This window comes from Podarcis muralis, chromosome 7 (assembly GCF_964188315.1).
Source record: "Podarcis muralis chromosome 7, rPodMur119.hap1.1, whole genome shotgun sequence".
Classification (NCBI taxonomy): domain Eukaryota; kingdom Metazoa; phylum Chordata; class Lepidosauria; order Squamata; family Lacertidae; genus Podarcis; species Podarcis muralis.
In genome coordinates this window covers 75,941,864-76,012,913 of record NC_135661.1, presented here as the reverse complement: position 1 = coordinate 76,012,913, position 71,050 = coordinate 75,941,864, and the positions used below count along the sequence as shown (strand labels likewise).

At 46.2% G+C, this 71,050-nt stretch overlaps 4 protein-coding genes and 1 pseudogene across 5 annotated transcripts; 2 read left to right on the top strand and 3 right to left on the bottom strand.

Moving 5' to 3' along the window:
* The first annotated feature begins 14,408 nt into the window (after nt 1-14,408).
* On the top strand, nt 14,409-26,759 carry LOC114603484 (chemerin-like receptor 1). 2 transcript variants are annotated; one of them, XM_028742512.2, is made up of 2 exons: nt 14,409-14,748; nt 23,739-26,759. In XM_028742512.2, exon 2 carries the CDS (start codon nt 23,782-23,784, stop codon nt 24,844-24,846), a length of 1,065 nt encoding a protein of 354 aa, XP_028598345.2. In that variant the 5' UTR covers nt 14,409-14,748; nt 23,739-23,781; the 3' UTR covers nt 24,847-26,759. The 2 variants fall into 2 exon arrangements, with proteins under 2 accessions (XP_028598345.2, XP_028598346.2); XM_028742513.2 differs by having other exon boundaries at nt 14,410-14,789.
* On the bottom strand, nt 18,903-19,221 carry LOC144328608 (small nuclear ribonucleoprotein F pseudogene; annotated as a pseudogene).
* Nucleotides 26,760-36,201: 9,442 nt separating the features above from the next.
* LOC114602994 (chemerin-like receptor 1) lies at nt 36,202-42,781 on the top strand. Its single transcript, XM_028741723.2, has 3 exons — nt 36,202-36,686; nt 40,860-40,916; nt 41,199-42,781. Exon 3 carries the CDS (start codon nt 41,247-41,249, stop codon nt 42,309-42,311), a length of 1,065 nt encoding a protein of 354 aa, XP_028597556.2. The 5' UTR covers nt 36,202-36,686; nt 40,860-40,916; nt 41,199-41,246; the 3' UTR covers nt 42,312-42,781.
* A 3,855-nt stretch (nt 42,782-46,636) lies between these two features.
* LOC114603106 (chemerin-like receptor 1) lies at nt 46,637-47,923 on the bottom strand. Its single transcript, XM_028741854.2, has one exon. The coding sequence runs from the start codon at nt 47,882-47,884 to the stop codon at nt 46,790-46,792; it is 1,095 nt and encodes a 364-aa protein (XP_028597687.2). The 5' UTR covers nt 47,885-47,923; the 3' UTR covers nt 46,637-46,789.
* An 11,416-nt stretch (nt 47,924-59,339) lies between these two features.
* Nucleotides 59,340-61,312, bottom strand: LOC114603479 (chemerin-like receptor 1). Its single transcript, XM_028742510.2, has one exon. It carries the CDS (start codon nt 61,262-61,264, stop codon nt 60,347-60,349), a length of 918 nt encoding a protein of 305 aa, XP_028598343.2. The 5' UTR covers nt 61,265-61,312; the 3' UTR covers nt 59,340-60,346.
* Between the last annotated feature and the right edge of the window lie 9,738 nt (nt 61,313-71,050).

The following is a 71,050-nucleotide window of genomic DNA, read 5'->3' as shown; positions in this document are numbered from 1 at the left end:
AGCAAAGTTCTTAACCTGAGGTACTATTTCTGGGTTAGCGGAGTCTGTAACCTGAAGCGTATGTAACCCGAGGTACCACTGTATTTCTGATGTGAGATGAAAAGGTTGCGCTGTGTTCTATCTCACCTAATGCTAAAGTTTAGTCACTTTTCTCTTGAAGACGCTGAGACTGATTTGACAGGCTTAGAGATCCACACCTCACGCCAAGGTATAATAAACTGTATTTGCATTTTATTTCCTCTGACCTTGCTGCTTATTTTCCTTTTCTCCTTACTCTAACTTGTATACACGTACCTGCCAGCTTTAGACAACTGATTAAGTGGACTTCGGTCCATAGAAGTTTATCAAAAGCTTTTGCCGGCGATGGGTAACTTGCAGCTTGCCAGGCATTGCTGAACTCCCATTGTCCCTGACCACTGGCCATGCTGGTTGAGGCTGATGGAAGTTGGAGCCCGGCAACATCTGGATGGCCACTGGCTCCCCATCCCTGATTTATACCACCATAAATCTGTCTTTAAGGTGTCACAACCAAACATCCTGCAAGGTCCTGGACCAGAGGCTTTCTGGCCTCTCCCCATGCTGTCCACATTGTGCCTTTGTAGTCAGTCTCCTCTCCTCTTATCTTAAATACACAAGATGGCCAAGGTGTTTCCCCCCCTCCAGTTATTTAACCTTCTTTCAAAGGCTGAAAAATAAGGACCCCTCACACTTTTTTTTATTGCACATTCATGATTTGTGCTCATGATGCCATCAGAGAGGTCAGACATGATCTTGCTTTTGATGCTCATTGAACCTACAGAGGTTTTGAGGAGGCCATGCTGCTTCGCTTCCAGTGAGTGCATAACCCACAACTTGCTGCCGAAATCCCGTAGCTTTTTTTCTGGTTTATCTTTTTGTTCCACGTTTGTTGCATTATAGCCCCTCCAGGCAGCAATAATGTGGCAGCACTGGGGAAGCATCACAGAATGAGCTAAAGCAGAATAAATCCACTACTTGCGCATGGTTATTATTGTGTCAGGCACTGATTGAAGAAGGTACCAGCTGGTGTATCGAGAGGAGAGAATTTAACTCTGGATTTGGACAACACGCTAAGCTACGCTAAGTGACACACTAAGCGGCAAAAGAACAGGGAAAGAGCAAAGTGCCTGCAAGTTTCTCTTTGAAGTCTGCACATTCTCCAAAGCGTCACATAATTGTAGCCGGAGCTGCTGTGTGGTCTGTCGGTATCCACAACGGCAGTAATGATGCCCTCTCAGAGTATAAGATCCATATCATATCAAGTTCTCCTCTTCTAGAAAAAAAACTGGTAAAGAGCAGTGATGTCTCCCAGGCCTTACAAGATCTGTTTTTTGAAGATATGTTGAGTGAAAGCAGGAAAATGACCACTAATGAGAAAATAGATGCCTACAATGAAGCAGCAATCAGTGCCCTGAAGAACAGCTCAAAAACCTTAAAAGCTAAAGTAAAAACAAAACAAAAACCCCCAGTGTGTATAGGATGATAGCAAAACTATAAGCCAGTCCTCAGATAGTGTACACCTTCCCCAAATCAAATAGAGAAATAGTAAATAATCTGTTTTTTTGTTTTTTGTTTAGAAAACAGCCTTTAAAATTTATAATGCAAAAGATCAGAAATCGAATATAAACAGTTGCATATATGTTTGTTACTTTTTTATTAGAGGCTTTTGTTATTTTTATTAGATGTTACTTTTTTATTGTGGGGTGGTTTTTTGGGTTGTTTTTTTTTGCAATTGCAAGTTTTAAAACTGTTTTTAATGTTGAATTTAAAATTGTTGTTACCCATGCTGGGACCTTAGGGTGAAGAACGGGTAACAATAAGCAAGCAAGCAAGCAAGCAAACAAAAAATTTGTGCAGTCCCAGTAAGTAATAGTTTAGTTTACCATGCCATGCAATCCAGGCCTCTAACTATGAGCTGATAGTATAATTAGTATCAGTCCCTTTTGCCCTGTGGTGTCCTACAACTCTGACAGTGCTCTATGGCCAGTGCTTCTTTTCTTGGGGTACGCATACCCCAAAATATTTTGTGAATCTAAGTTTGGCCTCATTGAGGGGCAGTATTTCAATATGAGTAAGAAAATGAGAGTACCTCTAAACATTTTTTAAGAAAAAAAGCACTGTCTGTGGCTCATAATAAACCACCTTGTTTGAATCCTGGAGAAAGCAAGAAAAGAATGTATCTGCATGGCTTTTATTTTCCAAATTGTCTTCTCTTGGGACCTAATGTTTGACAAATCTATGTGTTTTGCGGTCTAATGGCTGTCCCCGATGAATCTGGAGTGCTCAGTGCAGACTCGAGACCCAGAAACAGGTTGCTGCCTTACTTAGAAATGAAGTCAAAATGAGGCAGGGTCTGAAATATCCGAGGCCTGCCATGGTCTTCTGTTGCCATGGAAACCTGGTGTTGAACCACTGCCAAAGGCCCACAGGCTACTTTCTTTCCCTGCAAGGCTTGAATCCTGTTTCTTTTGAACAGCCAGGAATCTCAGGACCCAGGAGTCCTGACTCTTCGACTCCCTCCCCAGCCTCAATTCTTCACCCCTTGCCTCGGGGCTATGAATTCAGTAGTCAGAACAGCACAGAAAACTTGTCCAGTTTAAGCTTTGACTGCCACCTGACGGCCATTTACAAAAATTCCATTTTCAGGGCTTTCGTTCTGTATAGTACAAACGTAATATTATGCTGCAGGAAACTTTACTGCTTTGGTGTTTCCAGCTGGCAGCAGGACACAGCAATCAGGTGTAACCCTGTGAGGTGCAGCCGCTTTCAGAGGAGAGTTATTTGAAGAGATTTGTGGGGTGGGGGGAAAGGCCAAGGGTAAGAAAGGAAGAAAGGAAGGAGTGTAGAAACAAACGTCTGGAGAAAACAGTGGAGGAGAGAGAAGAAGTCTTCTGAGGTCACGCAATGACTGTGCGGCACAGTTGTATCCTAGCCCAGGATTGCATATTAAAAATCAGTGCTAAGGAACTCCTCATTTGTGGATAAGATGAGCAGATGCAAAACAAGATGGAGCAGAACAGAACTATTCTTTGGACATGAAGCTAACAATTAATGAATAAGATCTCCCACTAAAACCCCCCAAAACACTCCAGTTAACATTAGGGCTGGGGTAGTGATTGGCACAAGGAGAAGGGGATGACAGAGGATGAGATGGTTGGATGGTGTTCTTGAAGCTACCAGCATGAGTTTGATCAAACTGCGGGAGGCAGTGGAAGACAGAAGTGCCTGGCGTGCTCTGGTCCTGGGGGTCACGAAGAGTCGGACACGACTAAACGACTCAACAACAACAACAACAACAACAACAACAACAACAACAACAACAACAGTGATTTCAATCAGGACCACCATGCTAGAAAAGGGCACTTATCTCATTTTCATTTTCTTTATGAAAATGCCCTCCTCCCGCAGCTACTATTTGCCCTGTGTTGGCTTTGTCATTGTGGCAAATAGAAGCTGTGGTGTGGTGTGATTTTCACTGGGAAAAAGTTTAAATTGCTCTCCTCATCTCTGCTGTAATTGTGTGTGTCCACGCTGAGATCCTAATCATGGCTCTGCCTCTGCAACATCCCGGCACTGATAATTAAGCAATATTTTCCCAAGGAATAAGGCATTTAGTCATCTGGCAAAGGGCTCCTGTGTGTGTGCCCTATCTCCTGTCCACAGGGGATCCCTCACCCCAGCCAAAAGAATCCCTGAGCACTTGTATTTTTCTATCCCGTGATAGCAACATTCAACACAGAGTGAGTTGTATCTGACCCGATCTCATCCATGTTTATCTGGAAGTAAGGACGCTGGAGGAATTTGATTTCTGGGAATTCTGATGTGAGATGATCTGATCCACATTTCTAGGAATAATATGCGGATTGCAATGTATTTATCCTTTGGATTTTGTACTAGTGCGAATTTTTTGATAGAAGTTCTCGACTTAAAAAATTCAAAAGCAAAAAACCTCTGTTCCAAAACTCATATTAAAATGTGCATTTTAGGATAAATAGGCATCTCCCAACAACATGTGTGTGTGTGTGTGTGTGTGTGTGTGTATGTGTGTGTCTATATATATATATATATATATATATATATATATTCAAATGAAATTTTCAAATGAAAATTTTACAGAGATATATCAAACATAAATCGTAAAAACAAGATTCCAAGGAATCTCCTGGACTTCCATCTTCCCCTTTGTGGGTCCTATTTTTAATCATATCCTCCCACATCTTTTATGATGATCCAAATCTTTTACATCTCCATTGTGTCCAAAATCGACCCTTAAACTACAAGTGATACTCCAATCCTACTAAGGATTTCAACTGAAGGTAAGTTATAAATTTTCCCCACTCCTTGTTAAAATTGTGGTCTTCCTGATTTCTGACTCTTCCGGTCATTTTAGCTATTTTAGCATAGTCTATTAACTTCATCTGGAAAGAAGATAAAGTTCCGACCAGAGAAGAATGGCAGATGAAGTCTTTCAACGACTCTTAAGCACAGCTCCCAGAATTCTTTGCGGGAAGCCATGACACTTTGAAGTGGTATCATAGTCTTCTAAATGCATGGTGTGAATGTGGCCACGGTCATGAATCTGCTTGGACTGAATTTCTGCTTCCAGGCAGCAAGTTCAGGTTAGTAAGACTTAGTGGTTAGTATTGGCAAGCGTGTGAGAGAGGGAGCGAGGGAGGAAGAGGTTGAGACACAGCAGCATCGCTGCAAACTGAGCTGGATCCAGGGTGAGCCCTGTTGGAACTCCTCAGGCCCTTGATGTTCAGCCATAGCCAGTTTGGGGTCAACCACATCCTCCCCTCCTCTTAGGCTGTGAGGACTTGTTGCTGCAGCTCAGGAAATGTGTCACCCGGCCCTAAGGCATGCCTCTGATGTTCCACAAATGAAAATATGGGCAGGCTTTGCAGCACCGCTATTCTCATCCCAAGGTTTGCTTCCAAAGTTCCACCCTCTTCTCTATTATTTGCTTATTTTATTTAAGAAAATTGATTGCTTGGTCAACGGCAACAAGTGCACCCCGAAGCGACTTACATAAAACAACATGTATATTTTAGAAGAGCATGCTGATGAAATCTGCAAACTCAAAAAAATCTCCTCCACCCTGCCCCGTAAACAAACAAAACCACTGGCGACCCCAGATTCAACACAATAATAATAATAATAATAATAATAATAATAATAATAATAATAATTTTATTATTTATACCTCACCTGGCTGGGTTTCCTGAGCCACTTTGGGCAGCTCCCAACAAAGGACTAAAAACAGAATAAAACTTAAAACATTAAAAAACTCCCTAAACAGGGCTGCCTTCAGATGTTTTGTTAGTCAGATATTTGTTTATTTCATTGACATCTGATGGGAGGGCGTTCCACAGGGTGGGTGCCACTACCGAGAAGGCCCTCTGCCTAGTTCTCTGTAACCTCACTTCTCGCAGGTAGGGAACTGCCAGAAGGCCCTCGGAGCTGGACCTCAGTATCTGGGCTGAACGATTAAACACAGCTATTAGCGTTACAGAGAATATATACCATGCCAGGGAATACACCAACTTCACAATGAAGGCACCTGAGCCAGCAGGCTGAGTCAGGATCCGGTCTTGCTTGTTGTTAGCAGGTACTAGAGAACGGCCTGTCTTCAGGGCATAGTAATTGCAGACCATTGCCAAACACTTTGCTGCGCCATAAATTGCCTAACAGAAATAATTCCCAAGCTATGAGCTTTCTCTGTTCCATGTCTCTCCATCCTTCAACTCAGACACAGTCTGCCCTGGCCTGTTGGGGGTTAAAGAAAGAAGTAAAGAATCACAGAACTCTCTGTAATACGTAGTTTAAACCTCAGAGGAGACACACCCGTTCCAATGAGTCATGCAGCAATATGGGGGGCAGGTGTCCCCTGCAAGCAGGTGGGGTTCATTGTTCAACCCCCTGGGCAATGAAAACCGTTACAGGTGTAAGACCGAAGTGTGCCTTCAGTTTTAATTTGCAGGGAGGGAGCCAACCGCAGCTTGCAGAAATCTGGGAAAACAGTCATATAAATAACCATCGCTGTACAGTTGAGCTAAGGGAGGTTGGCATTTATGCTGCTGTCTGGGCTGTTGCCTCCCTGAGACTTGTTGGAATATAGCGCGCTAACCATGCAATCTTATGTGTGTCGTCTCAGAAGGAAGACCCATTGATTTCTCCAGAGTTTGCTTTCAGGTAAGTGGGTACAGGACTGCAGCAGCAGGCTGAATACCTAGGTAATGCCTACCTGGGGATCAGGCCCGCTTGAACACAGGGACACTGTCTGAGGAAGCTTGCAGGAGGTTTGCATTTAGGGTTGTCAGCAGCAAAGGGGGAGGACTGGTTTATTTTCATGTTTTTGTTTCCCTGCCTTCTGCCTTCTCAGCACTAAAGCCCTCTAATTATGGTTTGTGCCAGTAATGGCAGCATAGAGACTTTGGTTTTCTCACTGCAGCAGCAAAAACAACTTTTGTGGAGTCCAGACCAGGTATTCAGGAAGTGGTGGTCGTTGTGGTGGTGGGGTACCCTATGGCCTCACTCGGCAAATAAGGTATTTATTTATTTATTTCATTTATATACTGCCATACCCTCCAACATTTCTCCCATTCCACGACGATAATTTTAATATTTATACTCACACATCTTACTGGGTCGCCCCAGTCACTCTGGGCGGCTTCCAGTACATATAAAAACATAATAAAATATGAAACATTTTTAGTTTTTTAAAATATTCACTATACAGTGGTATCTCGGGTTACATACGCTTCGGGTTACATACGCTTCAGGTTACAGACTCCGCTAACCCAGAAATAGTGCTTCAGGTTAAGAACTTCAGGAAGAGCTTCAGGAAGAGAACAAAAATCGTGCTCCAGCGGCGTGGCAGCAGTGGGAGGCCCCATTAGCTAAAGTGGTGCTTCAGGTTAAGAACAGTTTCAGGTTAAGTAAGGACCTCCGGAACGAATTAAGTACTTAACCCAAGGTATCACTGTACAGGATTGCCTTCAGACAGCTCAGGGGTTGGATAACTCCATACCCTCCAACATTTCTCCAATGAAAATAGGGACGTGCTAAGGAAAAGCAGTCTCAGTCTCAGTCAGTTTTATTGCACATAGCCAAAGGCTGCCGCAATGTCTAAGGAAAAGCAGGATATTCCAGGGTCAAATCAGAAACTGGGACGGCTTCTTTAAATCAGGGACGTCCCTGGAAAATAGGGACAATTGGAGGGTCTGTACTGCTTGATCATAAAAAACAACTCAAAGCTGTTTGCAAAAAGAATACGTAGTTGTCATCCCTCCTGGAAAAGAATTATAGGATGGCCTTCAGGTAAGGACCTGGCAATGCTACTCCTCCCATGAAGGCCCACCTGAAGCTGGAAAATGTTTGAAAGCCGACAAATTTATTACGGCATCAGGTTTGGCAGACGTGGCCAAACAGGCAGAGGAAACGCGGGCTTGCCGGGGAAAACGTTATTGCGAAGCGAGGCCAGAAAGAGAGGATGCAAAAGTCACATCCCTACACGGCACACAAATGAAAAGGCAGTCCAGCGAGAAGAGTTAAAGGTCTACTCTCTTACGCCGCTGGGCCATCTGGTCTCGCTGCGTAATAACCTTCTTCTGTGTGTGCATCAACCGAGAGTCACACTTGATACATCTGGTGAAGTGGGCAACTGTCCACGTAAAGTTTTTGGCTGAAATGCTTTCGTTAATCTCTTAATGTGCTAGGGGACTCCTTTGTATTTCTTATTTTGCTTAACAGACTCACCCAGATTAATCTCTGGAATCTGGGCAAATGCTTGCTTTCTCCAACCACTGCCTCAATTTCCCCCTGAAGCCTGCAATGCAAGCCCAGTCTGCGCCAGTCTGTGATGCCTTTAAAACAGGTATGTCAGCAGCAGCTCACCTATGGCGAGTGAGATGTGCCTCTGGGCGACCCCTCTGGGAAGTTTTTCGATGCTCAAAGACGGCTCTTTGTCCTTTTAGGCTTTTCAACAAGTAAATAAAGAAACGTCTAAAAATTTATTTTAAACGAGACAGGAAGTAAGGAAAGTATTGCACTGGGACGGTGCTGTGCAATACAGAATATCAGACATGGAGGGGCTAAGAAGCAATTAGCAGGCATCCCAATATGAATTAATCAATGCAATGCTTTTAGTGACGTCATCATGTATTATAAATATGGCTGACTGACCTAATAATTGTTATGGGGTAGCAGCTTTTTCAGACTTGCAGAGAACGTCAAAATGCCTTTTAAAAAAATAATCATTACATTTATATCCCCGCCCCCCTTTTCTCAATGAGGCAAATTTAGTTTCCCCTCCTTTCCATTCTATCTTCACAACCTTGTGAGGCAGGCTAGGCTGAGAGACAGTGACCGTCTGAAAGCCACCCAGCGCGCTTTGGGGCTGAGTGGGGATTTGAACCCTGATCTCCCAGATCCGAGCCCAGCACTCTAACCACCACTCCACACTGTCTTTGAAGGGTAGCTCTCTTGTCCTTTCCCACCCTCAGCTATTGCTCTTCTCTCCTCATCTCCCAGCTCCCCCCCCTTTCCATTCCTTGAGGTCCCACAACATCCCCGATAAACTGGGTTAGAACAATATTAGTTTGGGATGACTCTCTGTTACCCATCTGCCACCCTCTGATTCCCTAGTGAAAATCCATCTGTCTGGACTTGGGGATGAGAACTCAGTAAGGAGCTGGTGGCTTCATTGTTTGTCCTAGAGCGCAGGGCTGATTCTGAACGTCCGGGAACTTCCTTGGGCACAGCAAATTGCGGGAGGTTATATATGTCTGGGCTTTATTTTCTTAATGATGGATTTTCCCCCACTTAAACAAAACAAAACAAAAAACCCCCAGCAACCCCACAACTGATCGTAATGCTTGAGCCATTCTGGCCACGGAGCCTCAAATGGGTGTTGCTTGCCACTTTGACCATGGGAAGCCTGGCTTTGTCACAGCTGTGGCTTGTGGTCAGAAATGCTCTGAGTTTGCGGCCGCTCTGTTTGTCTTGTTTGTGAGTGGGCCCGTGTCCTGGCAACCAGCCCCCAGCTCTAGCTGCCAGGCGTTGCTGTCTTCCTGGGGCCGGGGATAAGAGCCCAAGAATCGTGCATGGCATTTTCGGGAAGTTGATGCTGATATTACCATTTTGGAAGGTTTTCTCCCCTTTCATTTTATTTTAATGTATAAATTTGAAGGAGGAGGGGACATGTACACCTGTTTCTAGAAAAAGAAATCTTGTGATTTCCCCCCAAGGGAGCAATCTTGATAATAATAATAATAATAATAATAATAATAATAATAATAATAATACCCCACCCATCTGGCTGGGCCTCTCCAGCCACTCTGGGCAGCTCCCAACAGAATATTAAAAGCACAATAAAACATCAAACATTAAAAACTTTCCTAAAGAGGGCTGCCTTCAGGTGTCTTCTAAAAGTCAGATACAGTGGTACCTTGGGTTACAGACGCTTCAGGTTACAGACTCTGCTAACCCGGAAGTAGTACCTTGGGTTAAGAACTTTGCTTCAGGATGAGAACAGAAATCGCGTGGCGGCAGCGGAAGGCCCCATTAGCTAAAGTGGTACCTCAGGTTAAGAACAGTTTCAGGTTAAGAACGGACCTCTGGAACAAATTAAGTTCTTAACCCGAGGTACCACTGTAGTTGTTTATTTCCTTGACATCTGATCAGAGGGCGTTCCACAAGATGGGTGCCACTACCAAGAAGGCCCTCTGCCTGGTTGCCTGTAACCTCACTTCTCGCACTGATGGTACTGCCAGAAGGCCCTCATAGCGGGACCTTAGTGTCTGGGCTGAATGATGGGGCTGGAGATGCTTCTTTCAGGTATACTGGACCAAGGCCATTTAGGGCTTTAAAGGTCAACACCAACACTTTGAATTGTGCTCAAAAACATACTGGGAACCAGTGAAGATCTTTTAGGACCAGTGTTATATGGTCTCGGTGGCCACTCCCAGTCACCAGTCTAGCTGCCGCATTCTGGATTAGTTGCAGTTTCCAGGTCACCTTCAAAGGTAGCCCCATGTAGAGCGCATTGCAGTAGTAGTCCAAGTGGGAGATAACTGGAGCATGCACCAATCTTACAGCAAGATCCACTGGGATGAGTGGGGTGAGGGTCCCATGGATCTCCAGTGGAGCTGGGATCTTCCTGTGCAGCTGGGCTATGCTAGCATTAATGCCCCACCCTCAGCTTGACTGGAGGTGCACCAACACATATTCCCCATCCTATGGAAGTATAAGCTCTTAAAATGGGGCGTTGCAGGGGCATGGCATTTTGGGACCAGAGAGGAGGGACTTAGGCTGGATCCTGAAGCTGTTTAGCTCAGTCACATGACCTGCTAAGCCAGTGAAAAGGTGGTGTAACTATAACACTATTTTAAAGGATTGTTTTCCCTCTGCCAGGCTTAGGGGGACTCACCCATCAGTGAATGGAGTTTTGATCTGATGTACTTTATGCCCGCTTAACTTACACCAGCTTCTTGTCTATAGGATTGCCAGCTTCATTACAAAAGTATCTATTGCAATTGCCCAGGTGTCTCCACTGCAGGCGTTATGCCCATCATTTGGCCACTAGCATAAGCAATTTTTTTTCAGCCGGGAACATACCAGGGATAGGGAAGGAATTCAGTTTGGCTTGAATTTTAATGCCCTGCAAAATTCGTACTTTTGTGATGCAGATCTCTAAGCAAGAGAATGTGCATAAGAATGAGCAGGTTAGGGTCAATTATGCATGGAAATGCATTTATCAGTAAAGGAAACATCCACAAAAGCATTATATTATTGCATTCCATTTGTGAATCACTTCCTATGAAACATCCCGAAGTGATTTAGCTGTAAAAATGCCAAGGGTAAAACATGTGTAAAACAATCTCGTAATTAAAGCAATTAAAATAAATTTATACATCGAAACCATTTCCATTAGGGGAAATAGCTTGCAAAAAAGGTGAACATTAGGAAAAAGTGCATTAAAAATGTGCATATTAGGAGGGATGCCCTGTTTAGGGAAGCTTTTAATGTTTGACAGACTATTGTATTTTAATATTTTGTTGGAAGCTGCCCAGAGTGGCTGGGGAAACGCAGCCAGATGGGTGGGGTATAAATAAATTATTATTATTATTATTATTATTATTATTATTATTATTATTATTACTCATCTTCACTATACATTTAAAGCAGTATCATTCCCCTTTAAACAGTCATGGCTGCATTTAAATATTAAGCTTTGTATTGATATGTTGGGTTTTTTTAATGGCAGGTTAATGTAAAAATAGGGTGGAAATTGACACATGCAAAACTGACATGGAAGAGTAATAAGACTGATTATTATCCAACCATCTGTTTGCGTTGGGCCGCAAGTAAAATTCCAAAACCCATATTAGAGCAATACTTCTATTAGGCCAGCCAAAATACAGTCAAAAAGATAGAGTGCAATTTTTGGAGTTCTCCAGGAGAGTTCTGCGTCAGGAGCGAAGGAAAAGATCCAGCTGGCAGGGTAGATTCTGAGCAGCCCCGCCCTCGTGGGCCACCGTGACGTCAGGAGGACCGGCTTCGAAGGAAAGAGTTGGGAGAATATTCCAAGTGTGCTCCCGATTCCTTTCTTTGCAGACCAGCTTGAACTCATGTGGAGCTTTCAAAGGACGATCCCTGCAGTCCATCACAATGGGAGCTGCAGTCAAGTGCTGTTCAACTGATTGGCACTGATTGCGTTTCCCACTTTCTACAGGGTCTGGTTGCACTCAGGGGGTCTTGATTCCAGCAGGGGTTGTATTTAGCACCAATCTACATCTACATCTATATAGTGGTACTTCGGGTTACAGATGCTTCAGGTTACAAACTCTGCTAACCCAGAAATAGTACCTTGGGCTAAGAACTTTGCTTCAGGATGAGAACAGAAATCGTGTGGCGGCAGTGGAAGGCCCCATTAGCTAAAGTGGTACCTCAGGTTAAGAACAGTTTCAGGTGAAGAACGGACCTCCAGAAAGAATTAAGTTCTTAACCTGAGGTACCACTCTATCTATCTATCTATCTATCTATCTATCTATCTATCTATCTATCATCATCTATCTATCTATCTATCTATCTATCTATCTATCTATCTATATCTATCTATCATCTATCTATCTCACTTTGGGCAGGGATTGGTACATTTGAAGGCTCCCTTTGAGATTGGTTGTGGGTAGCGATAGGCAGGCCTATCAATTTTAGTTTCTCACTCTTCCAATTTTAACTTCATTTCTCCACATTTTCCCAAATCTGTTGACATTTTTAAATACATATTTTTAAAAATAAATATTAGTCAGCATTTTGGTGTGCATTTCCCCTAATGGACACATCTTTGCAAAGCAATTTCCCCTAATACAATGCATTTCTTTGGTCATTTTCACCAATATTTGCATTTTTATGCACTCTTTACCCCAGTATATGCGTCTTCTTCTTTTTTTGCACCTGTTTCCTGGCTGGAGAACTGCATTGCAAAATTCGGAGAAGGGCGACCTCTGAAGGATGGTTGGGTTTGGGTTGGCATTTCAGAAAGTGTGAATTAGGTAGCATTGACTTTAAATGCGAACTGAACTTCACCCCTATTCCTAGGTATGGGGCGGGCGAGTGACATTTGGGGCAAATGGCCTTGTGGGCCTAATTCAGACTGTGGGTTGGAGGCTCCCCACTGCTCAACAATGGAGGGAAAATAGAGAGAAGAAACAAGGCTGACGATAACGCCTGAGCCTGTAACTGGTAAGTGCCTTCAAGGCAGAATGTGGGAATGGATATCAGGCATTCTGTTAGGTGATGTGCAGGATCAGTTTGTGCCAGGACCTTCTGGGAGGAAGAAGCATGAGTCATCATCTCTAGAACCCCCCCCCCCCAAGAACTGTCTGTTGCCCTGGTCTACCTCCCTCCTTCGGTGGGACACATACTGAAATATACTTGGAGTCCTGTAGTGATTTCATGCTCTTTATTGCAGCTTGTAAAACAGTGATTGAATTGCCCCCCAAACCTCAGGCTTTTATATACATTATTTACACAATGAGTCCCTTCTGATTGGCTGATTCTGCTTCCCTCCTGGAGCCTGATTGGTCTTTTCCTGCAGGCCAATCAGTTGTTGCATTCTAGGATCCTACCAGCCTAATAGCCTGATTAACTTCCTCCTGGAGCCTGATTGGTGTTTTCCTGCAGGCCGATCAGTTGTTGCATTCTAGGATCCTGCTTGCCTATTGTTCTAGGATCCAAGCTTAGTATATAACACATACCGTATTTTTCCCACCATAGGGCGCACCGGACCATAGGGCGCACCCAGTTTTTTGGGGGGGAAATAAAGGGAAAAAATTATTTCCCCCACAGGCGTGGGGCTGGGGCGGGGGAAGCTCGAGCTTCCCCTGACCCCAGCCCCCAAACAGGCAGCTCTCTGCAAGCCGTGGGAGCCCAGTGCTGGCTCCCGCTGCTTGTGGAGAGGTCCGCGAAGCCTGGACACGCTGATCTCAGCGCGCGCAGGCTTCGGCATGCCAGCAACTCTCCACAGCAGCGGGAGCGCTCCCGCTGCTTGCGGGGAGGTCCGCGAAGCCTGGACGCGCTGATCTCAGCGCGCGCAGGCTTCGGCATGCAGGCAACACTCCGCAAGCAGCGGGAGCGCTCCCGCTGCTTGCGGGGAGGTCCGCGAAGCCTGGACGCGCTGATCTCAGCGCGCGCAGGCTTCGGCATGCCGGCAACTCTCCGCAAGCAGCGGGAGCGCTCCCGCTGCTTGTGGGGAGGTCCGCGAAGCCTGGACGCGCTGATCTCAGCGCACGCAGGCTTCGGCATGCCGGCAACTCTCCGCAAGCAGCGGGAGCCCAGCGCTGGGCTCCCGCTGCTTGCGGAGAGGTGTGCGAAGCCTGGAGAGCGTGAGGGGTTGGTGCGCACCGACCCCTCTCACTCTCCAGGCTTCAGCGAAAGCCTGCATTCGCACCATAGGACGCACACACATTTCCCCTTCATTTTTGGAGGGGAAAAAGTGCGTCCTATGGTGCGAAAAATACGGTACCTTTTTTTAAGTTGAAACTAAGCCATGCCAAACTTTGACACAGAGGAAGTCCTAACATGCACAAGCAAACTCCTTGAGATCAATCCAGTACATATGAAAATCCATTCAATAACCCTAACACTGCTTTTATTTTTTTTACTTTTGAAATTTACTCTGTTTTTGCAAGCTGAAGTTGAGAACGGAGCTCTCCCAACCAAACAAGTCTGAGTTTTACTCTGGGACCTCTGCCTGAAAGGTGATCGTTTGGGAAGGGATCTTTATGTTAGGTATGGGCTATGACCTCTAGCTCACCTCACCCTCTGGAAGCAATTAACTGGGCTGGATGATTGATATAATACTAGCTCCTGTTCTGGAGTGCCAAGACTTTGCCAATACCGGCGTGGTATGTTTGAGGTGGGCTGTGAGGAACGTCAGTGCTGCGCCGAGCCGTTGTTTAGCCCAGGGGTTAAAGGGTTAAGCCTGCCCCTGCTGCGATCCCAGTGCCAGCTCTCTGCAGGCTGCCAAAGTAATGTGATTGAGCAATGGTTTGCGGGTAATGGACGATCCCTCAAGCCACACGTCCGGACTCTCCATCTCCCTAGGAATGCACACACCCAACCTGTGAGTCTCTCTAGCCTGCAAGGGACCAGCGGCTCTCAGAGGGCTCAGAGACAGACAGAAGGTCCCTGAAGAGCCCCAGAACCAGAGGTACAGAGGCCAGGAAGGTGAGAAAAGCAGAAAGATTTAGGGAGATAAGGGCTCAAAGGTAAGGCTGATATAATTTCCCTTCGGTAGCATCGTTGGTGGGGTGGTATGTAGGGTTTGAACACCCATTCAGGAAGTTTATAGATTGTTATTGCACCTCCTTTGTTTGTTTGTTTGTTCCTTCCTTCTCATTTCATCATGCAGTGGTGGGTGTTGTGCACTGGAGAATGGTAGGGCCGGAAACAGAAGCCTAACAGTAGGTGGAGCCAGAGCTAATGGCTGGTGGAGCCAATTAATTCTACTTTTCATCTCCATCCTCTTCCATGCTGAGGTGCAAAATACTGGACAACACTGAGGCTAAGGGGGAGGAAGCTGGCTGGCAATGCCACCCCCTGGATTGGGTGTAGATAAGAAGGCAGGGACACGGGTGGCGCCATGGTCTAAACCACAGAGCCTAGGGCTTGCCGATCAGAAGGTCGGCGGTTCGAATCCCCGTAACGGGATGAGCTCCTGTTGCTCAGTCCCTGCTCCTGCCAACTTAGCAGTTTAAAAGCATGTCCAAGTGCAAGTAGACAAATAGGTACCGCTCCGGCGGGAAGGTAAATGGCATTTCCGTGTGCTGCTCTGGTTCGCCAGAAGCAGCTTAGTCATGCTGGCCACATGACTCGCAAGTTGTACGCCGGCACCCTTGGCCAATAAAGTGAGATGAGCGCTGCAACCCCAGAGTCGTCCGCGACTGGACCTAATGGTCAGGGGTCCCTTTACCTTTACCTAAGAAGGCAGGAAAGTGGGATCTGACTTGAGAGCAGTCTGTGGGGCACTGAAAGTTGGCAGCACATAGCTCCCTCCCTTATTACCTTCACAACAACCCTGCGAGGGAGATTTGGCTGAAAGTGCAAGTTGACCAAGTCAGGGTCCCCCAGTGAGATTCATGCAATCCTAGACCCAGGTCTTCCTGGCCATAGCCTGAGATTCTAGTGCAGGAGTGGGGAAGCTGTGACCCAGTGTGAGAGCCAGTGTGGTGTAGTGGTTAAGAGCGGTAGTCTCGTAATCTGGGGAACCGGGTTCGCGTCTCCGCTCCTCCACATGCAGCTGCTGGGTGACCTTGGGCTAGTCACACTTCTCTGAAGTCTCTCAGCCCCACTCACCTCACAGAGTGTTTGTTGTGGGGGAGGAAGGGAAAGGAGAATGTTATCCGCTTTGAGACTCCTTAAAGGGAGTGTAAGGCAGGATATCAAATCCAAACTCTTCTTCTTCTTCTTTCATGTGTTATTGGACTCCAATCAGTTGCAGCCAGTGTGGTCAGGGATGTTGGGGGATGCAGTCCAAAAAGGTCTGGGTGGTGGTGGCATAGCTTCCCCATCTCTGCTCTAGGGGCTGGCACAATTGCATTTCCCAAGCTCCACCTGTAATAAGTCGGAAGTCTATTATTGATGCTGTTTGCCTGTCATTTTTCTGAATGCAAAATAAATGTAGGTTTGCTTTGTGGAAGCAGAATGCATTTTTTTTAAAAAATCTGCCCTAAAATTTTTTAACAAACAAAACTGTGGGGGGAAATTAAAGCATAACATACGCAGTTAGCGTTATTGACATGCCTCCCAGTTTTGAGTGCCGTAATGTGGCACAATCACCATAATCGAATTGTGATTGCCAAACCGCTTTTCACGTCCCCCTCATTTTGCCCTGTGAAGCTAGTATTGGCTCCTCGTTCCCAGTTTCTTATTCACCCCAGTGCTGCATGAGAGTCTTGAAGTCCCAGAGTCCCTTATTCAAGCTGCTCAGGCTTGGGGTGCTGCAAATCTCTATGTGGGCTGCCCTTGAAGATTACTTGGAAACTTCAAGTGGCCCCAAATGCAGTGACTAGCTGCTGTTTCAAAACAGGTGCCTTGGTTGCCAGTTTGCTTCTGGGCCCAATTTAAGGTGCTCACATTCCACTGACCTCAGGAGTTCGATGGATGATGGCTCATGATGGGGCATTCTTTGCAGCAGCCCCTCTGAACATTCAGCCCCTTTCCACCCCCCTTTTAATGTTGTTTTTTGTTTTGGTTTGCCAAGAGTGTAAAGCTGAATGTATGCAAGTAAAATGTTCATCAGTTATGAGTTACCTGTATTTAAGAATTGTTCCAATCCATTCCGGACCTGACGCGGGTGGTGCTGTGGGTTAAACCACAGAGCCTAGGACTTGCCAATCAGAAGGTCGGCGGTTCGAATCCCCACGACAGAGTGAGCTCCCGTTGCTGGGTCCCTGCTCCTGCCAACCTAGCAGTTCAAAAGCACGTCAAAGTGCAAGTAGATAAATAGGTACCACTCTGGCGGGAAGGTAAACGGCATTTCCGTGCACTGCTCTGGTTCGCCAGAAGGGGCTTAGTCATGCTGGCCACATGACCCGGAAGCTGTACGCCGGCTCCCTTGGCCAATAAAGTGAGATGAGTGCCGCAACCCCAGAGTCGGTTATGACTGGACCTAATGGTCAGGGGTCCCTTTACCTTTATTCCAGACCTGTAGGGTGAAAGGTGATAATCATTTGAAATCATCGTCCTTATCTTGCTCAGGCTACTCGTATACCTCTGGGTCAAATAAGGGACTGAGAAGGAGGATTCAATTGGTAGCAGGGCAAGTCAACCCACCTTAGGTTTTGTGGTGCATGCCCCCTTTGTAACTCTTCTTAGAAGGCAAACGGATGTGGGGTTTGGTTGAAATTGGAAGAAGTTGGCATTGCAGATTTCATTAAGCCCCCTCCCTCCCTTCTCCCCCTCCACAAAAAACAAGAACAGGCCCATCCATTCCATAGGGTCTCCTCTGCTTAGAACTCAGTTGGGGACTACCCAGTGCCATATATTTGAACCAGACTTGGCCTGGTTTCAACAGAGGACTGTCATTTGTAATGTAGGATATTCGATCATCCTAACTCTGTCTGCCTCTGCTATAATTCTGTTCATTTCTGTAGGGCAGGGCAGGGCAAACCACACCTGCTGGCTTCTTTCTTTTTCTTGGTGGTGCAACCCTGTAGCTATGGGCATTCTTCCAGGGACATAGATGGATAACAGCAGGGGTTGCCAGTACCCTCCAAAGATTCTGGGCAGCGACTCCCATCAGCCCCAACCTGCCCAGCCAATGATCAGGGATGATGGAAGTCCGTGACATCTGCCCTACCCAACCCCAGCATATGGGATAGCTCAGTTGGTATAGCATGAGACTCTTAATCTCAGGGTTATGGGTTTGAGCCCCATGTTGGGCAAAATATTTCTGCATTGCAGGGGTTGGACTAGATGTCCCTTGTGGTCCCTTCCAACTCTGCAGTTCTTTGATTCTACAGTGGGCACCATGTTCACAACCCTTACATGATCATCTTTTCCCTCTTTTCCCTCTCCTCTTTCTCTGACCCACCAGTTCTTCAAACCTCCCAACACCTAGAACTAGGGCATCTTTTTGTGTTATTATTATTCTATTCCTCAGTTGTTGATTTTGTCTTTAAGCCACTTTGGGCAGGCATTTGCCCAGAAAGGCATCCTAAAAATATTTTAAATAAACATATGAATAAAATAAATTTGGAGAGAAGCTCGTAAAATGATCACTTGGACTATGCAATCCCAACCACGGCAGATGCAGTGCAGTTTTGGACTTGGCCAAAGGAAAGTTTCTAATTGCATGGCATCTGGTGCGCTAACAGACCCAAAAAAGAAAGAAAGAAAAAGAAATGTGAAGTCCTGCAAGACATGTGCAAAACAAATCCTTTTGCTGTGGCTAAAGATGATATTTTGGGGGCTGTGGCTCTGAACCGAGTGTTCCTCTGCTGTTTTTGTCCTTTTTTTCCAGAGGAAAATCTATGCACATTGAAGTTTTCAGCAAGCCCCGTTGAAACTAGGGGTGGAGGAGAAATTTGATTCAGTTGAAATGTAAAGGTGTACCCACCAAATTAGCACTTTCTGAAACAGTAAGCAAACTGAAACACAGCCATCCTTTGAAATGTATACTCTTTTCTTTTCTTTTCTTTTCTTTTCTGTCAGAAATAGTATGTTTATTTTTCTTCCATAGTGGTAATTTTTCTTCAGTGACAATGTTTATTTTTTGGCCATAAAAAATGTTACTTGACAAAACCTTTGAAAAGCAAACCAACAAAACCGGACAACTAAATTTCTTATTACAGTTAAAAAACAACAACTTCCCCCCAAAATCGTTATTCTCTCATTTCTCCTTCCCCTTCTTCTTCTTCTTCTTCTTCTTCTTCTTCTTCTTCTTCTTCTTCTTCTTCTTCTTCTTCTTCTTCTTCACCCCTTATTTAAAGGACATTATCGCACCTTATCAGAACTCCACCAAGGTGCCCAGATAATGCACCATCAATATATTCTTCTGTATTTGCAAGCTGCATGTTCATGTAGCCATTGACGGAGGTGAGGTAGCCTTTGTATTCCACCCCCCACTTCAGCTTCACCATCACTGACTTCTCAGTCAGCCCGTTTAAGGAAGGGCTTTGGATTGAGAGCCAGACTCATAGCAACCAGACCAACCTAAAGGTGGCCGCGGCAACAAAAAAGTTACATGTGCCTGCCAAAGCTCTAAAAAGAAAAGGCACGTAAGTGACTAAATGTGTACTTTTCTGAATTTTGCAGTGCAGTTATTCAGCCAAGTAATGTGTGCAAATATGCATATATTGGGATAAAGTGTACTGCATTATATTGGGGGGATGGGGGTGGAAATTGCTTTGCAAAAATTTGTGCATTAGTCAAAATTGCATACAAATGTGTGTATTAGGAGAAATTCGCGTTAAATGTTGGCAAATTTTCTTGAGGGTTCCCCTTTGCCTTGAAAATGTTAATTCGTGAAATGTGGAGAACAGAATTTTGGAAACAACAAAAAACCTGAAATGGATCAATTTGCCCAACCTTAGCTGAAATAAATGAATGGGACACAGCTCCTGCACCTTTAAGAGTTGTGCTTACAGAGGTACACTTGCTGAAGCTTCCCCCATCGACACAAGTATTAAAGGAACAGGAGCCCGGTCCTGTTTTGCCACTTTGATTGGGGCTGATGGGGGCTTTAAGTCCCACATTACCCCATCCAGCAGGGGTTAGCAAACTTTTTCAGCAGGGGGGCAGTCCACTGTCCCTCAGACCTTGTGGGGGGCCGGACTATATTTTGAGGGGGGGGGAAATGAACGAATTCCTATGCCCCACAAATAACCCAGAGATGCAGTTTAAATAAAAGGGCACATTCTACCCATGTAAAAACATGCTGATTCCCAGACTGTCTGCAGGCTGGATTTAGAAGGCGATTGGGCCAGATCTGGCCCCTGGGCCTTAGTTTGCCTACCTATGGGTTAGAGCAGGGGTGTCAAACTCAAATTCATTGGGGGCCGCATCAGCAGTTTGGTCACCCTCAAAGGGCCGGTTGTATCTGTAGGACTATGTGTCCACTCTATGATAATAAAGAGTGGACACATAGTCCTACATTCACTGCATTCAATTATTACTGTTTTTTGTAATAATGTAGACGGTCCAGAAGGATGCTATGGTCGATTGTATCAAAGGCCACTGAGAGATCCAGCAGAACTAGGAAACAAAGTTGTTACAAATAATGAGCCCTAATGAGACGATTGCTGCAATCCTATGTGCATTTACTTGAAACTCCTGTCGAAGAAAGTGAGGCTGGCTTCTGAGTAAACATTCGGCATGGGGCTGTAAATAAAATGTGTGTGGGGGGGGGGAGAGAGAGAGAGAGAGAGCGCTCTGACAGGAAAGCATCAACATGCCTTGTGCACTCTCATTTTCCTTGGCTAATTCCCCTGCCCCCCCCCCATCTCGGGGTGCCATTGCATAGCGCAAAAGGCGAAAGAGCGCGAGCACGCTGCCTGCAACTGGATCCCCGGCTTCTTCCTTTCCTTCCCCGAGGCGGGAGGGAGAGATCAAGGCGGAGCTGCTGGCAGGGCGGAGAGCGAGCCGCCCAATTGTGTGACCGAGTGATGGAAGGGCTGCAAGGAGTCGTGTCCGATCTCCTCCCAGGAATGTGCCAGCGGGACTGACATGTGCCGGAAGGCAGGGAGAACCGCCCAGAGCCGCTGCGCGGGCGCGGAGTCCAACTTGTGGAGCTGAGATAGAGAGCCGGGCGCCAGATCGCCTTCCTCGCTTGGCTTGCCGCGAAATTGCAAGAGGAGGAGGAGGAGGTGGGGGGCGGGGAGCGGAGGGGGTGCCAGGGAACACAGCCCCCTCCCATCACGGCCATCATCACCACCATCCCCACTTTACATTTATTTTAAGGGTGTTTGGAGTGTGTGCGCGCGCCTCTCTCTCTCTCCCACTCACCCCCCCCCCCACAGCCACCCCATATTCCCAAAGAACAACTTGATCACGGGCTTCGTCGGTCCTGGAAAGGCTGGCTGTGCAAAGATGGAGAGGGAGGCGAAATGAAGAGGAAGGGAAGCCCGGGGCTGGTGAAATCCAGCGCGGAGGAGAAGAGGACGCCTCCCGCAGGGCGAGTTTGCACGCCGGAATCCAGCATCCCCGGAGAAGATCCAAGGCTGGAATAAAAAAGTTTCTCCGAGGAGAAAAACTCCCCCTCCGCGGCGCGGAGAGACCTGACCTTCCGCTTGCTCTTTTTGAGCAGTGAGCAGGAGAGAGAAGCCAGCTGCCCTCCTCGCTTCGGCCCCCGAAGACGAAGGCGCAAGTTGAGAGACGCGGGGACATTTGAAGCAGCAGCCACGTCCTTAAGAGCGACGGGGGGAGGCGAGTAGGGAGCCGCACCATGTAAACTTTCTTGGGTCAAAAAAAAAAGAAGCGAAAATAAAAGGTGAAGGCTGCCGGCCGCGGGAGGCTACACGGGCCACATGAGGAGGTCTGGCGGGCCGGATTTGGCCCGCGGGCCTTGTGTTTGACACCTGTGGGTTAGAGGAAGAGTTCAGTCAGAAAGCATAGCTTTAGGTGAAAGGAGTGTATCCAATTACAAACGAGCCTTGCTTTCAATCTCATTTCAGTCCCAAGGACTTGTAAGGTTAGGACTCTGGAGAAAAGAATTGCCAGCACCTTTACAAAATTACAGCTCCCTATGGATCTTTCTTTTGAAAGTGAAACTGGTTCCGGCACGATACCCAGCTTTGTTGGAAAGTGCAAGGCAGATGCTAGGAAGGTGCACAGCACTCGCAGGTTGCAGAAGTTGGAGAGAAACTTGCTGCTAGTTTAAATCTCTACTTCCACTTAGTGGCTAAACGGTGTATAGCTGCTTGTGGCATTTTTCATCTTCCTTCTCTGGGATCTGCGCCGAATCCTCTAGCTTTTGAATAAATCCCAAACACCGGGAAGAGCAGATAGAAAAAAGCAGTTCTGAAAATGGTAAGTGTGTTAGGAACCTGTAGCTTTTCTTTGCAGGGCCAAAAACATATTTTTGGCGAGCTTTTAAAAAAATGGAAAATGGCATCTGTGGAAAGAGTTTAAAAGCACCCCCCCCACCCGATGCAGAATTTCCATTTTGAGTTTGTAGCCCCTGGGGAAGAGCAAGTGTCCAGGGCATAGCTGTCAACTTACAGATTTGAAAATAAGGGACCAGCAGCCAAAATAAGGGATTTTCTGGGCACAGGTATGTTCAACTTCTGAGCCCCTCCGAGCCAAAGGCAGGAAGCCCAGCCAGCAGCCAAATGAAGCCTCATCAATAAGGACAGCAGCGGGACATGGTCCTGGGATAAGGGACTGTCCCACCAAATAAGGGACGATTGAAAGCTCTGGTCCAGGGTCAGGATTCTTGGGTACCCAACAAGGCTTATACTCGAGGAAGTGGGTTGCTGCCAACTCCTGGAGCCCCTAGGACTTACTCTGCCTTGCTGTGGAGACATGTTGACTGTGCCCCTCTTAGCATGAAGCTGTGATAGAAGGGGAAACAGCCTCCCTGGGCAGACCTGTCCTTTTAGGTTACTCAGTCTCTCGTTTTTCCAAACTTAAATTCAGTTCACCATTCTTCTGCAGCAATTTCTGGATTTTTAAAAAGAATCCTCATGAAAATTCAACAGCGTTTTCGTGCGGATTTGTCCTAAACTCACACATTTTGACTAATATGCATGTTTTTGCAAGCAATTTCCCCAACTGTAATACATTTTTGAATGTAATACGAAGCCCGTCATCACTGACAAGTGACCATGGTGATTGTGGCTGAATGAGAGTTGTCATCCAACAATATCTGGAGGGCACGCTGCTGGTGTATCATATTGAGAACCACAAATTAGGTAAAATTGAACGCCTCTCTTCCTTCTTAGCTCCCACTTGCTTTGCCTAAAAGGAGATGTGAAATAAATGGGCAGTAGTAATGAAATGGGCAGGTCCAGGGAGGGGTGCCACTTACATCATCTGTCCTTCCACTGAGGCTGCCTTTTGTAAAAACAGAAAGAAGCAGACAAAAACCCATTGAGGACCAATTGCACATGTCTGTCGTATATAGTTTCTGTCCTTATTTTCAATCCCTGTTCAGAACTTAGATAATAAAGCAGAGTGCATATCCTACAGGATTCTGGGCAAATGTGGACATGGTCTAATGCTTGATTGAAAAATTGGCTTCTTGAGGATGCCAGTAGGCTTTTTAAAAGCAACCCCCAAGTTGCCAGTCCTCAGGGCTGCTGAAAAAGTCTAGAAATATGACGGCAGTCCATAGCAGTGGCTCAGAAAATGGTGTTGTGGGTAAAACAAATATGCCAACACGAGTCATCAATGACTTAACAGGGTGGGGTGAAAGGATTTTCCTTGTGCGAGTCTCTGGAAGTAATTCTCGATCATTATAAACAACCCAGTCAGCAGCTAGCATTTACAAGCCTGAGTAAATCATTTCAGGTCAAGAGTGTGGAATCTGTGTCTTGCATGGTGGGTGGGGCTGATGGGCATCCATGTCCAACTGGACCTGGAGGGCCACAGATTCTCCAGCCTTGTTTTAATCCCTTATGCCCTGGCCATTTTTTTTCTTAACCCAACTCATTCAACAAACAGTATGTGTATAATGTTACTCCATGCCTTTCAAACCATAGTTACTTTTCCCACAGGTCACCCTTCACCCCAATTTCGCTCAAGTTCTCTTTCTCCAAAATGGCCGACAATGCCACCTCACAAGAAAGCCTTTATGGAGACTATGAGGACTATCCTGACTTTGACGACAACAGCGGCCTCCGCGACTCCATGCATCTGCTCTCCATGGTGCTCTACAGCGTGGCCTTCCTGCTGGGGGTGATAGGGAACGGCCTGGTTATCTTCGTCACTGGCTTCCGCATGAAGAGGACTGTCAACACTGTCTGGTTCCTCAACTTGGCCTTGGCCGACTTTGTCTTCACTTTCTTCCTCCCGCTGAGTGTGGCCTACATGGCCCTCGGCTTCCATTGGCCCTTTGGGAAGGCTCTGTGCAAGCTCAACACCACCGTGGCCTTCCTCAACATGTTTGCCAGCGTCTTCCTACTCACTGTCATCAGCATGGACCGCTGCGTCTCTGTGGCTTGTCCCGTCTGGGCCCAGAACTACCGCACGCCCCGGCTGGCTTCTATGGTGGCGTTGGGCATCTGGTTAGCAGCCATGGCTCTCAGCTCCCCATACTTTTTCTTCCGGGACACCGGGAGCTCTTCCGGCGAGGAGAATACCACCCACTGCTACAACAACTTTGCCTTGTCGGATGACCTGGACTCGGAGGAGGTTGCCAAGCTGGGAGAGGATCGTCACCGAGCCATGGTGATGACCCGCTTCGTGGTTGGGTTCCTGGTGCCGTTCACCATCATCTTGTTCTGTTACGGCATCATCACAGCCAGGCTGAAGGGCAGCCGCCTCACACGCTCAGGCAGACCCTTCAAGATCATGGTGGCAGTTGTCTTGGCCTTCTTCATTTGCTGGTTCCCCTATCACGTCTTCTCCTTCCTGGAGATGTCAGTCACCACAGTAACGCCCTGGCTGCAGACCATTCTGGTGGTGGGGGTACCTTTGGCCTCAGGTCTGGCCTACGTCAACAGCTGCCTGAACCCTTTCCTGTATGTCTTCGTAGGGCATGACTTCAGGGAGAAGCTGAGGACGTCGGTCCTTGCAGCGTTTGAGAATGCTTTCAGCGAGACCTCAGCGCAGGTGTTAACCAAGAGCAAATCCAGTTTGGAGATAGAGTGTCACCTTGTCTAGAGCAGAAGGGGGAAACTGTAGGTCAGGGTTTCCCAAACTTGTGTCTCCAGCTGTTGTTGGACTACAGTTCCCATGATCCCTAACCACTGGTCCAGCTAGCTAGGGATGATGGGAGTTGTAGTCCAACAGCAGCTGGAGACACAAGTTTGTGAAACCCTGCTTTAGTCTTTTCTCCGCCCTGATCCCTGAGTCTTCCCTCCCCATCCCGCATTCAAAGCCAAGTACAAAACAGTGGTTTTGGGATGGCGGGTTGGGAATAACCTGAAGCAAAATGGTGGCTCGGCACTTGGAGGCAACCAAGGTCTATGCTGTTTTGTAAGCTGTACGCTGGGATGGCCTGCATATCAAAGTACAAATCTTACCTTTAAGATATGTGAAGCTAATATTATTTACTCTAGAACTATCCTGCAGAGTGTAGTATTGCAGAAACACAGAATTTAGGCAGCTGGTAAAAGGGACAGTCTTAATTATCTAGTTACAGTTGGAGATTTCTTGTGCTTGTTTGCTGGCTCTATGGAAACCCCAGAGCAGCCTTTCTCAACCTGTGGGTCCCTAGATATTGTTGAACTACAAGTCCCAACACCCCTAGCTAGCAAGGCCAGAGCTCGGGGATGATGGGAGTTGTAGTCCAACAACATCTGGGGACCCACAGGTTGAGAACCCCTGCCCCAGAGGGACAAACCAAGACCCCACCCATCTGCATTATACCTTTAAGGCAGTACCATGCCACTTTAAACAGTCAAAGAATCATGGCTTCCCCCAAAGAATCCTGGGAACTGTAGTTTGTTAAGGGTGCTGAGAGTTGGCAGTTCACCCCTATTCCCCCTAGAGAGCTACAATTCCCAGAGTGGTTTAACAACCAAAACCCCTTCACAGGGACCTCTGGGAATTGTAACTCAGTGAGGGGAGTAAGGGGTCTCCTAAAACTCTCAGCACCCTGAAAGACTACACTTCCCAGGATTCTTTGGGGGAAGCCATGACTGTTTAAAGTGGCATGATCCTGCTTTAAAGCTATGGTGCATTTGGATCCCAAGTTTGTACATTTTGAAGGCTTATTTTCTACTGTTCTATGTATTGTACGTTTCTGTTTCGGTACTGGTAACTTTATGAGTATTAATGCATAGAATGTGTGTAACACACACACACACACACACACACACACACACACATAATTATCCATAGTAGTTAGAATATGTGAGAAGTGTTTGTGTTTTTTACTGAAACTCCCAACCTCATTGAAATCAAGGAGCGAGATGACGATCAGAAAAAAAATCCATGCAAATAAGATTGTCCGAAATTTTATCCAGGCCAGACCCTGCCATCTTCATCAGAGGCCTTCTCTGTAGGCCCCACCTGAGGAAGGTGCAGAAGGTGAATGAAAATAGGTCTTTTCAGTGGTGGCTCCACTGTCTGTTGAATGCTCTCCCCCAAGGAGACACACCTGGCACCTTTTTATTCACTCAGGCCCTTGGTAATCGCATTAGCTTCTTATGTTGCTGCTCACCTTTTAGCGAAGTGGATAAGACTTGCACTTACTAATATGTTATTGGATCAGTATATTTTGTATTCAATGTTCTGGTTTTGAATTGCTTTTATTTGTTGCATTTCATATTGTCGCTTTGAGACTTTCAAGTCACTTTGGGACTTTTCCTTCTGTATAAAGCAGCAGAAGACTGCAATAAACGACGACAGTATCAACCTCTTATCCCTCTTTGACACACCTGACTGTAACATGGTTACCTGTGAATATAAGTGGAGCAGCCATGGCAGCAGAAGCTTAAGCAAAGGTGCCTCAAAGAAGCGAAAGGACTCAGTTTCCCGGTGCTTCAAATCAGACAAGGGGTCAGTGAGCCCAAACAATAACTTGGTACCAGGTCTAGAGATTAATAATAAACATCTTTATTACCATCTAACACATTCTCAGTTATACTACCTTTCTTTCACTATCCCAGAGAGGCACTTAAAGCTGAGGCTTTGCAAAAAACCCTTAACTGTGGAGTAGCAGAAAGCAATCTTACTCCATCTTCCATGTGGTGGCCCTCCTAACTGCCATCTTCAACTATCTCAAGGGCTGTCCCATGGCCCTTCCTGTTAGCTTCTGTTTTATTTCTTGCTGTTCTAACAAAAGGCAATAATTCAAAGCATCATTCTCCTGCTCTGGAAGGTAGAACTCAAAGAGATGGATTCAAATTACAGTGGTGCATCGCAAGACGAAAATAATTCGTTCCGTGAGTCTCTTCGTCTAGCGGTTTTTTCGTCTTGCGAAGCAACCCTATTAGCAGCTTAGCGGATTAGCGCTACTAGCGGTTTAGCGGTTTAGCGGCTATTAAAGGCTTAGCGGCTTAGCGGCTAAAAGGCTATTAGCGGCTTAGCGGCTTAGAAAAAGGGGGGGAAAGCGAAAAAAATCGCAAGACTCGCAAGACGTTTTCGTCCTGCGAAGCAAGCCCATAGGGAAATTTGTCTTGCGAAGCAACTCAAAAACGGAAAACCCTTTCGTCTAGCGGGTTTTTCATCTTGCGAGGCATTCGTCTTGCGGGGCACCACTGTACAGTCATACCTCATGTTAGGTCCACTTCATGTTACATTCTTTCAGGTTATGTCCCACGGCAACCCGGAAGTACCGGAAAGGGTTACTTCTGGGTTTCGCCGCTCACGCATGCGCACAAAATGACGTCATGCGCATGCGCAGAAGCGACGAATCACAACCCGCACATGCGCAGACATGCCGCTGCGGGTTGTATTCTTTGTTGCGAACGGGCCTCCGGAATGGATCCCGTTCGCAACCAGAGATACCACTGTACAAGAAAGGAAATTCCGACTAAACATTAGGAAGAACTTTCTGATGGTAAGAGCTATTGGACAGTGGGAAGGACTCCCTTGGAAGGTGGCGGACTCTCATTCTTTAGGGGTTTTAAAGCAGAGGTTGGATGGCCGTCTGTCATGGATTCTTTAGCTGTGATTCCTGCATTGCAAGGGGTTTGGACTAGATAACCCTTGGAGTCTCTTACAACTGCACAGTTCTGTGACTGTACCTTTAAAGCATATTCAAAACACAGCCTTCCCTGCACAGACTTCTGGGCACTGTAGTTTACTCCCCACTGAGTTACCATTCCCAGCAACTCTTACTAACTACAGTGCCCAGAATTCTTTGAGGAGAGAGAATGTTCTCTGAATGTGCTTTAATTATATATTGTATACACAGCTGTAATCTGCAAAGCCGTTAAAAGCTGACTAACAGTTCTCTAAACTGTCGGTGGCCTGAATGAGGAGGAATTGAACACTAAACTTTGAAAAAGCTGCGTCTCATGGTGGCAAATTCCATTACACACTTGTGTGAAGAAAGACTTCATTTCCCCTCCTTGATCTGCGTCTACTGTTGCCCAATTTTGCAGTGTTTCCTGTCATTTCTTGTGGCCTCTCAGCCTAAACAGCAAAACCAAACTTCTCCCTTGTCACGAAGTTGGAATTTGCCTTTTGCATTCAGGGATATGCAAATGTTCTCTTGCCGAGATACCTTCCTTAATATCTGCTGTTTTATTTCTTGCTGTTCTGACAAAAGGCAATAATTCAAAGCATTATTCTATAATGTTATACAGCCACGGTTTACCCCAAAGAATCATGGGAACTGTAGTTTTTAAAAAGGGTGCTGAGGGGTGAGAGGAGAGACTCGACAAACTACAGTTCCCAGGATTCTTCACTGACAGTGGTGTAAGAGTGCTTTAAATGTATGGGATTGTATTTGGTGTTAGTTATTATTGGAATTAATGGGTCTTCTTTGAGTAGAACTTAATTGGCTGCAATCCAACTTGGATGTGACCTATTTGCATTTTTAAAAAATTCATTTAAACACAGTTGAGTTTCAAATGCAATGCAGGAAACACATCACGTCTTGGCTTTGGTGGGAAGAATTTCTGCAGGGTCCCCACCAGGTCTGTTAGAAGACCAGCTCTGTCAGGTACCTTTTATCATATGTGGTGGAAATGTAAGGTAATAAAAGAATTCTGGGAAATGATATATAATGAAATGAAAGAAAGAGTTTCAAATAACTTCTATAAAGAAACCAGAAGGTTTTTTTTATTAGCAATTGTAAGAACAGAAATTCCAAAGGAGAGGGAAATACTTTTCATGTATGCAACGACAGCCACACGGATGCTACTAGCTCAGAGATGGAAAGAAGATAAAGTCCCTACCAGAGAAGAATGGCAAACTAAGCTGTTGGATTATGCCGAAAAGGCAAGACTGACCGGAAGGTTCAGGAACCAAGAAGAAGACAGAACTTTTAAGAAAGAGTGGGAAAGATTTATAATGTACAGTCCTACCTCTTGTTACATTCGGTTCAGGTTACGTTTTTTCAGGATACGTCCCGCGGCAACCTGGAAATAACGGAATGGGTCACTTCCGGGTTTTGCCACTTGCGCATACGCTCAGACGCTCAAAATGACATCATGCGCATGCGCCGAAGCGGTGAATCACGACCCGCGCATGTGCAAACGCTCATGTTGCTAACGGGGCTCCGGAATGGATCCCGTTCGCAACCAGAGGTACCACTGTATTTAAGAGACCACTGTAAGCAAATGGAAACATTAGCAGGATTTTAACAACACTTCTGATTTAACAAATATGTTGGATAATATGGAGAGACTTTAAATGTGGATGATGAAATAAGATGCAATGGAAAAAGATGACAATAGGGCCCATGGAGAGGATGGAGGGAAGTCTTGAGATTCAGAGGAAACTCTAAATTTGAGTATAATTTTACACTTATAAAATCAAATAAAAATTACTTACAAAAAAAAAAAAAAAAGGAAGACCAGCTCTGTCAAACCTGATCTTTGTCCACTGGGCTATAGCAGAGCAAGGGAAACAGAACCACACCCTTGACCCTGCCAAGAGACCACTGGCTTCTAGCCGCTTCCATTCTTAAGAGGTCATTATAAAAAACTTTGTAGCTGCGCACGCCCCATCCATTTAAAACACACGCTTTCCCCCAAACAATCCTGAGAACTGTTGTTTACCCCACAGAACTACCGGGCCAAGTTCAAGGTGTTAGTATATAAAGCCCTTAACAACTTAGGACCAGTTTGCCTACAAAATCGCCTTATCCCACATGTTCCCTCTCAACCACTTGGATCAGTGGAATTGGCACCATTACATGGGGGGGGGGGCACATAATACCTGTTCTGTATTTGGGAGAACTTGATCGTTTAGTGTTTGCAGCAACTTTGGAACTCACTGCTTATTGGTAGCACGCAGGTGCCTTCATAGGTGAGCCTACCTGGATGCTTGGGAAGTTGGTGTGAATTTTAACCTGTTTTAGCATTTCAGCTTTTTCTATGCAGAGGTGTATATTTTTTATGAAATAAACAGAGCTACAATTCCCAGCACCTGTAGTAGTAGTAGTAGTAGTAGTAGTAGTAGTAATAATAATAATAATAATAATAATAATAATAATAATAATAATAATTTATACCCGATCAATCTGGCTAGGTTTCCCCAGCCACTCTGGGCGGCTACCAACAGAATATTAAAAATACGATAAAACATCAAACATTAAAAACTTCCCAATACAGGGCTGCCTTCAGATGTCTTCTAAAAGTCAGATAGTTGTTGATTTCCTTGACATCTGATGGGAGGGCGTTCCACAGGGCGGGCGCCACAACCGAAAAGGCCCTCTGCCTGGTTCCCTGTAACCTCACTTCTCACAGTGAGGGAACTGCCAGAAGGCTCTCGGAGCTGGACCTCAGTGTCCGGGCTGAACGATGGGGGTGGAGATGCTCCTTCAGGTATACCTGTAACAAGCTACAGTTCCCAGGAGTCTTTGGGGGAGCGATGTGCTTTAAATGTGTACACAGTTTTCTCCCTGCTCCCTCCTATTCCCTTTCTATTTGCTTAGCCTGTCTTTTTGATTGTCATCCTGAAGGCAGAGACTGTCTTACTTATTGATCTTGGCAAAACGCCCTGAGAGTCTTTTACAGATGAAGAGCGGGGGGGGGGGGGGACACGAGAGATAAAATAAATGACCTAGCACTTTCAGGCAAGGCCTTGCTGCTCTCTCATCTCTCTCTGTATTGTATGGCTTCAAAAGGGTGGGGAAATCAATGATTTGGCCATTTCTCTCCAAAATGAGCTGTTGAAGTATAAGCCCGGTGCTGTTTTGCAAAGCAGGGGTGGGCAAACTCAGACTTCTGTGACCCACTCCCCCCCCCACTACTAGAACCCTAAGATCTATCAAGCCAGGTGCATGAGTTGCACATTCAAAGGCAGAAAAAGGGAAATTGGGGTTTCTTTTTAAGTTTCAGAACTGAATGAAGCTCACAGTCCTTTCACACACAAAACCCCTCCCCTCATTGCTTTCTACATTTCCACAGTATAACATTCTTATCTTATTAGTGTTATCGTTGATTTGTTAATCGCCTTCTAAACCACCGCCTCGGGGCGATTTACGCAGGAGATCATTTAAAACAGTTTAAAGCACACAAAAACAACTGGCGCATTTAAAACTAAATTAAAAACCCTAACAAACGGAAACTCGTGGCAAGGGTCCATTTACCCAGCTGGGAAAGCCTGTCGGAACAAAAACCGTCTTCAGTTGTTTCTGGAAAGCGCAGATAGTAGACCCTTGTCATACTGTATCTCAACAGGAGTGCTATTTCACAAAACAGGGGCAACCACACAAAAGGTCTCGCTTCAAGTTTCTGCGAGGTAATTCAAGGCAGGAGGAAGTTAGAAGGACACCTGCATGATTCCCTACCCCGCCACCCGGGCAGGGAAAGTAAAATACTGAAAGCGGGAGCTGGCCGTGGTGGACTTTGGGGGGCCAAATTTCAATGGCGCCTTGTGCTACAACTAGAATTCGGCACCCTCTGCCTCTCACACTCCTTTCTACAGCATTGTTGTGGTGCCCCCTACAGCACAGAACCGAGTAAATGCAACTGTCTTGGTTTTGCTACCCTAAAACCATGTCTGGGACAAGCAAATTTATGGCGCTATCTCTCACACACAGGGACGCGGGTGGCGCTGTGGGTAAAAGCCTCAGTGCCTAGGGCTTGCCGATCGAAAGGTCGGTGGTTCGAATCCCCGCGGCGGGGTGCGCTCCCGTTGCTCGGTCCCAGCGCCTGCCAACCTAGCAGTTCGAAAACACCCCCGGGTGCAAGTAGATAAATAGGGACCGCTTACTAGCGGGAAGGTAAACGGCGTTTCCATGTGTGGCTCTGGCTCGCCAGATGCAGCTTGTCACGCTGGCCACGTGACCCGGAAGTGTCTCCGGACAGCGCTGGCCCCCGGCCTCTAGAGTGAGATGGGCGCACAACCCTAGAGTCTGTCAAGACTGGCCCATACGGGCAGGGGTACCTTTACCTTTACCTTATCTCTCACACACACTCACAAATGAGAAAAAACATGTTTGTACATTTTGCCCTAGGTTCTACATATGCCAGAAACTTACATGTCTTTAAAAAAATGGAAGCCAGGGATCTGGAGATGATGGTTCACCAAAGGGTCCGTACCCTTCTTCATCCATGTGTGGGATGAGGATATATTATTAATATCCTTCCTAACTTGTGCTAGCAAGTTCCTTTACTTAGCAGAGTGCATTGCCCCTTTCCACACCAGAAAACGGGTTGCAAACTCGTGCTTTAGTTTGTTCAGCAATGCTTCCCCAATGCTAACACATTACCAATGTGCGGACAGGCCATAGCGCAACAAAAGTGGAACTAAACGAAAAGCAGGACACCTGTGGTATAAAAAGTTATGGGATTTCAGCAGGAAGTTATGGGGTATTTATTTTTATTTTTTTAAAGTTATATGCCGCTTTTCATCTAAAAAAATTCAGAGCTGTTTACAACAGTACATATAGCATATTAAACCACACACAAAAGAAAGCATATGGAAGTTTCAAAAATTGGAAATCAGCCAGCTATTGCGGAAAGATGTGTTCTTATTTGCCTGCATGAGCCTGACAGAAGAGAAGAGTTTTCAGCAGGAGCTAAAAATTTGAAACAGAAGGTGCCTGCTGAATCTCTCTTGGCAGAGTATTCCAGACGGCTAGGGCAATGATATTAAAGGCTCAGTTTCTTGCTGCTGTAAAATGAGCCACACCAACTTGGGAACGACTAGTGATGCTCCTGCAGATGATCTCAGTGACTAAGCTGGGATATAGCCGCTGAATATGACTGCCCAAACAGTCAGGAATCTACCAGATTCCCTCAGCCTCTGGGGCAGATTGATATGCACTGCTTGGAAGTGGAGCAGTGTGACCAGCCCAAGTCTTTTGCAAGAACAAACAGTATTACAAACAGGATTGCAAGTCGCCTCCTTGATAGCACCACGAGCACACATAATCATAGTGTGCTATAAAAAGGACTTCTGGAGGGGTCTTGTGAGCCAGAAAGCCTTTCTGATCTACTGAAAGCCACCTCCCCCCAGTTCTCTACCAGTAAATCTACTTTCTGCCCATCCCTGCTGCACAATATTGAGATATAGGGGAAAGTCAGTTTGCATGTGGCAGTGATGATATCATTGTTGTAAGACAGCCTTATAAAACGGATTGCAACATTTTTATTATTTATTTTTGCCTGTTGTTTCTTCAGCTCTTCCCCATGCAACGCTTTCTGTAAATTTCCTTTCCTTTTCCTGCTGACATCGGCAAGACCAGCCTTGGTGGACAATTGACATCACTTCCACTTCCCTGAATGACAACCCTCTCCAGCAAGGAAGGCTAACCTCAGGGAGAAATGTGGCCCTGCAGCCTTCTCTGCCTGGCCCTTGGGGTTTTCTCTAAGGCACACCCGCTTTCCCCAAACCAGACCCTTTCGCAGCAGAGCTCTGCATCCTCCTTGAACTTTTTTGCCTGGCTGGAATGAATCCTTGAACTCTGATGGATGCCTCTTGCTTGTGTGGCTAGAGGACACAGCGAGAGGAGTATGAGTGTGTCGAAACAAGCCTACTGTGCAAAAGTTGAATTCACATTGGGAGGTCTACCCATGTTTGCCTCTAGGCGCAACCACTACTGGCAATGTGCCAGCCCTCCCTCACCAAAACAAAAATGGCTCAGAAGAAAGAGTAGCCCTCAGCGTAAAAAGGTCCCCCTGACCATTTGAATGAGATCACCCTGCCTGTGCCAAAGAATGGGAGCCATTGGTGGACTGTCTACCGAATTATCATTCTTATGTGAAACCACATGCAGGATTTGAGATATGAACGCTGGAAGAAAGTAGAGAGTGGACTTTGCAGGGCTTAGAAAATAAACGTGGATGTATTTTAATGCAGATATTAATGAGGGATACTAATAAGAGAAAAACATCAGGGACAGAGGGTCAGGAAGTCAAGAAGAAAATGTGTATCAAAAAACCCAATATATGCGATTGGAGTTATGCAATCCTATGGAAGATTTAATTATTTTAAAAAAGCAAATGGTAAACTCAGGGGTTAGGTTGGGCAGGAAAACTACTGAAGTACAAGGGGGAGGTATCATCGTGTGGGGGAGAATCACAAGGTTGGCAGAAGTTTTTCTTTTCTTTCTTAGGAAAAGAAGAAGAAAAAGCCAAGTCCCTTTCCCAAAACAGCCACAGAAGGCTGAGCGTGTTTCGTGGCCGAGAGAGGGAAGGGGATGGGATGGAATGGAGTAATCTGAGGAGGGTATGGCTGGCAAGAATGATGCACTGGAGCACTCGGTTCTGTGACATTTTGTCGCAGGTCTTCTTTCTTTTTAATAGCTTCTCAAGCTAGGGGCTGATCTCATTCTCTCTGTGTATGCCATGCATATTGAAGGAGCCACTGGAATTAAGAAATACCACGGGCTGGCAGGGGGTGGCTACAGTTTCAAGCAAGGGGCATTCACAGCCCTATCTGAAGGTGCTAAGACCTTCTGTATGCATACCTCCTGCTTTACTGCAGAGCCACAGCAAGAAGGGCACTCTCCACTCCTGTGGTTGCCAGAACTAGGCATTCCTGGCCACTGATAGCCTTCTCTATCATGAGTTTGTCCTATCCTCTTTTAAAGCCATCTGAGTTGGTGGCCATCACAGCCTTCCACTTTAAGCTGTTGAGGTGGAGGAGAATGGATGGATGGACTCTCCCCTCTGCCTGGTTCCCTATAACTTGGCTTCTTGCAGCAAGGGAACTGCCAGAAGGCCCTTGGCACTGGACCTCAGTGTCCGGGCAGAATGATGGGGGTGGAGACACTCCTTCAGGTATACTGGACCGAGGCTGTTTAGGGCTTTAAAGGTCAGCACCAACACTTTGAATTGTGGTCGGAAACGTAGTGGGAGCCAGGGTAGGTCTTTCAAGACCAGGGTTATGTGGTCTCAGCAGCCACTCCCAGTCACCAGTCTAGCTGCCACATTCTGGATTAGTTGTAGTTTCTGGGTCACCTTCAAAGGTAGCCTCACATAGAATGCACTGCAGTACTCCAAGCGAGAGATAACTAGAGAATGCACCACTCTGGTGAGACAGTCCGCAGGCAGATAGGGTCTCAGCCTGCATACCAGATAGAGCTGATAAACAACTGCCCTGGACACAGAATTGACCTGCGCCTCCATGGGCAGCTGTGAGTCCAGAATGACTCCCAGGCTGTGTGCCTGGTCTTTCAGGGGGCACATTCAGGACCAGGGAGTCCCCCACACCCGCCCGCCTCCTGTCCCCCCAAAACAATACTTCTGTCTTGTCAGGATTCAACCTCAAATCTGTTAGCCGCCATCCATCCTCCAACTGCCTCCAAACACTCATACAGGATCTTCACCGCCTTCACTGGTTCTGATTTGAAAGAGAGGTAGAGCTGGGTGTCATCCGCATACTGATGAACACCCAGTCCAAACCGCCTGATGATCTCTCCTAGCGGCTGCATGTAGATGTTGAAAAGCATGGGGGAGAGGAGATTGTCAGACTGGCAGTGGCTCTCCATGGGTTCAGGTAGAAGTCACTCCCAACCCTACCTGGAGATGCTGGGGATTGAACCTGGGACCTTCTGCATGCAAGGCAGATGCTCTACCACTAAGATAGAGAGCTCCCCACCCCTCCTACCGATTACTGCAGCTTTGAAAGAAAGAGAAGAGAAAACAAAGCGGACAGGGGATGTCACGATGGGCAGAATGTTAGCCTAGGACCAGAGAGATCTGAGTTCATGTTTCCCTCTGCCACACGAGGCTCACCAGGCAGGCCTGGGGCAATTGTTATTGTTCAGCCTACTTTACTTTGCAGGATTGTTGTGAGGATAATAATAATAATAATAATAATAATAATAATTTATACCCCGCCCATCTGGCTGGGTTTCCCCAGTCACTCTGGGCGGCTTCCAACAGAATATTAAAATACAGAAGTCTATTAAGCTTTAAAAGCTTCCCTAAACAGGGCTGCCTTCAGATGTCTTCTAAAAGTCTGGTAGTTGTTTTTCTCTTTGACATCTGGTGGGAGGGAGGGCGTTCCACAGGGCGGGTGCCACTACCGAAAATCTCTCTCTGTGCATGTGTACAGAACCATTATCTGCAGAGCCACAGCAAGCAGGATGCTCTTCACTCCTGCGGTTGCCATTTCCTGGCCACTGATAGCCTTCTCTACTGTGAGTTTGTCCTCTCCTCTTTTAAAGCCATCCGAGTTGGTGGCCATCACAGCCTTCCACTTTAAGCTGTTGAGGTGGAGGAGAATGGATGGATGGACTCTCCCCGCCGTCCCGTTCTGCAACTCCTATAGGAACCACTTGTGGAGTCAAAGGGGATTGTGTCGCAAAGACACATCCTACTTTTCATCTCGACATATCCTCCCACTTCTGCTTTCTTCTTTGCATTTAGAGAATTCTCCTTGTGTTGGAGGCAGCAGCGGCACAAAAGATTTTTCTTCTCTTTAAGGTAAGTGCAACCTTGATTACTTTTCCTCCTTGATAGAAGCTCTGTGCTATTCACACTCCTATGGCAGACTATCATCTATCTATCATCTATATCTATCATCTATCTATCATCTATCTATCTATCTATCTATCTATCTATCTATCTATCTATCTATCATCTCTATCTCTATCTATCTATCATCTATCTATCTATCTATCTATCATCTATCTATCTATCTATCTATCTATCTATCTATCTATCTATCATCTATCTATCATCTCCTAAATGCTTTCTGTCTTTTGGAATTTGCTTTTTCCTGCCCCTGTTCTTGCAGGCTGGAATTAGGAACACAACAAGCTGACTTATATTGTATCAGACTGTTTTAATAATAATAATAATAATAATAATAATAATAATAATAATAATAATAGATTATTTATACCCCGCCCATCTGGCTGGGTTTCCCCAGCCACTCTGGGCAGCTTTCAACAGAATATTAAAATACAATAGTCTATTAAACATTAAAAAGGCTGCCTTCAAATGTCTTCTAAAAGTCTGGTAGTTGTTTTTCTCTTTGACATCTGGTGGGAGGGCGTTCCACAGGGCGGGTGCCACTACCGAAAATCTCTCTCTGTGCATGTGTACAGAACCATTATCGGAGCAGGATAACATGGTCATATTCGCAGAACTGCTGTTCCCACAGTGGTTTAGCCATCAATCCTTCTCCCCAAGGAACTCTGGGAATAATGGTAGCGGTGGGAGGAGGATGGGGGGGGGGGTCTCCTGACACCTCTCGGCATCCTCAGCAGACCACAGTTCCCAGAATTACATGGGCACTTTAAAATTGCTATCCAGGTGGAGAAATACTGCCCTGGCTGCCAGCTAAAAGGTACTGGGAAGAAAAAGCTAATAGGTCTATATGGTGAGTTGTTTGCCCCTGCTTGCATACCCTCCAAGTGTCCTGGTTTTCCAGGGACAGCCCCGGAATTACAGAAGCCATCCTGGTTTCTGATTTGATCCTGGAATGTCCCACTTTTCCTTTTTCCTCCCCTCCTCATCTTGATAAAACTTGGTAGAGAGTTCAGACACGTCCCTCCAGAAAAACCCAAAAACCTCCTGTCCTTTTTTTTTTGGGGGGGGGGGGGGGACAGGAGACTTTGCTGTGTGTGTGCAGGTGGAAAACGGAGTTACGTTTATACTGAAAATAAAATGCATGCACCAAACGAAGGAAGCGGTGAAGGTGGCATACAAACCCCTTCTTATAATTTTGAAGGAAACCGTAGCCAATACACTTTCAGTTCTTTAATTGCAATGTTTAAAGGAAATGCGTGGAGTATTTGTTCCTTCATTGTAAATGGAGCCTTGCACTATCTATCGAGTAGTAAGTCACACTGTAGTGAATGGAGCTTACTCCCAGGTAACTGGGTAAAGACTTTTCAGCCTTACACTGCAATCCCACTGAGTTCAATAGTATTTACTCTCTGGTAGGTTCTTGATCATTCTCACAATGTCTTCTATTATTATTATTATTATTATTATTATTATTATTATTATTTATTATTTATTATCACTCACCTTTCCCCTCTGACAGGGACTCAAGGCAGCTTGCAGCTAAAATTTTGTTTCATTTCATTTATCTGCGGAAGGCAATACACACGATCCCTTCCACCACACACTTTCTTTTCTTTTCTTTACAACAATCCCGTGAGGCAGCTTTGGCAGAGATGTTGCCATTGGCTCAAGGTGACAGATGCGTATGACATACATGTAGATGACATGCAGATATGACATACATGTGTATGGCGGGAGAAGCTTACTGATGTAGAATAGAATGTCCCTATTTTCACCTGAGAAATGTTGGTCTTGCCTCAGATCAAGGTAACAGGGTCATGGCTGACAGGAAGTTACCACAGTGTTGCAATTGCTCTTGATCTCCAAAGAGGAAGAGAGAATGTAGAAACTTTTGCTCTGATCTCCTGTTGTGTTGTGTTGTGGTTTGTTTTTTTAAAATTAGTAATTTTTAATTTTTAATAAATTAAATAAGAATAGTAATTGGGGTGGGTCTGGAGACAAACGTGGGGAGATTGACAAATGTTACCTTTAGTTTTTTCACACACTCAAACCCCACTCTCCATCCTCCACTCTGGAGGAGCAAGGCGTGTGATCAGAGTTCAAGGACAAACTCCATTTGGGCAGAAACGCTAGGAGCTGGCCTGGGGAGAGGGCTGAGGCACAGATGGATAGGTTAAGAGGGTTGACTTTGGGCTCCAAGGCCTGACATTCCCCACCACTGGCATAATCTATGCAATGCTGGATCCTGGTCTTGAAGGGGCTTTGAGGTCTCTTGTCCAGAGTCAGATTAACCATTAAGCAAAATAAGTGCGTGCTTAGGGCAACAAGGAAAGGGGGCCACCACAGAAATTTCAGACCCTCCAAGTGTCCCTATTCTCCACGGATATCCCTGATTTAGAGAAGCCATCCCAGTTTCTGATTTGATCCCGGAATGTCCCGCTTTTCCTTAGGATGTCCCTATTTTCATTGGAGAAATGTTGGAGGGTATGGAGTTATCTGACTCCTGAGCCATCTGAAGGCAGTCCTGTATAAGTTAGGTATTCTTAAAAAAAAGTTTAATGTTTTATTATGTTTTTATATATGTTGGAAGCTGCCTAGAGTGGCTGGGGCAACCCAGTAAGACGTGTAGGGTATAAATAGTAAAATTATCATTATGGAATGGGCTGTCCCTATTTTCATCACAGAAATGTTGGAGGGTATGAAAATTTTCATTGTTGGTTTTTCTATGGACCAGCAACTCCGCTTTTCAGTTTACAAATTCTGAGAAAAAACATGTCTCTATTAATTAAAGCACTAAAGCACGAGATTCATCTGTAAGGTAGTAATTAATCTGTTCATGTTGTGAAATGAAGTGGAAATATACAAAAAAACCCCACATTATTTTAGGGTTTGTTTCATTTCGAAAGGTAAATTTTTATTTTACGGTTTATTATTGTTTATATTTTGAATCAGGCACTTATGGAAGCAACAAAATCTTTGAAGTGCTTAGGGTCTCTAAAGGTCTTAATCTGGCCTTGCTCCTGCCCAAGGCACTGCTTGCCCTCTCCATCCTGGCCCAGTCTGCACAACTGCCCAGATGGAGATACTGCTCCATTTTCTTGCCCTTATCACTGTTTGCAAGATTGAAGAGGGTTGATAGCAATGAGGAGCAGGAGCTGCAGTGGTGGGGCCCCTGGCTGTGGCTCAACAGTGCCAACCCCTGGCCAACCCTGAATGCGCACAATCAAGGGAGAATGGAGAAGTTTCTTCCTTCCTCCCTTTCCCATCTGTTTGGCTAAGCAAGTGCATATTTTGGGGGACAGGGGATGGGGACTGAGTAGGTGGTCCAGAGGCTATATCAGTAAATTCCTGGGCATTCTCCACCCCTTGACATCATGACTTATCTTGCACACTGATGCTCTGTCTCGCTTGCCGGGTCAGCGAGGCAGGACTCTTCTCACTCTGTGGTGAAGCAGGGCAGGTTTTCTTCACATGATCAGGGACATTTTCTCTTTTCTGTCTTGTTACTTCATATGTTCCAGGAGTAAGGCTCCTTAGCAGAGCCTGAGGCAAGGGAGCCCAGGCCAGTACATTGTGCTGCCCGAGGCATGCTGCAAACGTGTGTGTTTGTGTGCATTTCCTTTGGGCTCCTATGAGCCTCTAGTCCAGAGGTCACCAAGATGCTGTCTGTGGGTGCCGCTGTACCTGCCAGTAGCCACTTCTGCTTCCTGCTGGGACTCTGGTCCTTTGACAGTTGCACAGCAGGTAGAAATTCAACAAGTGAAGCCTGTAGGGGAAAGCTGCCTCCTCCTCCTCCTCCTCCTCCTCCTCCTCCTTCTTCTTCTTCTTCTTCTTCTTCTTCTTCTTCTTCTTCTAAAAAAACAAAACAAAAAAAAAACCTATGTCCTGAGCCGTTAAGAGGCAGAGGAACTGTGGCAGAAAACACGGCAGCTGCTGTCATCGTGGACAAATGGCTCCCGGCTCCCCAAAGGTTTCTTAACTGTCCTACTGCTTTTGTTTTTCCTGGGCCAAGAGCGACACAGAGGCAACCTTCCCCCCCCCCCCCTGTGTGGGCTAATGAAATGCAGAGCATCTCCTTGGCAGCCTTCACTCTATAATAACAGCTCATTCCCCACCTTCCAGGCACAGGGCTGCAGCAATCAACATTCAGAGGGGAGAGGACAGGCTGAGAGCTGAAGGGTGAGTGTTTGGTCTTGACTTTTTTAAAGGCTGGTGGCATGGGGGAGAAAACCTGAGAATTCTCATTTACTGGTCGTCATCAACATTTATTTGCATTCTGCCTTTCTGCGGTATCCTATGCCAGGATATTTCTGAATAGCACATGCTGGGGACAAGGGGTGTTGTATAGGTCACCTCTGTCCTGCCTGTGGGCCTCCAGAGGCATTTGATTGGGTTGCTGTGGTGAACAGCATGCTGGACCTTCTCCTACACATCGGACCTCATGTTCTTGCTTTGTTTCAGCCGAGATAGGGAGAAGACGGCAGTAAAGAAGACTCTCAGTCAAGAAGAATGGAGAGCACAACTGCACTGACAAACCTTCCCATTAATAATTCTTACCCAGACCCCTCAGATCTTCACTATGAATATGAATACGACGAGGAAGCATATATGTTTGGGAAAACCTTGCAAAAAAGGTTGAACATTGTCGCTATGATAATTTACAGCCTTGCCTTCCTGTTGGGAGTCATTGGTAATGGGCTGGTTATATTCATTACCGGCTTCCGTATGAAGAGGACAGTCAACACTGTCTGGTTCCTCAACTTGGCCATTGCTGACTTTGCCTTCACTTTCTTCCTTCCCCTGAGCATTGCCTACCTAGCCCTGGACTTTCATTGGCCCTTTGGCCTGGCAATATGCAAGTTGAACTCTACCCTTGCCTTCCTCAACCTCTATGCCAGTGTCTACCTCCTCACAATCATCAGCATCGACCGGTTCGTTTCTGTGTTCTGGCCTGTGTGGGCTCAGAATCATCGGACACCCAGGCTGGCTTCCTTTGTGGCCTTGGGTGTTTGGATCTTGGCACTGGTGCTGTGTTCTCCAAACCTCTATTTCAGGGATACAGTCCAACATCACAATGATCCAAAAAAGACCAACTGCTACACCAGATATGGTAGCCCTCAGCAGCATAATGCAATGGTCGCCAGCCGGTTCATCTTTGGCTTCTTCATCCCCTTCAACATCATCATCGTTTGCTACGGGGCGATTGTTCTGAAGCTGAGGAGGAACCAGCTAACCGAATCAAACAAGCCCTTCAAGGTCATCACAGCAGTGATTGTGGCCTTCTTTGTCTGTTGGCTTCCCTATCATATCTTCTCTTTCATTGAGCTGAAAGCACGAGAAGATGTAGACCTGGTTTTGGTGTTGATCATCGGCGTCCCGCTGACAACCAGCTTGGCTTTCGTCAACAGCTGCCTCAATCCCATCTTGTATGCCTTCATGGGGCATGATTTCAAGGAGAGGCTGAGATACTCACTCTTCTCTGCATTTGAGAGTGCCTTTGCTGAGGACAGCTGCCAGAGCTTGGTGACCAACAAGACCAGATCTTCAGTAGAGTTAGACTCCCAGGGTGTATGAAACCTTCTGCTTCCAAACCCCACCCTCCAGGGCAAGATTGTGAAATGTGTTCATTCAGAGTCTAGTCCTGGCTGGAGCTGGGGAAGTTGTAGTCTAAATCATCTGGAAGCAACCAGATCTACAGTATGTGCATACATCCCCCCCCCTTCCAGCAGGAACTCACTGGAACTCAGTTCTGGCACCTCTCAGATGGGCGCCATTGCCATTATAAGAGAACAAGGGAGGCTTTCATGGTGAGTTCCTGCACCTCTTTTTCTAGACAAATAGCAGTGTAACTGCATGTATCATTCTTTTTGTGATCTGATATTTCATGCTATGCTATGTGGATTTTTATTCTAGGGTTTTTAAAAAATTGATATTACTCTCTTTGTAAAAGCTTTATGGACAGCTATTTAACAAAACAGGACTGTCTTAACTCTGCATTGACCTTGTATCCCTGTATCTAAATAAAAGTATTTGCTTTGATGTTATTGTTGTTGGTTTTGAATTTGCTTTGTATGTTGCCACCCCGAAAGGCAGATGTCCTTGGGGGTCCTAGTTTTCAAACATTCCCCCTTCGGTGGATCCTTATCAACCCACTCTGGAGCAAATGGGGATATAAAAAAGCAGGGATAGGGAACCTGGGGCCTTCCAGTTGTTGTTGTTGTTTAGTCATTTAGTCGTGTCCGACTCTTCGTGACCCCATGGACTAGAGCACGCCAGGCACTCCTGTATTCCACTGCCTCCCGCAGTTTGGTCAAACTCATGCTGGTAGCTTCGAGAACACTGTCCAGCCATCTTGTCCTCTGTCGTCCCTTTCTCCTTGTGCCCTCAGTCTTTCCCAACATCAGGGTCTTTTCCAGGGAGACTTCTCTTCTCACGAGATGGCCAAAGTATTGGAGCCTCAGCTTCAGGATCTGTCCTTCCAGTGAGCACCTTCCAGATGTTACTGAGCTACAAAGGTCATCCTTGACCAGTGGCTTTGCTGCCTTGGGACTGATGGGAGTTGGAGTCCAGGAACATCGCCAGAACCCTGAAACTCAAAGATCAATTCCCCTGAGCGGAAAGGAGGTGGCATTGAGTTGATGAGGGAAAGAGGGAGGTGAATGAAGGCTAAGAAGGGGGTGAAGAAATCCATGAAGCCACCTCCACTGGTGTAAATACCTTGGAGCCTTTCCCATGCTCCCTTGGAGCATGTTTGCATTGCAGGTGCATGGAGGTGGAAAAGTTGGATCAGGCCCACTAGCCAGACACCATCTTTTACCTGCTCATCTGAATGCCTGAACAAAGCCTGGCAGCCCACAACTGCATACACATAGACTTTGGGAACTTAGGAAAAGCAGGCTAGTTTCACAGGGCTGCCAACTGCCCTAGTAGGCATTCACATGAGCGCATGACAGCCAGGAGTGGGATCCCACTGTGCCCTCCATTCTTCCCCATTCACATGGGGATGCATGTACGGATGGATGGAAGGACCTGCCAATTTCAAGTTCTAAGAGTGCCTTGGGTCATTTTACACTCAGCATCTTATGGCTCTTGCCTCTGAGTTTGCAGCAGCAATAAGTTCATAGGGACTTCTCAACGTCTAAACCAGGAAGGGGGAAACACTGTGAATCTGAGGGCCAAATTCCACCATGGGCAACCTTCAGGGGGCACATGCCAGTGGGAGGTGGGGCCAGAGGCAAAAATTGGGTGGAGCGATGGACGTGCATTTCAGCTACACAAAAGTTTTTCTACACCCACCGACCTTTCCAACCTCCACCCAGGCAAGCAAGATGGAATATTGAAGTTCAATGACCGTTAACCCAGGTAAAAGCATGCAGCAGGGGGAGCACAGTGGCGGAGCACTGATGTCACCGTGCCAAGGGTCCATTGATGGATGTTGCTGTCTCCATCTCGAAGATTCTGGGCTCTGATCTCAGTTCCATGTGTCTGCCATTCAATCTCTCTGACTAGCGGCTCAATGGTGCTGGAGCAAAGGACAAGGGACACAGGGACACAGGGCATTTGGTGACAGAGGCATAGTGGAAATCAAGTTAGAACTTTTGTCTGCCAGGAAGATGGATTTCAGGGGTCATCAACAGCTCAGGGTCAGGCAGTGTGTTTTTTTCTTGGGGGACGCAGGGGTACACATACCCATAAGCACTTTGTGAATCTAAGTTTAGCCTCATTGAGGGGTAGTATTTCAATATGAGCAGGAAAATGAGAACACTCCTAAATATTTTTTAAAGAAAAAAAGCACTGGGCTCAGGAAACCACAGGACCTAATGTGGCCCTTAAGTCCCTCTGCCTGGCCCTTGGGACTCACCCTGGACACATTCCTCCTTGGCCTCACTATGCACCTAATTTAATAATAATTTAATAATAGGTATCTAAAGACATTTGCACATAACAAAATATGTATTTTATCAAAGTAATTGATATAGAAATGAGCAAACCAGTGATATCTAAGGGAGCAGGTTAGCAGACGGGGCCCATTTCTTACATCATAAACGTATAGGTAAAGGTACCCATGCCCGTACGGGCCAGTCGTGTCCGACTCTAGGGTTACGCGCTCATCTCGTTTTAAGAGGCCGGGAGCCAGCGCTGTCCGAAGACACTTCCGGGTCACGTGGCCAGCGTGACGAAGCTGCTCTGGTGAGCCAGCACCAGCGCAGCACACGGAAACGCCGTTTACCTTCCCGCTATAAAGCGGTACCTATTTATCTACTTGCACTTAGGGGTGCTTTCGAACTGCTAGGTGGGCAGGAGCTGGGACCGAACGACGGAAGCTCACCCCGCCGCGGGGATTCGAACCGCCGACCATACGATCGGCAAGTCCTAGGCAGTGAGGTTTTACCCACAGCACCACATCATAGGAGCCTACAAAACACAAAACACTGTTGCTGTATGTAGGTTTTATTTTATTTGCTTTTTATCTTATATTTTTGGAAATGTACATCCAGTTTTTTTCCCTTTAAATTTTTGGGGGTCCCCCAAGCTTGTTTAGCTTATATGTAAATCCAGCACTGGGAACAGCATGTGTAAAAGACATTCCTGGATTAACTGCAAATATTTATATCATGCCTTTCCACACTTAATGCTCAGGACGGCTGACAACTGCAGAAACACACATAAAGTCATATAACATGAATATTGCAAGAAGGAAATAAGGATTTATTTTTTAAAAGGCAGCAAATGATAACTAAAAGCCAGTTGCAGCAGAGTCAAAACAGAATCAATCAAGCTAACCTCACAGGTAGAAAACTTGCCAGGAACTCAAAGTTTGGTGGCTGGCTGAGAGGGTGCCATGGGAGGGAGTTCCCAAATCTGGGTACAACTCGCCAAAAAGGCTCTTTCTGGAGTCTAACAGAGATCTCTGTCAAGTTGCACAGGACTTTTCCACCTGAAAATGACAACACTCTGGGAGTCAATCATGGGCGTAGCCAGGATTTTTGTTGGGGGGGGGCAGGACTTTTGTTAGTGGGGGCAGAACTGATGTGCTTGGTCAGTTGGTTAAGTATTTCTATTGTTTTACTTGATGGCGAGGCAGCTGCCCCCCTGTCCCCCCTTGGCTATGCCCATGGAGTCCATCACAAACTGGCAATTTCAAATTGTGTAATCAACAACCCACTATCCCCAAAAGAGCAGACTTTTTGTAATCAGGAAAGTGCTGAGGAGACAGCCTGCAAAGTGTGGGCAGTAACACTTGCCTTGACACAACATTGTTTCACCTCTCCACAAACAAATGAGAATGAATGCTCATTCTGCAGCCAATGTTGTCATATCTTTCTGCAAGCAGATCAAGATGAATGCTCAAGAAACAGGTCTTCTGGTAGCAACCCATCCCCTAATTTGTTTAGTTTGCAAAACCAGGCAGAAGTTTTTTGGGTGGGTAAGGAACATGGACCGCTTACTGGCGGGAAGGTAAACAGCGTTTCCGTGTGCTGCGCTGGCTTGCCAGATGCAGCTTTGTCACGCTGGCCACGTGACCCGGAAGTGTCTCCGGACAGCGCTGGCCCCTGGCCTCTTAAGTGAGATGGGCGCACAACCCCAGAGTCTGTCAAGACTGGCCCGTACGGGCAGGGGTACCTTTACCATTACCTTTTAAGGAACATGGACTACACATATTTTATTTTATTTTTAATAATTTTTATTGAATGATTTTATGTTACAAAAAACAATACAGCCATACTACCACTAAATATAATTAAGAAATTGAAAAATTACATACATCAATATTTAGTTTGTTATTTGTTATTTACTGTCTTATTTCCTCCCAAACATTGCATACAACAACACACATATGTGCAGACACCCACACACCCACACAAAATAATAATAATGAAAGTAAATATTTCCCCCCCCCCCTTTTATCTTCCAAAATCTTTTCTTCAACTTGGACTTCCTGTCAAGTCCCTTTGCATATATTTTATCTTACATTTGAATGTACAGAAAACAATAAACAGGTTTATTGTTTAAGGAACATGGACTACACATAAACTTGCGAAAAGGAAGTCTCAAACCATGCTGGACTCCACTCCTGAAGTGGAGCTGGAGGTTCTGTTGCTGGGGAAAGAAGGCGTGAAGGCCCACTTGTCGTTGACCGCTCCTTTAAAGGCCAGGAAGAGGGATCGGCGGCTGGTCTTTTTGTAGTTGGACCCGACAAAGACATACAGAATGGGATTGAGGCAGCTGTTGAGACAGACCAGGCCCTCAGCCAGTGGGGTGCCAATATCTAGGGTGGTTTGCATTTGAAGGCTATCGTCTTCCAGTGTTTCGAGAATGGAGAAGAGGTGGTGGGGGAACCAACAGAAGAAGAAGGCCATGACCACTGCCACTATGATCTTGAAGGATCGTCCAAATTGGCCAAAGATCTTCCCCCTTAGCTTGATCATGATGGCGCAGTAGCAGGCCAGAATGATGCCGAAGGGGATTAGGAAGCCGAGCGCAAATTCAGCAAGCACCATGAGACGGTGTGTCCTTAGGCTGCCCTCATCCTGCAAATGGAAGCTGTAGATGCAATGTATAGTGCCATCCATTAGCTCTTCTGTGTCGCGGAAGCTGAAGTACGGGATGCTGAGAGCCAAGGCTGCTACCCAGATGAACACAGCCACCAGGGAAGCAAGCTGGAGACTGCGGTGGTTCAAGGCCCAAACCGGGTGGACCACAGCAGCGTAGCGGTCAGCACTGATGGCTGTTAAGAAGAAGACGCTGGCAAACATGTTCAAGAGGGGAACCATGGTGTTGAGTTTGCACATCAGCCTCCCCAGAGTCCAGCGATAACCCAGAGACACGTAAGCTATCTCGGTGGAGAGGCAAAGGGCGAAGATGAAATCAGCCACAGCCAAGTTGAGATACCAGATGGTGGTAACCGTCTTCTTCATGTGGAAACCGGTGAGGAAGATAACAAGGCCGTTGCCCGTGGCCCCCAAGAGCAAGGTGATGGTGTAGATTGTCAAGGAAAATATTCTCATTGCTGGCAAAATGTGGGCATTATCAGAGCGAGGGTCTAGGAGACATTCTTCTGTCCAGTTGTAGTCAAACACGTCGCTGTTGGTGGGTGGTGGAAAGTCTGTATCATTGTCAGGTTGGAAGAAGGGGAGAAGATCCATCCCTTCTCAGGTTCACTTACCACTTCTCTCTCTTTCTTTCTCTCTCTCTCTATTTGGCCTGAAACAAAACAAAATACCCACACAAATGCCATATCGGTATCACAGAACTGGAATGAATAGGAAGGGTGTGTGTGCAGATTTCAAACTGGTGTCAGATTTTCATGGAGAAATCCCAGTTCCCAAGACCATATTTTGAATCTGAGGTGTGAAACTTGACATCCGACTTAATTTCTGAGTTAAGTTCTGAGAATGGTTGGATGGGAGGTGGGGGAACATAGGAGAAATTTTCGGTACAGCGTCGTCCACAATATTATTCCTTTAAACCAGTGCTTCCCAAACTTGGTCTCCAGCTGTTTTGGGACTACAACTCCCATCATCCCTAGCTTGCAGGACCAGTGGTCAAGGATGATGGGAACTGTAGTCCAAAGAAAGAAAAGAAAAGCTGGAGACCCAAGTTTGGGAAACACTGATTTAAACTGATAGGTGGATAGTTGACAGTCTCATCCTCAAGAAACCTGGAGCCACAGGCACACAAGATCCCCGAGTCACACGCTTCCAGAAGATGTTGTGATGGCCATGGCTAGACAATTTCATGGAGGAGAAAACTATCAGTGGCTACTAGCCATGATTCCTATGTTCTCCCACAACCGTCATAGTAAGATGCCTTCATCCTTTGTCCTAAGGTCCCAGGACAGGTTACAGCAATAAAACACAATGTTAAAAACAGTTTAAAGCAACTTACAATCACAGGTTGTTATTGTTATTTATTTCACACTTATAAATCAAAAGGGAGATTCACAGAGGCCCAGATGGCCTGGAACAATTCCATGTCATTTCTACAGGGACTTATAGAGGTCCCATCCAGTGGTGTAGTGTGGGGGGTGCAGGGGGGGCCGGCCGCACCGGGTGCAACATCTGGGGTTAGGGCAAATCCACAGGTTAGGGGGCGCAAATCCACGGGTTAGGGGGCGCAAATTACTTGCCTTGCCCCGGGTGCTGACAACCCACGCTACGCCACTGGTCCCATCCAGACTAGTATACACTGACTGGCAACAGCTTTCTGGGATTTCAGACAAGGAATCTTTTCTAGTACTACCTGGAGAAGCCAGGGATTGAAGCTGGAACGTTCTGCATGATGAAGGCAGCATATTTCTGAATGCCAGTCACTGGGAATTGCACTCAGGCCCTGCATCCCGGCTTCCCATGGGCATCTGGTTTGTTCTTGTGACAAATTGCTGGACTATCTGACCCATTTACTAGATTCTTATGTTAAATCTGGCCTGGGAAACCAGGCTTGGGCTTAGATCCAGCTACTACCCTCTGTTATGCATCCACATTTGGAGTACTGAGACACCTCCCATTGGCCTTTCCCTCCCTTCCCATAACCTTGGATCTCGTACCTTAGACATTGGGTGGTCTTTGTTACTGAACTGTTGGCTGTTCTCTCCAGCTTTCTGAAGTCTTCTTCGGCAGCCCACTTCTCTTTTGCTCTCCCCTCCGTGCAAAATGCACCAAGTCCCCAACTGTCTTTCTTATCACGCTCATCACCGGCTGTCTCCTTCTCTGCCATCTTTCTGAAACATCTGCCACCACAATCAGGGCCATCAGTGTAGAGAGGAGGCCTCAGAGGCACGCAGACATGTTTTCTCTGGAGTGAGGGTGTCAGGGTAGGACTTTGGAGGCAAGTGCCCACATAGGGGTGGGGGAGAAGTTCGATTCAGTTTGCATTTCTAAGCAAGCCTCCCTAATTTGCACTTTCTGAAAGAACCAAAACACAGCCATCCTTTGAAATTCACATGCCTCCAAATTTTGCAACGCAAGGCTCCAGTCAAGTAATTTACCCCAAAACACATGTACTAGGTTAAAGCAAATATAGATAGCACATGCCAGTGAAAACAACATGAAGAAATTATTTTTTTTGGTGGGGGGTATAAAAGTGCATTTTAGAAGAAATTCACACTAAAATGCTGATGAATTTTCACAAGGTTTTTTAAAATAAAAAACATCACAGTGTGCATATAAACGCACATATCGACAAAACTGCATTTTCATAAGTACTTTTTAAAAAATTCACAAACTGATATGGAAATGTGGAGGACTTGAACTTAAAGACTGGAAAAATGAGAAACCCATACTCACTCAGATACCACATTTTGATTGCCTGTCATAGAATCATAGTTGGAAGGGACCTCAAGGGTCATCTAGTCCAACCCCCTGAAATGCAGGAATATGCAGATGGCCCATATTGGGATCAAACCTTGGCATTATCAGCACCACACTCTAACCAACTGAGCTAACAAGTGCTTTCTCTGTCAGCAGGGAGCTAAATGAACCAATGATATAACCCAATATAAGGGAGCTTCCTATTCTTCTGTGTGATTGCAAATAACCGGCAAACTGTTGAGTGGCAAAAGAGGGCAAGAGAAAACAAGAACAAAAATAAACAGAGGGTCTTTTTCATTGTGGCTCTCCGTTTGCGTGTTGAGACCCCGAGACCACCCCCTCGTTGATGAATAAGACACAAGGACACAGATATTAGGTTAATGTTATTGGGCAAATTTAGGCCACAACTTTATTGGTTACAGAATGTGAGTGGTATTGGCTTAGGCACTGGAATTGACCTGACTATATCTGACTCCTGCCCATCATGCAGGGAGTCCAGTAAGGGTCAACCACTGGTAGGGGGAGCCTTGTTGATGCAAACCAACTTGAGCTCCCCCTGGGTTCCCGAAGGGGTCATGGCATGGCCCTAGCCCAGCCCCAGATTTCAGACAAGATCCACACACCCGGATTCCTTTAACGGAATACCCTTAAGCTTGGAGGGGCAGGTGATGGCCACACCTCCCTTCCCCCATCATAAGATCAAACAATGCCTAACCACCAAACCTTACACAGTTGTGATGATTGCTACGAGGTAGGCAAAAACCAAATGCCACATGCCAATTTGCCAAGCGGAAAAATTCCTACCAGGCCCTTCAATGGCGACCAGCCGAGGTCCACAGGAAGGCCAAATTCAAAACCTGAAAATAGGGAGGGAGATTGAGGAAGTGAGCCAAGAGGAAGCTCTCCGGCTCGCGTCTCAGTTTAAATGGGGCACAGCCACGCGTCCCCCAGCCAGCGGATTGGCTGGCAGGTGAATGATGTGGCTGGGAACCTCCGGGGGATACCTGCCCCGGAGGGGAGTGGGTGGCCACGTGGTCTATCGCAACTCCTCCCCACTGGGAAGTTGAGCGGATTTGTGAAACACTCTCCCCAGTCAGGTCTGCCTGGTGCCTTCCTTGACATCTTTTCGGTGCCAGGTAAACACTGCCCTCCCCACCCAGCTTTTGGATTATGATGAAGTTGTTTCTTATTAGTTTTGCTGCCAAACCTTTCTGCTGCTCTTATTGGATGGTGCTGGTGACTGCTTTGTGTTGTTGTTGTTGTTGTTGTTGTTGTTATTTTTTAAATGTAAATATGTTTTGTGTAAGGGTGTTCACATTACAGTGTATTTTTGCTCCTGTTGATTTTTCCTGCTTTTAAATATGCTGTACGTCGATTGGAAACCTTGCTGTGTAAGAAGCGACCAAGAAATGCAATAAGAAAATAATAACGGAACTGCCAAATTTATGTTGATATCCATCAACCAACACTTCTGCCCCATTTTGAAGGCTGGGAAATGATATGTAACAAATGGAAAAAGAGGTTTAAAATAATGTTTGTAAAAAAAACAACAAAAAAAACCCAGAAGCTTTCCTTTTGGGAATTATAGGGACATAACTACCCAAACTGTATAGAAATTTATTCATGTATGCGACTACAGCAGCAAGAATGTTACTTGCCCAAAAATGTAAAGAAGAAGTCCCAGCAAAAGAAGAATGGATACAAAAACTTATGGGATATGTAGAAATGGCAAAACTTACCGGAAAAATGAGAAATCAAGACAACAAACTTTTTATAAAAGAATGGAAATGGTTTATTGAATATTTACAAACAAACCGTAAACAGATTAGAACATTGGCAGGATTATTGTAATAACCTGCATTTTCATAAGCGTATATCTCGAAAGCAGATGAATAAATGGGCATATTAAGTTAATTTGGATATGTAGAAAATATGTAAAAATAAATTTAAGGATCCGCAGAAAGAGGGGGAAGGAAGTCAAGTTTTGAAATGTTAAAAAGATTGTAAAATGATTGAATTGTATGAAAATGAAAATCATAAATAATTTTTTCTTTTAAAAAATGAAGGCTGTGGAAGTTTGCTGGGGATGAGGGATGTGGCTGCATGCCTGCACAGCTGGAAGAGATTCCTTGGTACTGAATGATGGTTTTGTCGCATCTCTTCTCCTGTGGACCCTGAAAGTGGCGCATCTTCTTTCTGCCAGCAGCAGCATTTTGGGACACAGCTTGGTGCCTATCCATCTCACCATCTCATCAGCGCCTTCGTTCTCTCCAGCTGTTGAAACGGCACACCATGAGACGAGACCATTGCAATTTATTTTGGTTTCCTGTAGCTCTCGCATCCCAACCCCCAGCAACTCACAGATGAAAATAGGCACGCTTAAATAACAAACCTTCCTTGTTTGCACACTTGTTTGCAGACCCTCTGGCCCATTGCTTATGGCTGGAGGCTCTACCCTGTCTGCTTCACAGAGGGGCAAAATAAGTTGCCTTATACTGACTCAGACCATTGACACATCTGCTTTAGTACTGTCTAAACCACAGAGCCTAGGACTTGCCAATCAGAAGGTTGGTGGTTCAAATCCCCGCAATGGGGTGAGCTCCCGTTGCTCAGTCCCTGCTCCTGCCAACCTAGCAGTTCGAAAGCACGTCAAAATGCAAGTAGATAAATAGGTGCCACTCCAGTGGGAAGGTAAACGGCGTTTCCGTGCGCTGCTATGGTTTGCCAGAAGTGGCTTAGTCATGCTGGCCACATGACCTGGAAGCTGTATGCCGGCTCCCTCGGCCAATAAACTGAGATGAGCACTGCAACCCCAGAGTCGGTCATGACTGGACCTAATGGTCAGGGGTCCCTTTACCTTTACCTTACACTGGTACAGATACTGGCAGGGGCATTCCAGGGTTTCAGACCAGGGTCACTGGTGGAGGAACGGGGAGGTGGGGTGAGTGCACTGCCCCCGGCACCATCGGGGAGGGGGGTACCATTGCAGCTGCTCCCCGGATACACGCCAAACACCCCCCCCCCGCGCCAGGCATCCCGCCCTGTTGGCGGCGCCCCCAGGATGCAAACCACGCCCCTGCGTGCGGCGTGCCATGCCCCCAGGACACACGCCACGCCCCCAGGATGCGTGCCAGCTATGCCCCCGCCTGCTCTCCGGAGCATGCAGCTTCGCCACTGACTAGGGTCCCTGCCAGCTGTACCTGGAGATACTGGGGACTGAACCTGGGACATTCTGCATGCTGAACAGTTGCTCTAACACTCACCTTTACCACTAATGATTTAATCATTTACACTTGCCACACCGATTTCAAAACAATGGTGACATGCATTCCTCGTCACTCTGGGCAAAACTGTTCAGAGGCAGTCGCTGCACCATCTCACAGAACAATAGAACTGTATGACTAGGTGCAATGCAGGAATCACAAGGAAAGCACCCACAACAGAAGGCCAAGACTCAGCATTCAGACAAACAGCCCCCGGTTTTTCTCTTGCCTTCCTTTCATTAGCTGCTGAAATGGAGAGTACCCCTTGGGTCCCAGTGGATAACATCCATCCTTTTGCTTTTGCAAGTCTTAATTTCCCTGCAAATCCATCTGAAAGGTGCATGGATGCGGGGAGGCGAGGAGGATGAGGAGGGGGTTAGCTATGAGCAATCGCCTGCATCATTTGCGTTCAGCTTCCAGAAGGGCTAAAAGCGGCAGGAGATGATTGCCAATGTGAGCATAATAGTCTCTGCAACTGAGAGGGAGCAAACGCTCTCGAGCCATTGTTCCCAGAAAAACGACGACGATGACAAAAGGAAGCCAGGCGTTCTGAGTGCTGCCTGCGAGGGCTTGGCGAAGATGCTGGCATGCTGAGGAGGTGGTGAGCTCATGTGAAATGATGGACCTGCCCTTGCTTAGATTAACAGTGGGAGCACGTAGCTGCTTGAATTCACAGCGCCGCTGGGTTCGAAAGCCGACAGATCAAAAGGAGGTCTCTGGGCCCTGAGGCTACTGCGTAGGCCTGGAACACCCTGGTGTACAAACTGTGTGGATCTCTTTGGTTTGCTGCCTGGTTTTCCACCAGTGACCATGTTGACCTGAAGTAGCTACTCCTTCTCACCCCTGGAAAAATCAATTTGGCCTTGTTGATTTGCAAGCAGAGTTTCCAAATGAACCCTTGCCTCCTTTTTCTGTACAAAAAGCCCATAAGCATTCTGGGGAAAGCTGCCCTTTGCCATCACCACATGTTTTAGGGAAGGACCAGGTACCCTCGGAGGCAGCGGAAGTGTAGTGGTTAGAGTGACAGCCTAGGACCTGCTATTCAGTCTCTGACAGTGGAGGTGGAACATAGTCAACTTGGCCAGCAGCCACTGATAGTCCAGCAACATATGGAGGGCCAATGTTTCCTCAGCCCTGATGTAGCTTCATGTCATTTACTCTGACTGGCAGTAACTCTGAAAGCTCTTTTTCAACCCTCCTATCTGAGATCTTTTCGAGCAGCTGTAATGAGCAAAAGATCGGAGTCAAATTCCAAGGGACAATGAACACGGTGTTCTCTTCATCCTATCCCAATTACTCTCATCAAAACTTATGTTTTTCAGTGCATTGGGCTTGAGATAGTTCCTAACTGCAGTGTGTGCATTTATTGTCACCTTGTGACATGCGGTTTAACGATGTGTAACGCATGTGGTCTCCCCTCCTCCTTCCAATTTTTGTCAGTATAGCTCTGTGTTAAGCAGGCAGAGTCTGGCAGTATGTATTATTTCTGTGTTTCATTAGGTTCCTTACCCATCCTTTACCGTTTGGGCCCCAGGGAGGGTTACAACAATAAAACATACAATTATACAGTGGTACCTCGGGTTAAGTACTTAATTCGTTCCGGAGGTCCGTACTTAACCTGAAACTGTTCTTAACCTGAAGCACCACTTTAGCTAATGGGGCCTCCTGCTGCTGCCGCACCGCCACAGCACAATTTCTGTTCTCATCCTGTAGCGAAGTTCTTAACCCAAGGTACTATTTCTGGGTTGGCGGAGTCTGTAACCTGAAGCGTATGTAACCTGAAGTGTATGTAACCCGAGGTACCACTGTAATTGAAATTGAAATACTTTATTGTCACTTGTACAACTTGTATACAGTGAGATTACACGACCACCCTCCCACTCAGCTCTCTTAGTCTTAATTCCCCTTGTTTACTGATGCACATCCACCAAACCCGAAAGTTTATAGAAACTATATTATAGAAACCAAATGAAACAGTTATAACCATGAAACAAGAAAAGGGTAAAATAAACTATATTTAAAAAAAAACCAGTTACACACACACACACACACACACACACACACACACACACACTGGCACTCTTTGAATATAGTTCCATATATATTTCTTAAGAAGTTAAAATAGTGCCAATGCAGATTGGGATAAAAAGTCTCCACTTAAAAGGCTTCCTGGAAGAGGAAGTTTGGAATAGATGCAGGAAAGACAACAGAGATGGTGCCTGTCTGTTATATATGTAGTGGGAGGGAGTTCCACAGGGTAGGTGCCACCATACTAAAGGCCCAATTCCTATATCATATGGAACAGACCTCCTGACGGGATGGTTACTGCAGGACCCCCCCTACATGCCCACGGGCCGGTCAGCCATGGGCCGGTCCACCGTCCCTCAGACCATGTGGTGGGCCGGACTATATTTTTTGGGGGGGAAATGAACGAATTCCTATGCCCCACAAATAACCAAGAAATGCATTTTAAATAAAAGGGCGCATTCTACTCATGTAAAAAACACTGATTCCCGGACTGTCCGTGGGCCGGATTGAGAAGGCGATTGGGTCGCATTCCCGGCCCACGGGCCTTAGGTTGCCTACCCCTGTTGTAGCCTCCGACGATACGAGGAGGAGGCACGGAGCTGGGGCCTGGCGGCTAGCAGGAAGGAAGGAGGGAGGCAGCCACAACAAGGGCAAAACGCAGTAGCTGAGGCAAGGCGAGAGGAACAGGCACCGCCCGGCCAGGGAGATGCTCAGCTCGCCTCTCCACGCCGCGCACCACGGAGGCAGGGGCTCTTCCTGGAAGTCCCTCTGATAGGCTGATCCGCACTGAATCCTCCTCGAAGGGGAGGACAAGCGAAGGAAGGCAGTGTACCAAACAGAACTGGATTCGGGGGGGGGGGGCTGCCCCTCAATCAAGTAAATCAAGAAAAATAACTGAGGTTCTGCCCCCCGCCCAAACATAAATGCTGGCTACGCCCATGCTTTTCCCCCTCTTCTATTTATCATTTTTTGGGCAGCTCTGGTCCTGCAGGAGGGTGGCTGGGAGGGAGGCGGCAGCTGGGACGCCCTACAGCCCCAGTGCGGCCCTTTCCTCCGCTACTGCAGCCCCATTAAGCACCTTTCTTCCGCTCGGGGAGAGTCGTGCGAGAAGGACGCAACAGGGTAGTTATGCGCCCTTCCAAACAGTCCGATTGGGTTGGTTTGCGGGGCGCACAGCTGCCCTGTTGCGTCCTTCTGACGTTGCTCTGGCAGCCCAGCCCCGCTTGACTATGCTGATTCCAGCATCCCAAAGCGGCGCAGGCTTTGCGATGCGGATTCCTTGCCCCGCCCGCGCCAGCCTCTGACTGCAGGGAGATCAGCAACAGAAGCCCTTTGATGCTCTTAGGTTCTTTGGACAGCTCAGTCCCTACGGTTTATAAGCGATGCATTCCAGGCGAGAAAGCGTCTTTTCTGGCAACGCTTGTGCAAATGTTCCGAAGAGCTGCTGCGTCTCCTGCAAGGCCACCTGTAAGCAGTTTCCACCTGTAAGCAGCTTGTATCTGAGTCCTGTAGGGGCCTTCCTTTTCACGGGTTAAGCTCTCTTCCTCTCCTGAGTTGCCAAGGGCAACGTTGGAGCCCAGAGAGTTGATGATGAAGAAGTGTGGGGCATTGGCTCTGGAAGAGATCGAAGTGTCAGAGCTACCTTGGCAAAGGAAACACGGTAGCATCTGGCACAGGGAGTAGAAATCACTATCAAATTTATGAAGTTCTACATTATGCAGTGCCAATTTCCTTCACTTGGAATGATTTTGCTAACCTGGAACAAAGACGCTGGAAAATAAGAGGAGTTCTAAGGGACCTTGAAATGAAACTTATATTGGTCTAGGTTTTGAGTTACACAGAATTCTTTGTCACTAGCAGAACAGGAAGACAGCTGCTGAGAAGCTTTCCTATTGGGCAGTAAATATCAGTATGTCCTATGCCTGGCTCCCACAAGTCCATTCAGGGCATGATCCAGTGCTTCGGAGTGGCCTCGATGTGACATGGCATGGTCCAGGGCAGCCTAACCTGGATCTGGGCCCCAAACTGATTCAGGGGCCTTGCACAGTTTAATTTGCGAAAACTGAAATTTGATATTTTGTCATGATCCCAGATTTGCAAGAGTCGAATTCCGCACATTTTTATTAGTAAGGCTACACCGTTGACCAGAAGGAATGGTAAATTACCCACCATCGACACTGTTACACTCATGAAGTTGATTTGAGGAATGTTGGAAGGTTTGTGTGTGTTGCCCCCCTCCTCCATGTCACAAAGGCCTGGCTGGCTTTAACTAGATGGTGAGCGTTTAGTGTCACTGGCCACAATGCTGTGGAAGACTCTTCCAGCAGAGATTTGGCAGACTACTAACTTGTGGGCACATCTTGAATACCTTTAATCAACAGACCTTTGCAACTGCTTAATTAGCTAGTCATTTGAACGATTTCCTGCACTGTTTATATGGTGTATTCTACTTCACGATGTGGTTGTACAGAAAGACTTTTCTACCTGAACGAAGGACACGGAACTGGCAGAAGGGATTTCTCCTTGATGCTTCTTCTTGCCTCTAGGTGGCAATATAAACCCAGGTCTGAAAGCAGGCACTCTGTACCTAGCTGGTGAGGTTGCATAATAGCAATTATGAGGAGATTAGAGCGTTTGCTGAGCTGGCATTTTCAGAGGACGTGTTATGATTACCCTGACATTTACAAAAGGGGCTGGAGGAATTAGGGAAGTCTGGGGTATAGGGAAGGGCATCTGGACTGCGCAGTGTCCTGCCCACCCCTGTCCATACACCTGGGTTTCCCCAGTCATTACCAAGATTTCAAAGGTAGAACACCTTTTTGGGTTTCCTAAAAAAAAAGCTCAACTCAACAACTTTTGGGGTTTCCTGGTTTTTACTTTTTGGAATATGGCAACCCTACATGACCCCTGAATATTGGACACCTTGACAGGGGCATTCTTGTGTTTAAAAAATTGCAAGATGAAGTGGAAATGTGAAGATCTTAATTTAAGACTGGGGGGGGGGGGGTGGAATGAGAAACTGAGAGAAACTGAAATGGGTAGATTCCTCCACCCAAGGTCCCTTCCCAGTCTAAAATTCTGTGATTTAAAAAAAAAAAAATCTACTCTCAACCTCCAGCCAAAGTTCCAGAATACAGCCCCAGATGATTTGGTGAGATAACAGAAATGCCTTTGAGCAAGCATTTCTCGCTAAACACATTGCCCTGTCATTTCCAAATATATATCCTTGCATCCATGATGGGCCCTGCAGTGACCCAGGGATTAGGCAGCAGGAAAATGCAGGTCAGGATCAAGCCTTATCAAAAGGAATGGAAAGGCCTCATGAGACAGAATGTAGTTGAGTAGGAACTTTATGTGTGCAATAATTGAACCTTCTAAGAAAGACAGAGAAAAAGGAGGACAAATTAGGTTGATGGATAATATAATATATCTGTTCTTTGGAAAGAGACTGTCTAGACTGTGTATTGTTTATGAGGTAGTCCTGAAAGGATAGGAGAGTGACCTTTAGAGGATAGAAAGCTGTAACACACACCTCCCTGAGTACAGATGGCCGAGGGATAATGAAACCAGGTGGTGGCGGCGATGGGGACAGACAACTTCTTCAAAGGCAATTTTGCACGTGTTCACACTAAGCTGAAATTTCTAGAACGTCCTTTCTCTTCCATTTTATCCGCTGCTTATATCCTGCGTTTTTGCTTTCCCAGGGAAGCCCATAGCACAGGACAGCAAAACAGAAAACAACAATTCAATTAGCAGATCGGAATGGAAGTCAATATAACAGAATGTAGCAAATATCAAAATAGAAAACAAGCCAAAATTAAATTCACATCAAATGCATCCTATTAAAGCCAAGAGTTAATTCAAATCCAATTTCAAAATTTACTGAAGCCCTATGACCAATTTGCAGATGATACCAAACTGGAAGCAGTAGCTAATGCTACAGAAGAGAGAATTGGGATGCCAGACGACCTTAACAGATTGGAGAACTGGGCCAAAAGTAATGAAACAAATTTTAATAGGTACAAATGTAAGGTTCTACACTTAGAAAGAAATAATCAGTTGCACCAATATAAAATGGGGTCACCTGGCTTGCTAGTAGTACATGTGAAGAGGATCTAGGGGTCTTAGTAGACCACAAGCTTGACGTGAGTCAACAGCATGATGCATCAGCAAAAAAGAAAAGAAAAGAGGCTAATGTTCTTCTAGGCTGCATCAAGTATAGTGTCCAATTCAAGGGAAGTAATAGCACCACTCTATTCTGCTTTGATCAGACCATACCTGGAGTCCTGTGACCAGGTCTGGGCACCACAATTTAAGATGGACATTGACAAGCTGGAAGGTGTTCAGAGGAGAGTGACCAAGATGATCAAGAGTCTGGAAACCAAGCCTTATGAGGAATGGTTGAGGGAGTTGGGTATGTTTAGCCTGGATGAGACTGGGTGGAAATATGATAGTCATCTTCAAATATCTTTGCCATTATTTTCTGGAGCAGAGGAGACCCAGGACACTTGGTGGCCCAAGGCAGATGCTCCTCACTCCTCAGTTCTAAATCAAGGTGCAAAGTTTCCAAGGCTAGTCAAGTTGTTTTGGCTCCAGAGGCAAAAAATCGAAAACCATCTCACCCCTCTCTGACAGAAAAATACAATATGATTAAACTAAATAACAGTGTTTTCATAACACCCAAAGTCTGCTTCTGGAGGCAGCTGCCTTAGTCTGCCTACTGCTCTAGGTAGTGGTTGAAATTAGGTCCAGATGCAGAGGGAAATGGGCAGTGTTTAGGTGGAGGCAATAAGCCCACAGAAGTCATCTTTCTGGAGAGCGCATTTAAAGCCTAGATCCAGCTCTGGGTATCAAGGAAGTCACAGGTACAGAATCAAAGTCAGCTCTCCTGATCACCAGATCTCTTGTTACAGGCACTGCAACCTCCCATCTTTTCTGAAAGTAAAGTAGCCAGGGGACTTCATGGCAAAGCCTTCCCTGTGAGAATGTCCCAACATTTCACTGCTTCTCAGACCTTCTGACTAAGGCTCCGTGATGCTTCTGCCCCAGCGGAGACCTCATCCTCTTCAGTTAGTGCTTTGCGGAAGAGCCCCAAGAAAGAAGCCCGCCGATGGAGGCCCCTGTTTCGGACATACCCCACGAAGCCATACAGCACGGGGTTGACACAACTGTGGAGGTACGCCAGAGCATTCGACAGCTTGAGCCCAATCCCCCACATGTGCTTTTCTACTGACACGGTGCTGAGAAGTACGAAGATGTGGTGGGGGAGCCAGCAGACGAAGAAGAGCACCACGATGGTGGCCACCAAAGCGAAGGTGCGGTGGGAGCCCTCCCAGCGCCGTCCTCGGAGCTTGCAAATCAAAACCAAGTAGGCCACAGCGATGATGATGAAGGGCACCAGGAACGCTCCAAAGAACCTGCTCAGCCTCAGGGGCAGGTCTGTGGCTCTCTTGAGATCTCCCCGATAGACACAGTAGGGCAATCCATTTTTTATTTCAACATGGCGCACCACCAGATAAGGGATGCTGAAGGCGAGAGCTAGCATCCATGCCCCAGCGCATGCCAGGACTTGAAAGCGAGGGCCCTGGTGGTTGCGGGCCCAGACGGGCCTCGCGATCAACAGGCAGCGGTGTACGCTGATGACGGTGAGGACGAAGACGCTGGTGAAGACCGTGAGGTAGCGGGCAAAAGTGTGGAGCTTGCACAAGGCGAGGCCAAAGGGCCAGCTGGAGTACATGATCTCCTGCACAAGGGCAGGGATACGGCCGGCCGAGAAGAGGAGGTCTGCCACAGCCAGGTTGAGGTAGCAGGTGGAGGTGAAGGTTTTGCGCTTCTCCCGCTTGGCTACGGCCCACACCACCAGCCCGTTGCCGCTAACGCCCAGGATCAGAATGATGACGTTGGTTACTATGGCGATGTGGCGCATGGCGGCTTCTACCGGTGTGGTGTCAACCTGGTCAGCTGAGGAGGAGTTCATGATGTCTGCAGAAAGGAAACAGGCCATATTTAGTGTCTTTCTTCCCGCTCTAAATCTCACACCTTGGATTATTGGCAGTACGCTAAAAAATACTGACTTAACACCTGTCAGGGGCCGCCATATTGCTGTGGTACCAGTTAGTGCAGAGCCCTTAAATATGCTATCAGTGGGAATGAGTGGGACCTCTAAGAATAGTTGTAGTGTGGAGTGTGTGCCCTTGTTCAGTGTTCCAGCCAGCTGGCCATTTCTTCTCTCAAGATATTCCATTCCTCTCCTTCCAGCTCCCCTCTCCCTACAATAGACATTCAGCATTCTGTGATCACTGAGCATCTTCAGTCTTTATTGGCTGGTATTGGATTTGATTTCTTTCTTAGGCTTTTCTCATCTATCTATCTATCTATCTATCTATCTATCTATCTATCATCTATCTATCTATCTATCTATCTATCTATCTATCTATCTATCACAGTGGTACCTTGGTTGTCCAACGTAATCTGTTCCAGAAGACCATTTAACTTCTGAAACGTTCTACAACTGAGGCGCAAAGGGCAGTCTGCAAAGTCATTGGAATCAATCAATCAATCAATCAATCAATCAATAGCGGAAGCCGTTTGACTTCTGAGGCGCATTCGAAAACAGAAGCAATTTCTTCCGGGTTTTGGGTGCTTGAAAACCCTAACGTTTGACTTCCAAGATGCTTGAAAACCGAGGTACCACTGTATTTTACGTGTGCCAACTGAGAGTTGTATCCAACTAAGTTTTATTCAGAGTAGACCCATTGAAATGAATGGCTCCAAATTAGGCATGACTAGGGATGGAAGGATATACCAAATTTGGCATTTTTTGTTTCTTATTTTTCCAGTCTTAAATTTGGTTCTCCACATTTCTGCAGCAATTTAAAAAATGACAATTTTCGAGCATTTTAGTGCAATTTTCTCTTAATAAACACATTTTTTTTAATGCCATTTTGACTGACGTACACTTTTTTTTTGGGGGGGGGGGTGTAGGAAAATGTGTTAGGAGAATTTGCCTGAGAACTGTAGTCCTACATTCAATCCCACTTCTACAATGCAAGGCACACACCCTGTAATGAAGCAAACTGCTGAAACAATTTTAATTGCTTCTTAGAATTACTGCTTATAAGTAAGTCCTCCTGAATTCAATGAGGTATGTTGGATGAGGAATACCAGAACATTCACATATAAGAACATGAGCCTGCTGGATGAGCCTGCCATTGTCCATCAAGTCCAGCATTCTGCTCTCACAATGGTCAACTAGGTGCCTGCGGGAACCAGCAAACAGGAACTGAAAACAAGAGTGTTCTCCAGTCCCGCAGCTTCTAACAACTGGCCTAAGGAATAACTCTTGAGATGGCAGTGATAACCTGGTTTAATCTCTAGGCTGAGCACCTGTGAGGACTCATCATGCCTGGGCTTCTCATGTGCAATCACAATGCAAGCAGAGCTCTCTATACGCTTCCAATATCACGATCTGCGTCTGCAACAACTTCTTGATGTGATTTTCTCTTTGGGCTGCCAAGCTTGACTGTGTCTTGCTCCCCCGAGGCCCTCCTTCACCCCATGCCTGGAGCATCACACATTCTGGAAGTTGTGAAACCACCGACAACACTGAGCTCAGAAGAGACCACAACTTCCCCTTTGTGGGCTAAGACGGCAGCTTCCCCCATCGTCTGAAAAGCCAGAGGAGCTGGTCCAAAATGAGTCCTTGAGTAAAAGTTTGTGGTGACACAGATGCCATTCAATGCTGGCACAGAAACAAAAATGCCTTGTGCAGTTTTGCGACCATTTCCTGTTTTTTAACAACAACAACAATTTTACATGCTGTCCACCTGACTGATTAGTTCTTTATTTCCTTGACATCTGATGGGAGGGCGTTCCACAGGGTGGGTGCCACTACCGAGGAGGCCCTCTGCCTGGTTTCCTGTAACCTCACTTCTCACAGTGAGGGAACCCCCAGAAGGCCCTTGGAGCTGGACCTCAGTGTCCAGGCTGAGCAATGGGGGGTATACATTAACGGGGGCTGGGGGCGGGCAGGGCCGGGCGGGGCAGAATTTCACTTGAAAATTATTGAAAAGAGAGGTAGATTCTGGTGAAATTCAATCAACAAATCAACCATTTTATTTCTACGCTGCCTTTCCAAAGTTAAAACTATGCCCAGGGTGACTATCAGGGCACAGGCCACCAGGCAAGATGGAGAGGCAGACAGGGCAGGAAAACTGATTGGGAAAGTCTACAATCTACTGCATCTTCTCAGGATACCTCTCTTTCCTTCTCGACAGGATCAAAGCCTCTGCTTAACAATTGTTGAGGCACCAATTCTGTGGGGTGTGGGTGCTGCTTGATAAACAGCTCCCCCCCCCAAAACAAACCCACTTGTGATGCGGTGCTACACAGGACCAGAGCCTCCTTTCTAGCAGCTGTTAAGCAAGAGGATCCAATCCTGCGTGGTGCCACACATCCAACCATAGAATTGTACAGGTGACTGGCACCCCCGCAAGTCATCTGGTCCAACCCAGTTGGGAAAATGAGACTCTAAGAGGAACTGAACTGGACCGATGAAATGGGTTTCCAAGTCAAGCACACAGTGTCCCTCAGTTGCTGATCAGATGCCTCAGGGAAGCCCACAAGCAGGTAATGAGGATCAGGATCTGTGATCCACATAATTAATTATCAGTGTGCCAGGCCTTTGGGGAAATAACCCACGATGGAGTTCAAGTGCCAACAAAGAGGCAGTTAAAAAAGAAGAGCTTTTAAGAGAGTCGCTCACTTTAAGCATATCGATTCCTCCCTTCCTGGTCCCTCTGTGGTTGCAAAATAGGTTTTTCAGGTATCTGAAAGACTGCAAAAGCCTTCGGCACCTCCTTGATCAGGAGCCACAGGGGAGGAGAAATGAATTACAGGGGGCAACAACAGCTCTCTCCTCCCGCCTTCAAGTTAAAAAAAAGGAAAATAAAGCCCACTACAGGCCACAGGTCCTGCACATACCTTGGCTCACAATGTGCAGGTTCCAAATGCCTTCAGAACAAGCTGGTTCTTAGCCAGGGATGTATTCAATGGCTGCCTCCTCTCCAGTGAGTTATATCAATACAAGGAGGGAGACAGCAAAAGCTCGGTTGCAACAAAGACTGAAGTACACAACAGTTTGTTCCTCACTTTGCACAACCCGGACAGTGATGCAACAGATGGGGCAGGGAAATCAGTAGCTGTGACATCCGAGTGCTCAGTTCCCAGGAGACTCTTAGGAACAAAGGAACATGCCTTATACCATGCCAGACCATTGGCTCGTCCAGTCCAGCGTGGTTTACACTGGCTGGCAGAGGCTCTGCAGGGTTCCAGGCAGATTCTGGGGATTGAATACATGCAAGTCAGAGGCTCTGCCCCTGAGCTATGGCCCTTCCCTCCTGCAGGGAAAGTATGGAGGAATGATCAGAGAGAGCACAGGCTGTTAGTGAGTTCCAAGTACTGGAAGTGAGTTAGTGAGTTCCAAGTACTGGAAGTGGGGTGGTGGTCATGCAGTCATGTCTACAGTGAGTTGCAAGACCTCAACAGCCACAACACATTTCATTTTTATTGAACTGAGAACCAAACCACGTGTGACGCACATGGCATAATTCTGCCCTCAAGCACAGCCCTTCCCTACAAATTCCCCGCAATTTGCATTGGGTGAACCAATGCGAGGAATTGTATTGAAATACTTGGGTAGGTGGGTATTGTTTTATTTGGGATGGGGGGTTTTGCTTCAAATTGTTTTTAAATGTTATGTGCTAATTTGGATATTTGTATTTCTTATATGTTGATTTGGATTGCCCTGTGTGCACGCCATGGGGGGGGGGGGGTGTGCCGAGATGACAAATGCACGCCCCATGGCATGCTCACGCTACCAAGTGGAATTGGAGGGTGGGCGGAAGCCCCTTCATTTAAATATTTCGTGGGCCCAGGCACCCAGGGCCCTGCATAGTCGGCACCTGTGCTCCAATCTAGAGCAATAGAATATCATACAGCAACATAACCACTCCCTTTATCCCTGTCCCTCACCCAGATACAGACTGTTGGGTGTTCTTGGACTAAAACTCCCATCATCCCTGACCACTTGTCCTGCTAGCTAGGGATGATGGGAATCATAGTCCAACAACCCAAGATTGAGGAAGGCTGCTCTAGATTGATGATGATGATGATGATGATGATGATAATGATAATAATAATAATAATAAGAACAACAACAACAACAACAGCAACAACAACAACAACAACAATTTATTTATATCCCGCCCATCTGTCTGGGTTTCCCCAGCCACTCTGGATGGCTTCCAACAAAGATTAAAAATACATTAAAACACCATTCATTAAAAACTTCCCTGAACAGGGCTGCCTTCAGATGTCTTCTAAATGTCAGATAGTTGTTTATCTCTTTGACATCTGATGGGAGGGTGTTCCACGGGGCGGGTGCCACTACCGAGAAGGCCCTCTGCCTGGTTCTCTGTAACTTGGCTTCTCGTAATGAGGGAATTGCCAGAAGGCCCTCAGTGCTGGATCTCAGTGTCTGGGCAGAACGACGGGGGTGGAGATGCTCCTTCAGGTATACTGGGCTGAGGCTGTTTAGGGCTTTAAAGGTCTACACCAACACTTTGAATTGTGAACGTAGTGTCACACCAGAGTGCTAATCTAGATTGCTGTCCTCCCCTCCCAGCTATTTCTTAAGGAGGAAACCCTTGCCCTCAAGGGCAGAACTATGAAGTTAAGATCACATATGGTTTGACTCTCTGATCAAACAGGAAGTAAAACTGCAAAGCAGATTAAGGTGTGAAAGAACAGGACGTTGCGGAATGGACGCCCTTGCAAAATTGCAGAGAGAGTCAATCTCATCCATTCAAATTATCAACATTGGAGAAGGGGGTTTTGAGATTCTGTTTCCATACACAAGATTGAATAATGGCCTCACATTTTGAGTAATGGTCTGCATGCAACAGCTTTCAGGTGCTAAGAAAGAGACCTCCATTATGTATGAAAGCTGTTCTTTTGCATTAGCAGTGGGGGGAATTTTGCTCCCCAATGAATTTTGCAAAAAGATTTGAATTTCTGCTTCAGAATTAATAGGTACATCTTGATCATTTCAGTTTGTCTCGGGAGTCAAGTGTGAAATCTCATCAGCCCCTGAAATACCGGTACTAGACATAAATGAATGCTACTGCCTACAAACTGTTTGTCTCCACCCATGGCCTGCCTGTGTATTTTTTTAGTCAAGTACATATTATGAAGACGTATGTCTCTAGGATTCTCTGAGCCTTAGGGAATCAAACCATGTAATGCGCCTGTAGAAGGACTATGTAGAGGAATGGTTTATAATACTGATCAAATTTGCTATATGTAACTGTGAATAAAATATTTTCCAATAGTAACAAGGGCTGCCATATATCAGGATTTTCCTGGACATTACTGGTGTAACTGATGTTGGAGGTTGGGGGTGGGGGGAGGGAATTCCTGAAAGGTGCTTTGTCCTGGATCTTAGGCAAGTCAATCGAAAAATCAAGTGTTGGGTTTTTTTTTTGGGGGGGGGGTTGTAAAAGAAAACTCAACAACAACTTTGGGGTTTGTCTAAAAGAAGCTCAACAATTTCGGTGGTTTTCTAAAAAAAAAAAGCTCAATAACTTTCCAGGTGTAACGGCTGCTGAAAAGTCTAAGAGTAATGAAGATAGTGGACTTTCCTTCAGTGGAGGTATATGCAGATTTGTCAAGTCCTTCGTGACTCTGGAGAGGTTTACCATAGTCTTTCCAACCACTGGTCTGGACCACAAGGACCTCATCTGTCACCCCATCTGGTCTCAGCAGAACTGCACAACGCTGTGGTTGTGGAGATTGATTCCACCTACGTGGTTCACCCTGAATGCCCCAGTCCCTTATGTGGAAGAAAGGCAGGTTTGGATGTATTAGCAGTATTAGCTTTCGGCAGTAAAGGTGGATAATGCCTTTCAGCCCACAGAGTGGATTTTATGTGGCCAGCATTCTGAGGGCCACATTCTGAGGGTGGGCGGAGCCAGGGGCTGAAGACTGCAGGGCAAAAGTAAGTTGGGCAAAACACAAAGCAAATACGTCTCTGTAGAATTTGCAGTGACTTGAAATGGGGGACAAAATGTAGCCCTCAAAGGATCAATTAAGGTCTTTTGCTTCAGGTCTTGCTGGCCTTCCCTCCTTCATTGTAATGTTGCTGGGTCTGTCCAACACATGGTGGGAATGCATGCCTCAAATGCTTTGGAAGGCAAAATAAAGAGTTTATATGTGAATAAGCAAAATGTTTTATTTGAAGGAAGAAGGAGAGTTGTACACGCAACATTTCCAGGGCAAGGGTGCTAGTCCCTAGTGTCTTGAATAAGGGCGGGAAAGGTTCTTTTATCGTCGTTGAAGAGAATCAGCGCCAATAGTTCAGTGAGTTCTGTCGTCACCAAGGCCTGTTGATCCAGGCCTCGTCGTCTTGCTGCTGTGGAGCCTGAAGAGAAAATTGAAAGACACGAGGTGGAAATCCCATGTTGGAAGAACTTCCTCATTGTCATCATCATGATAGATGATAGATAGATAGATAGATAGATAGATAGATAGATAGATGATAGATAGATAGATAGATAGATAGATGATAGATAGATAGATAGATAGATAGATAGATAGATAGATAGATAGATATAGATAGATGATAGATATAAAATTGGGTACCATGCATATGAGTTTGGCTTCTGTTTTATGTTGCCTTTAAGAACTTCATGGCAGACAGATATCAACAGTAAAAGCTTTAACCATTACAGCTCTTCCCTATTGGAAAACCCAAGGCCTGTTAAATGCCTGCCTATCACAGAGCAGGAAGGGGGGGGGGAGGAGAAGAAGTCTGTTTTCTGTCTCATGTCTTGTTCACCTCTATTCATCCTTAAAGTCTGCACCATCCCTTTTCTGCATTAACTTGCACGTTTGCTTGACATTTAAACTTGACATTTATTATTAATCATGCACAACAATACAAACACAACACGTAGGCTAACAGTTAGTAGAAAAGATATAATAGAATAATGATATCATTCAAATTGTAGGAGAAAGCCAATCAAAGTTGTTACGTACAATATAACAGAGTGGTAGCGAGGACCGTCAAGCTGTGTGTTCAAAACAGATGTCTAAGGACAGTCTCACAATAGTCTTTCAAAAGTATCAACAGAAGACGTCACAAAAGTTTCAAAAGTAAAGTCTCTCAATAGTTTTTCAAAAGTTTCAACGGAAACGAAGCCTCAAAAGGCACTGATCCTTAGCATGAATCTTACTTATATATTCTGTTGAAAAATATCTGCTGATGAAGACTATTACAAAACAGTAGCATCATTCTGGAGACACTGTCCTTTTGTTGTGCTATTGCAACACAGGGGCTTGTTTTTGGTTCATTTTTAATCATGCAACAGGCACAACGATGGGCTCTTCTGTCCTGGCTGGCATCAGCATCAGGTCTGCGGAAGTGGAAACTGCCCCCCCCCCCCGATCCCTTAGGCCTCCCTGATGAGTTGCAGATCAGGGAACATGGTATCAAAAGTTGCAATGGTCTATTTCCCCCAAAATCCCTGAAGGTACCTAATCCCCTGTGTTCATAAGGTGCCTATCCAACAGGTCAACCCAGCAGCTTCTGACTGTGAGACTTACTTCTGAGTAGACATGGTTAGAATTGCTGTCATTAGCCCTTTGTCTCCAAGGTGCCACAAGGCTCTTTGTTCTCCCCCCCCCTTTTTTTTACTGCAAATGACTAACACCGGCTGCCCCTCTGGAAATTCATTAACTTGGAAAAGCATCATGCAGGGCTGGAAATTGGCTTGTTAATATCTTTTGATGGCTTGATATATGCTTGGCTGTTACCTGCTATTAATATGTTTTAAATACACTAAAGTATGTATATTTCCCCGTCAGTGGCCTACAAAATGGAAGAAAGACTTGCGGTAAATAAAGCAATTGAATCAGGATGGAGAATGTTCCACAAGCCAAAATGGATTTATTCGTTGCTTACTAGCACAGGGAAGTTACTCTACTGTGCATATTTGGCTTGTGAATGCAAATATGAAACAATAGCTAGCATGTCATGGTAAATTAATTTCATATGATCCACTCAATGCCGGACCTGCACTGAACGGGAAATGGCAGCATCCATCGTAGAAACTTCAGCCGCATCTCTACGATGCCTGTAATCTCTATGATGCCATATCTCTACGATGCCTGTAAACCTGACGATTGGACACTGGAGGGAAGAAAATCATAGGCATTAAAGCCATTCCTTATGCTCAGGCCCACCCTTAGTCTGGCTACCTGTTTTATTTCAGTTTCCTGCTCCATTCTATGAACTTTGGGGTACTAAGAGCAGTTTCAATAGCGACACAGGTGTCCCTCTAAGAATGTCACCCTGTTGCTTATTTAGTACAGTTGTACCTCAGGTTACATACGCTTCAGGTTACATACGCTTCGGGTTACAGACTCCGCTAACCCAGAAATAGTGCTTCAGGTTAAGAACTCGTGCTCTGGCGGCGCGGCAGCAGCAGGAGGCCCCATTAGCTAAAGTGGTGCTTCAGGTTAAGAACAGTTTCAGGTTAAGTACGGACCTCTGGAACGAATTAAGTACTTACCCCGAGGTACCACTGTAATACTAAATTTCAATCCTAAATAAGGAGCCATTCCCAGAAATAAGAGTTTCCTCACAGTATAAAGCAGGGCAGAGGAGTGTGGTGCTGATAACACCAAGATTACAAGTTTGATCCCCGTAAGGGACGGCTGCTTAGTCCTGCATTGCAGAGAGCTGGGCTACATGATCCTCTGGGTCACTTCCAACTCTTGTATTCCTATACCAATAATTTTGGGGCTTTCACCACTAAGCAAGCCAAGTTTTATTGCTTATGAGACTGTTTTGAATGCTGTGTGGAGAAGCGTATGAATCTGAATTTTGGAGAGTTTGTAAGTAAACCATTTTAAACGTACCAAATGTGTGGTCTTTTTCTATGCTAGGTTAGAGGGCAATTTTGGAAGGAACATAGAAGGGTATATTTTAAAAGTTTAACATCCTATATTTCCATGCTTTACTTGGCTGCATATTTAAAACTCCCCTGGGGTTCTCTCAGCAAAGAGTATTTGCCCCAAACCTGGAACTTGGCATCTAGGAAATCTCTATTTATAGACAGTGGAACCTTGGTTCTTGAACTTAATTCATTTCGGAAGTCCGTTCGACTCCCGAAACCATTCAAAAACCAAGGTGCAGCTTCCGATTGGCTGTAAGAGCTTCCTGCACTCAACCGTGTTGGACGTTTGGCTTCTAAAAAAATGTTAAAAAACTGGAACACTTACTTCTGGGTTTTTGGCATTCAGAAGCCAATTTGTTCGTCAACTAAGCCGTTCGAGAACCAAGGTTCCACTATACCTATATTCCCCATGCTATGAACAAAAGCTGCATAGAGCAGCTCAGTTTTTCAGAACTCCTTCTCCCAGGTTGGACTGAGCAGGGCTGTCCTACCCATAGACGCTAGGGGTGCAGGGCACCTGGGCGCCTGGCACTCAGGGGCTCCAGGCTGAGAGTCTGGGGCCCGAGAGTTGAGTCCAGGGAAGAGACCACCCATTGGTCGGAGCGCCGAGGTGGGCTCTTCTGCTGCGGGTGGCTCTGCAGCACGAGTTTGGGGGCGACCGAGCCAGTGAGACACTGAGGTGTTGGCTGGCTCCG

Bases quoted from the DNA above. Each gene is read 5' to 3' on its own strand.
- LOC114603484 (XM_028742512.2), top strand. From the start codon at position 23,782: ATGGCCGACAATGCCACCTCACAAGAAAGCCTTTATGGAGACTATGAG.
- LOC114602994 (XM_028741723.2), top strand. From the start codon at position 41,247: ATGGAGAGCACAACTGCACTGACAAACCTTCCCATTAATAATTCTTAC.
- LOC114603106 (XM_028741854.2), bottom strand. From the start codon at position 47,884: ATGGATCTTCTCCCCTTCTTCCAACCTGACAATGATACAGACTTTCCA.
- LOC114603479 (XM_028742510.2), bottom strand. From the start codon at position 61,264: ATGCGCCACATCGCCATAGTAACCAACGTCATCATTCTGATCCTGGGC.